The sequence below is a fragment of the Rhipicephalus microplus genome, unplaced genomic scaffold (genome assembly GCF_043290135.1).
Source record: "Rhipicephalus microplus isolate Deutch F79 unplaced genomic scaffold, USDA_Rmic scaffold_104, whole genome shotgun sequence".
In the NCBI taxonomy this organism is placed as follows: domain Eukaryota; kingdom Metazoa; phylum Arthropoda; class Arachnida; order Ixodida; family Ixodidae; genus Rhipicephalus; species Rhipicephalus microplus.
This window is the reverse complement of record NW_027464676.1, coordinates 95,148-167,236: the sequence shown is the minus strand read 5'-3', so window position 1 is coordinate 167,236 and position 72,089 is coordinate 95,148. Positions and strand designations below refer to the sequence as shown.

Below are 72,089 nucleotides of genomic sequence, written 5' to 3'. Positions count from 1 at the left end.
AAAGAGGAAAATTCGCTCATATAGAAAGAAAAAGACAGAGAAATTTGTGCCGAGGAGAGACTCATACCCATGTACCCACAATTTGAATGTGAACCTCGTCACCACTCGGTTAACCAGGTTCGCTAGCAGTGGTTAGCGTGGCCTAGTACAATGAATTATATACAGCAAGATGCAAGATGGCGCAGAGAGGGATGTTAAGGTGAGGAGGAGAAAATGAAGGAGGGCTGACTTAGTAGAGAGAAAGTAAAAAAAATCAATAGACATGAATGAAGACAAGGAATGAAGTGATCAGAGAGAAAGGAAAGAAAGAGAAAAGGGCAGAAGGTGAAAGAGCTACTACTCCGAGGGAAAAAAAGAAAGCGCCAGAATAAAATTGAAGAAAAGAAAGGAAAAAAAGATAGAGAAGACAGAAAGACTAAGAAATAGGTTCAGAAAGATGCATTGAAAGAAGCATTCACAATAAAGACAAGATGAAGACAAAAAGCCAAGCTTCCTCCCTTATAGTATAATATACCAGGGGGTAGAAATAGTGAGTGAGATAGTAAAAGACTAGCCTAACCTGAACCTGCTGTAGCTTTCCATCAAGTTTGCAGCGAAGCAGCCTTGCACACAGATTTAATTTTTTTTGTCCGCGAACGCGTCATTGAAGAAATTAGTTCGTTTCACTGAAAAAGAGTTTGACCGAAGAAGCTATTTCGAATGTATGGAACGTTAGGTAAGTATACCAACAATTACAATAGCCTGTTTCCATTTTAAATAGCCTGTTTTGCAGTCGACATCAGTTTGTTTTATTTTTAACGCACGCCTGTACAATGTATGAGGTTAAGTCACTTACACTCATTGTGAGCACTAACGTAATCGTCAGACAAAAATCAGAACGTAAACACACAAAAAACACTGCAGATGCAAAAAAAAATCTGACGTCCATGACATCAGCAGCAGCATTGTATACATAGATTGAACCAGCAAATTAACATAGGATATGCTGTTAAAAAATTGTTTCGGCCATCTCAAGGGCGTCTGTGCGAACTCTACCGTATGCCCCCGGTGCGCGGAGGCGCACACGGTACACACCTGTTGTGCAACAACTTATAGGTGCGGCAATTGTCGAGGTACGCATGAAGCCACGTCTAAGAAATGCCCAAGACTCAAGAAAGAAATGGGTATCCTGAAAGAAATGGTCAGGGATAACTCCACCAATAGAGAAGCTTCACACAAAATCCGACGTCGACGTCGCCACCGACGGAAGCGCTCCAGTCATGGTGATATTCATGCACCACTTCGGTCTACACCACCATCAAGATCCAGTAGAAAGCCAGAGAATACAAGAATACCTCCACCGGCGAAGCCTCTCTCCCCTGAAGACTGGCCGGTCCTTGCGAACGCACGGCCTTCCGAGCAGCCTTCCCGCTCTCTGCTCCCAGTGAAAGCCAATGCTGCTGATGACGAGGCTCCAACAGCAGATCGTCAAATTATTCCTATGCTGCGATCCATTCTGAGTGTCATCAGAAGTTTTCTGACAAGCATCGATACGCCAACTGCTAGGAGGGGCCTACAGGTGCTGGACGCATTGAGTCCGGTCCTTTCAAGCCTCCAGGAAAGCCATGGCCGACAATCACAAGTCGTTTCGTCCGGAGGTCAGAGAAGCGTCGATTTTTCAGTGGAACGCAAGAGGTCTGAGATCTCGCATATCTGATTTTCGCCAGTTTGTTCTTCTGTACCGATTTCCTATCATGATTATATGTGAACCGAAATTATCGCACCCAATCAGATTATCCGGCTACGAGTCATTTTTGTCTTCAAGTGACATCGAAAGTAGCAAGGTGTTGTATTTATTCGCCGGGAGCTTACTTACGTCGTCCAGCTAGTGCAACATCACGACGGCGATAAGTATGTGTGCTTGTCTGTTAAAAAAGGAAAGGTAACATTCGCACTTCTAGGCGTGTATATATCCCCATCAAGTCATTTCGACGCCAACAAACTAGACGGCATATTAGGGCACATTCGGGTCCGTGGGTTATCAGCGGGGACTTCAATGCGCATCTTCCCATCTGGGGAAGCTCAAGGCTTAATTCAACGGGACGACGTCTAGCATCATTGGTTTCCAGCCATGGTCTCGTCCTTCTGAATGACGCCAGTCCTACATTTTTACGAGGCACTACGTAGAGCAGCTGCCTTGATTTGTCTTTTGTTTCACGCCGATTTGCTTCATGGGTAAAGTGGTTTTTGGACATTGAAACACACGGAAGCGACCACATTCTGGCTTACCTGAAGATCAAAGGTATTTCGAACACGTACTCCTCTACCACAACACAAAGAATAGATTGGGGTGTGTTCAAAACTCAACTTAAGGATGCTTGTGAAGAAGGCCTGTCCAATGGTCTTCAGCAAGCTATTAAGGAAACTGCCCATGCGGCTATGCGCACAATAATATGCTCTTCGAAGTACTCTGAATGTGACCTCGAGCTAGAGCGACTTCGTGCGATCCACCGTCGTGCCGAAAGACGATACCGACGCACCAATTCTACAGGCAATCTACGGACAGCCCGGCGCATCCAAAAGAAGATACAACGGCGCCTTGACAAATTAGATACCCAACAATGGAAGAATATTTGTGCGTCGCTAGATCCTCATAAACCACTGTCTCAGATATGGAGAATTGTGCGAAGCCTACGTTCTGTTCCAGAGCAGCGTTTTCCCTTCAAAGGCATTGCACTTTTTCATCGCCGGCATGAAATTGAGGCAGCAGAAGATTTCTGCGCTATGACCGTGGGCCAGACAGCGTACACAAGCCTACATACAGTGAATCATATCCCTCACTCACGGAATCCACGCACGGATCTACCGTTTACATCACAGGAGCTTGATGCGGCGCCCGTCTTATGTAATAAGTCGTCGTCAACTGGCCCGGATGACATCTCATACAGGATGCGGTGCAACCTTGGTAAACGGGCACGAGAAGCACTCCTTACATCTTCAACGATTCCTGGCAAGCTGGCGTCATTCCGCAAGATTGGAAGATTAGCCGCTTGGTACCAATTCTTAAGCATGGCAAATCTCCCTTGGACATTCCCTCTCACCGACCGATCGCACTCTCAAGTTGCGTAGGAAAAGTAATGGAGAAAATGATCTTGGCCAGGTTTGAATGGTACCTGGAATACTACGAGATATATCCGAACTCCATGGCTGGTTTTCACCATCACCGATGTTCGATCGACAATGTTATAGATCTCGTCACATATGTCCAGCAACAAAAAGCAGGTAAACGACTATCTGCAGCCATGTTCCTTGACGTAAAAGGAGCATACGACAACGTTCTACATGACGCCATCCTCAAAGCCGTTGAGTCAGTGGGCCTAGGCGGGCAACTGTATTGTTGGACACGCAGTTATTTACAAGGGCGGACCTTATTTGTGAACACTGCAGATGGTCCAACCTCCCAACACCCAACGCATCGTGGAGTCCCGCAAGGTGGCATCTTGAGTCTAACCCTCTTCAACCTCGTTCTCATTGGTATTGTAGAACGACTACCAAGTGTGGTCAAGTTATCCATGTACCATGACGACATCTGCATCTGGACATCTGGCGTGACAAGACCTCAGGTACGCGAAAGACTTCAGAAAGCTGTGACGTTGGTATCAGTGTACCTCGAGGATCAGGGTCTGAAAATCTCGCCAGCGAAATGCGCATTGATTGCTTTTAGTCGAAAGCCAATGAGACCATACGCTATATCAATCGATGGCCAAGTCATACCGTATGTCAGGACGCACAAATTTCTAGGCGTATTCATTCATAGAGATCTCTGCTGGGGCCCACATGTGGCCCACTTGAAGAAGAGGCTGACAGAAATTGCTAACTTATTCAAGTATGTCAAAGAAAAAACCTGGGGGACTTCAGTACATGCAATGATGCAATTGTACAAGACGCTTTTTCTTGGCGATTTGCGCTACAGTTTTCCTGTGTTAACCAATACCTGGAGAACCAACATTCGGACTCTCGAAAGCATCCAGGCTATGGCTCTACGAGTTTGTCTGGGGCTACCACGATGTTCATCAACAGCTGAGACAATCGAGATCGCTAATGACTACCTGCTAAAGACGCATATCATGATGGAAGTGCTCAGAGCACACGTGAGGCATCTTACTCGTGCCCCTGCCCATCATCTAGCTTCACTACCAGAAGCCCGACCTCGTGCCTCATTTTGCCAGACAGTCTTGTCATATCGCACACGCGTTCCTACGGGATATAGAACTCCATCGAGGATTTAATCTCTCCCATGGAGTATGACCTATGCACATGTTGAACTCAAGGTTCCAGGCATAAGGTCAAAAGCCCGGCTCTCGTCTCCAGCGCTAAAGCAGCTTTCTCTTCTCTTGTTATATGAGAAACACAGTGAGCATACTCATATATATACAGACGCTTCAACTAAAGTGGATGGGTCTGCAGGGTCGGTGATCTTTCCTGCAACAGCGACAATGGTGAAGTTTCGTTTATCCCACCAGACATCATCGACAGCTGCAGAACTTGCTGCTCTACGTAGCGCAATTCAAGTCATTAAACACCAAGAAGCCAAGAAATGGAGCGTGTTCACAGACTCTACGGCAGCACTACAGTGTTTGATATTCGCCTTACGCCGGACACCTCATGAACAACTAGTGCTGGAAATTAGAGAGCTGCTTCACCACCTCTTCGACGAAGGACACAGAATCACGTTTCAGTGGCTTCCAAGCCACTGCGGCATATTGGGCAACGAATATGTCGATGCAGCTGCCCGATCAGCACACGAAGATGGTGAAGAAAAATCTATACCATTTTCAAGGACTGATGCTGCAATGACCATCCGAAAAATCGCTAATGCAGAATTAAAATCACTGTGGAACTCCGAGTGCTTACGGCACACGCGACTGCGCAGACTGGACACGTCTCGTCGACTCCGGCCTCCGTCTGGACTCTCTCGACTCGAGACAATGGTGCTTTGCCGACTATGGCTTGGTGTCGCCTTCACCAAAGCTTTCGCCTTCCGAATCAGCATAGAAGACAGTGCTGCTTGCGGTCATTGCGGCAGCGATGAAACTATACAGCACGTTCTCTGTCACTGCCCTCGTTACAGCGTGCAAAGACGGCAACTAGCTGCTGCGTTAGCTCGCCTTGACGACAGACCTTTGTCTGAACAATCAGTGCTGGAAAGACGACATGATTTGTGTGCTCACAGAAAATCAGTGAAGGCCTTACTGAACTTTTTGCGTGGCAGCGGCTCATTGTATAAACTGTAGCACCCCACCTCCCCCCCCCTTTTTTTTCGCGCGCGTCTATTTCCCTCTTCGCTTGCTTTCCAATCTTTCTTCCCCTTTCCCCCTTCCCCTAGTGCAGGGTAGCAAACCGGATGCTCCATTTTCTGGTTAACCTCCCTGCCTTTCTCTTATTTTATTTTCTCTTTCTCTGTTTGATTGTCCTTGAAAGAAGTGGTCTCATGGATGGTGTTTTGTCACGGACATTCTTAAAAAGACTGATGCTCATTTCCTTTACTTTGAGAGAATTGTTGACTCCTTGAACAAAGGAGGTCACTGAAGCCAAGGTTTCAAGCGGTCTTGTTCACTTCAAGGTAATAGCTTTGAACATGGCAAAAGTACTTGCCGAAGGTCTGTCTCCGCAAGTTTAGTGTTGTCAGTTTCCCGAACATCTTAGGTAATCACGAGCGAGAGAGCACATGCATTCACGTTGCCGGGGTGAGAGAGCAGGATAAGCAGAATTTTTAATAAGTCTTTTTAATAAGGAAAAATTGCACTTATGAACCGCTTACCCCGAAAATTCGGCCGCTGTTCAGAGAATAATTCCAATGCACAAGCTCTTGTCGCAGAGTGCCTCGCCGAAGATGCCACTGTGCCGTTCTTTTAGAAACCACGTGAGAACAGAAACTCATATTGCCTAACTCGCGAACAATATTTGCCTGAGAAGCATTAAAAAATTTTATTGTCTTTTTCACGCGAGGTGCACATCGAAAAGCGATTGCGCAGTGGGTTGGGAAGTCTGTTGAATATGAGAAAAATTTGGGACATCGGCTGCCTTCCGTGAGCACAGCTAAAATACCATTGCTGCTCATCGTAAAATTTATCAGTCCATGTGAACGCTCGTGAACAACTCCACAATAAATCTTTGTCCCTTTGATTGTGCACCCTAGTGTGCATGGGAAGTGCTAACTTTCCTCATCTTGTTCATTTTTTCATATCTTGTTTTCTTCATCATAAACTTCAAGTTAATCAGGAGGCTAAGCCTGGTATAACTGTTTCAAATACTAGCGTGATACGTGGACAGGGACAGCTAAGGCATGGACAACAGTTTAGTTGTTCCTGTCTTATATCGCGCTCGTATTTAAACCACCTGAATCACCAACTTGTCCAATCGATAATTTGGACCTGGTATAAGCTTCGTGCTTTTCTTTATAACTCTTTTTTTCCGTCCACCATACCCATGAGGTATATTTCGGAGCACTTATACAACTTGGTGTTTCGTACGCAGCCACAGTGACAAATGCACGAAATGACCGCCGTCTCAGAAGCCATTTGGGAGCCTTGGGTGGAATCAATGGTGACATTTGGGTGGGCTTTGATCGAGCTGGTCCCCGTGGAGGCCCTGGTTACACTGCCAGCATTGGAGCAGGTGTTGGTGCTAGGCTAGGTGGTCAAGGCAGTTTAGGCCTAGGCGGCCAAGGTAAGAATTTTAACTCACGTCATGTCATAATGAAAATCAATAGGCCTCACGACACCTGTGCGATGTTCGTGCAGTACACGTGCATTATGTTCCACTCTTCAATGAAGGAATTTCGCATAATGACGTGTGCCGCCATTCGTGAAATATCTTATTTTATTTTTTATACTATTTAAAATGATCACAACAGCTAAACATTTGTTCTTATTAAAAAATAAAGGTAAAAAAGGAAGACACGCAAACACTCTAAGTCTTAGCTTTCTTGCACTCATATTTTGACCATAAACTAACTAGTTCATGACAGGAGTGCCTTTGATTGCTTCTGAAAATCTGAGAATCTGCAATGTGGTTATTCTATTAGTACTGTTTTGTTTGCGTATTCACACCTCATCTCAAGCTTACTAAAAACAAAAAAATGTTATATTGAGCTGTCCTACAAAGCAAAGACCTCGTCGACAAACTTAATAATGTTTTCTTGTTCTCTTCAAGTAAAATATTTGAGTAATTCGTTCTCCAAGACAAAGTGAATTTTTTTCCTTTACACTTGGCAGCTATTCAGCTTGTATTTACAAAGTGTGCACGTGTAATATTTTACAAGTTTCTTGTATTTCAGGAAGCATTTTATAGTGCCTAGTTATAAGTCAATTTCAAGGTTATCTCAAACTCATGTGGACAAAGCTTATGAAAAACTTTACGAAATAATATTTTGCTCCCTGCCTGCGCATGTTATACCTTGATTGTTAGAAATGTGCTGCAATACAGATGAGAAAATCTAGAAGAAAATTAACGCTAATTGCCCCACACATAATGCGTTGCAACTCGTGCAGGTCTTATGATTTGATTGTAACCTCGTCAATGGCACTGCACATGCTCGAGGGCCAGCGACGAGATTACAACTAGGCATTAGATGTGCACGATATATAACCAATTTTGTGTGGCGCAATTTGTGTTTTTTTCTAGATTCGCACTTTTACATACTTCCGCTCTATTGTGATAAGTTATGAAGAAGCGCAATGGTGGAATAAGAAAAAGAACGCTGAAAACTGGAAAACAACAGTACCTTTACTTCAGCATAACGATGAGAACATATTGTGCTGATGTCACAAGCGCACTGAATGAACTAATTGAAAAGCTTGACTAAGAAATAAAAATAAAGGTTACGATTGGAATGCTCCTGTTAAACGTACACATAGAGCTGGTATGTAGTTTGGTAGGTGTGGCGTGTTTCATAGGTCCTTTATAATAGGGTAACCTGTAATGTATATGCGTGACCCCATTTAGGTGCACTGATCCTGAATTTAGGTGCACAACCTGAATAAAAGGTTTGGACGGGGAACGATAGTTTGTGTTTAGAAATAACTAATGCTTTGATCGGAATTTCTTCATTTGTTTTAAATAACTATAGCCTCTTCACCGGTGTTTCACAAATAAAGGCCACTTTGGGATGGGATCTGCTACGTGTACGTAGACAGAAACTACGGCTTAAACTGTTGCACCAGATATATTACTTTAACACAGGAATCAATCACCATAGCTACCTTGTTCAAACCCCAACACATCTATTTGCTGTTACAACAGGAAAAATATATCTGCCTTCAAATGCAGATCTAATACTTTTTTCTACTCATTCTTTCCAAAACATTAGGAGAGTGGAACAGCTTAAGTGACGAGTAGGTTAGTATAACAAATAATGATTTTTTTCTATGCTTAGAAATTCTCCTTGCTATATGTATGTTCTGTGTTTATGAAATTGTATTTCGGATTTATTATTATGTTCTGATAAATTTGACAGTGTTTTTTATGTGCGTTCATGTATTTCACTGCAAATTGATTTGTACGGACTGTTTTTTTTTTCCCTCCTCCTCTAGGTAATGCCTATATGGCGATGTAGGTACTCTGTAAATAAATTTCTAGGTGTCGTATAAATGCAGCTGCCTCGCAATTAGTTGATTCTTTCTTATTAAAAGAGACCAATTAGATCTAATCCACACCGGGGTTGGCTTCTGCGTTTATAAAACAGGTTATCCTGAATTGTACGGATTGCACTTGGGTGGCACATACGGAGCTTCCCCGTATGGTGGTTATGCCCATTACGGAGCGCCATATGGTGGCGTATACTACGGATCACACCCGTATGGTCTTTACGGTGTGTACAATGCACACGTTGGACACGGCGGACACGGCGGATACGGTGGATATGGTAGATACGGGGCATGCAACCCGTATGGAGGAAGTGGCACCTATGGGTATCACGGAGAAATTGGCGCCTCTCACGGATGGGGTGCCCCTTCGCATGGGTCAAGTTCAGGAGTAGCTGTACCGAGGGCCCTCAGTGGCTCGGCTGCCGAAGCAGCGGGAGCACCTGGCAGCACACCCAGGTGAGAAGTCGTCCAATTGTTTTAGTTCTGCAAGATAGATTTTTCTCCCCAGCTTCGTTGTCGCCTTTTGGTAAATAATGGTTAAAGAACGCAGCAAGTCAAAGGCGAATCATTCATGTTTCCCTTCACGGACTCAGAGAAGCGTACTGAGTAAGGGATTTTCAGTAATGACCATGACGCGTAAAAACCCGAATGGCAAGACAGCCATGAACAGCGCGCATGTGTATTCCTAATAATTTATTTTGGATTAAGAAGCCCTACAGCATATATGAAATGTACACCGAGACACAACAACCGAAGGGTTAGGCAAATGGCATCAGACAACACAGCACTTTCCGACGAAAGATTCAAATAGCACTCAGAGGCACAAGTGGAATAAGTTTCACGGATATTAAGATCACTTGCACGCTTGCCAGTGAAAAATAGATAGCCGAAAGGATTCAGAAAAGTGCTTATATAAAATAAGTTTTATGACCTTTTCTTATTGGAGAAGTATGTTATCGGGAGATAAGCGATTAGTTATTTTGTTTTTCTATCATTTTTGAAAACTTGAGATGGTAAAACTGAATAGTTCGAGGGACTAAACTTGCATGTAATTGCGAGGTTGCCCTTATCTTTATTATTTTTCGTTATTATTTGCAGCGCTTCACCAGCTACCTCAACGTAAAGCCTGACCAGCATGATGACGGAAAGGCGTCGGACTACATGTCGCCAACGGTACCTTGTTTCGTTGGTTTTAACGAAAATTATTAGTTTACGGACACGACATTAAATTTCTGTATTATTGAAGCTGCATTTATTAAAGTGCTTGGAGTTTATTCAAGGTTGAAAGAATTCAGGAAAATCGTACACATGCAGAGTCGGAAATGATTTCCTGCAAAGGAGTGAGCGAGAAGTTGCCTATGTGGTAATTCTTGATATTCAGCAATCTTGCGAGATGATTGACGCGTATTGGAAATACTATCACAGAGTGCTTATCTTGTTCTTAACAGGTAACTCGTGTAGACTGCTGTGTAACTGACAGCTTAAAATTCACCGTGAGGGAAGCACTGCAACGTCGTTTCCTACTTTTATCAAATGCTAATGTTAGTTAGCTAATGTTAGTTTCCTTTTTTAGATATGTGGAGAAAGAAACGCTGGAATAAATATTCCCGAGTAAAAAGGGTACATATGTAATTCTTATTGTATTGTTATCAAGTAAATAAGCAACACTGCTATCTGAACGGACGTTCGACAAGCACCACAACCAAATTAATGCAGGTAACTGTTGATGTACTTAGGTAGTTTACAATCAGTACCATGCGCTCTCAGTTTGAGGGTCATTGGAATGAATTTTGCAGCTTTTTTTTCGGCGGCTTTGCGTAATAATCGCACGCTGAAAGAACGTGCATATCTACAAAGTTCTCAATGTCTAGTTTCGTTATTTCTGAGCTTATGAAGACTGAAATATTAGTATGCTTCACCTATGATATGCAAAGAGCATGGTTTGCGTGTTTGTTCACCGTGAAACTGGGGCAAATGTATTCGTAACATACAAGGTAGGCGTGTCATGTTACTTACGTCATGACTTCTCAGGCCTTGTTCATTATACACTCATGTTCTTCTATGCCCGTTTGGGTTATAACTGTCAAAGAGATAGCTATGAGTTCACCAAAACGCAGGAAGCTAGCTGGTTATCTAGCTGGCTACCTATTACGTAAATACGCTAGCCTTGCGTCCATAGCGAAAGCAATCAAATATCAATTACGCTCTCCAGAACTGACGCTGTATGGAAACTCCGCATTATTGCTCGCAAGCGCACCACGTCGCAATAGAACGAACCACGTTTCACCCGCGCATGATTATGTACCTTAGAGCCAACCCTCAGTCTTCGACTTCCTTCAGAACATCGCTGACGAGACGATCTAATGCTGTGCAGGTTATGATTGGGTGTCAAATTCACCAATGCACATGAATTCTGCATAGGAATGGCCAAAACTGCTACATGTGACCATTGTGTCAGTGACGAAAACACTTGGCATATTCTGAGCGAATGTCCAAAATTGCCCGCAGAGACAGTCACTATGCAAAGCGGCAGACCAACTGGACAACCAGACTCTTTCGAAAGAAAGAATCCTGCGCTGCCGACAGGACTTAACGTCCCAGAACAAGGCTGTGAAGGCACTCATGCGCTTCCTGCGTTCAACTGGTCTCTCCAAACTACGGTGATCGGAACGCCCTGCTTGTGTGGGCATGTGTTTTTTCCTAATTTATTTTATACCTCTCTATATCTCTGTCCCCCTTACGATCCTCATTTCGTAAAAATTGCACAGAGTTGGAAACCAGTTCTTCTAGGTTAGCCTCCCTGTCTCTTCCTTTTATTTATTTCTCTCTACATATAATGCTAGCATTTCTATGCCGACTTTACTAGATGATAAGGGAATAGTAAAAAAAAACCCAAGTAGTCTGTTCATAACAGAGTATCCGAAAAAATTGGCAGATCCCACGTACAGTGAGAATCGATGATATGCGAAGCGCGAATGAGAAAGATTGATATATCCTTTGAAATTAGCACAACGTTACGAGGTGCATGTAAATGATACCGTACATGACTTCCGTGTCACGTATTATCATGTTTTGGTGTGTCGTTCACCTTCGTAATCTATTCACGCCACGTGATACCAAATTTAGTATATGTGGAGCAAGCGAGACGGTCACGAGCAAGCTATGAGCGTGGTATGTTGTCATGTTCTTATATGGCACGCGAGTCAGAATTATCATGTTTGCACCAGTCATAAATTTTCTCATTCATTGCCATCACGTAACACCAAATTCAGTATATGTGGAGCTAGCAAAACGGCCGTGAGCACATCATGAAGGGCCCAACATAGTCTAATGTAGCGTTGACGAGCGGGCACGCTGGGTATACAGTGACGCTACGTTAGCGAAACACGTGCACTCTATAGTCTGACGCCAGGAGCGACCGGCGCGACCAGCGTCCATTGGCGCGGCCCGACGGTAACCAGCGCGAAGTGCGACATGCTGCATTTCGCGCCTATGCGTTACCCAGGCAATACTGCGTCTCCCTCTTCTCGTGACGGAGGGACACCTAACATGTTGAAACACGCCTGCGTCAAAGCAACACAGCGCGGTGCGCACCTGCAAGTATATGGCAAGACCGGTGCCTGTTGTGGCAACGCCAGCGTGACGCAACGAAATAAACGCCGGCGAGCACGCACACCGCGTCACGTCGAAATGTATTGGCGCCTTGACTCTGGCATGTAGTCATGCTCTCACATGACACGCTTCTCATTATTATTGTGTTTGCACCAGTTACATACATTCGTAATCCATTGACGTATCATATTACCAAATTTGGCATATGTAAAGCTAGCGAAACGGCCATGAGCACATCATGAGCTTAGCATGTAGTCATGTTGTTACATGACACGTATCTCATGTTTGCCATGTTTGCACCGGTATCATGCCTTCGTCTTCTATTCACGTCCCGTAAACCAAACTTGGTAAAAATGAATCTAGCGAAATGGCCACCAGCACGTGATGAGCGTGACATGTGTACATGTTGTTACATGACAGTATCTAATGATTATCAGGTTGGCACCAGTCACATACCTTTGTCATTCATTCACGTACCGTAATAGCAAGTTTTGTATATCTGATGCAGGCGAAACGGCCAGGAGCGCATCATGAGAGTGACATGTAACCATGTTGTTACTTGACACGCATGTCATGATTTTTGTGTTAGGGTTTGTCGCTTGTGTTCGCCATGCCATCTTATCATACCATTCCAGTTTTGCAACATGTCGTGTGAACAGACCACCGCAAGAGCTGCAGGACCGTGAAATATGAATTATGACATTATTGACAAACATAGTATGATTTTTATGTTATGACCAGTCATATATGTTCTTCATACAGTCATGGTATACATACCAAGTTTGGTATCGATACCATTATCGAAACAGCCAGGAGAGCTAAAAGTAGTAGGCGGCTAGATAGATAGATAGATAGATAGATAGATAGATAGATAGATAGATAGATAGATAGATAGATAGATAGATAGATAGATAGATAGATAGATAGATAGATAGATAGATAGATAGATAGATAGATACGCTCAAAGGCACTAAAGTTCGCCAAGAAATGCTCCGCATTTAAAAATCCGGAAGGCTATAATGGGACGCGTCGCTGACACCACTGAATGCTCTGAACCAATTCTGGCTGGTGGAGAGAGCTCAGGAGTGCGCCTAAGCCACGTCTATCTGAAATAAGATAGTCGCCCACCTCGGTGTGCAAATAATGTGTGCCTAATCGTGAAATAAAGCTTAAATCTTTCTCTATGCCGACTTCTCGAGAAAACTGTCCACCTGTTGGTACATCAGCCGATCGTATATCACAATCACCGTAACAAAATAAAAGAACATCAATTTTCTCTCCTAGGTCGACTTTCAAACCGGCTCCTCATGGTCACGATGCGAGTGTATCAAGCCCTATTCTGCACGTATACACTTCGAAATATGTACAGATGAGAACTACATGAATGCGTTTTACCCGCGGTAGAGAACAACAGTACCAAGATGACGCCTCATGTTGGTTTCGGTGAACATGTTGGTAGTAGAACGTAAGACCTCGGTGAAATCAATAGGCAGAAATGAGGAGCTGAACTCGCCATTGAATAGACATGTCCCTTTTGGTGCAGCGCATTCAAATACCCGAGAAATGGGTGAGCCATGAAATCGTGGAGCTCTTCTCCACGTCGATGCAGCCCACACCTACAGAAAACTTGTTGGAAGAAACGTTTGCATCATTGCTTGATGAAGAACACATCGGCATTTCGCCTACGTAAGGCGAAATAGCCTTGTTAGTAATTACCAGAAGAATGAACTATTATAGAGAACAAAGTTTTTAGTCAAAGAACACTTTACGAACTTGTGAAGTATGTGCTTGCATGAGAGCATGTCGCAGGTGCCTTAAACGATTCACCAAATGCGTACCGACCTTGAGAGATAGGCACGCGTTCAGGGGGCAGGTCTAAACTGCGATTCATGCTTGAGGTCATTACGTTAGACGAATGGCTTTATTAAACAAAAACCAACTTGGCCGAAAGGGGATATCAGGGTACTGCTATCGTTGCATTGAAGTGCATTGCCTTCAAGTCGTTTATTTCGAGGTTTGTGAAAACTCCTTGATTTCATGATGATGTTGCAGAAGAACCACAAACAGGTTGTGCTCTGCGCACAAAGCTCTTGCCATTCAGTGGAGGTGAAATGACAATTTTATTACAAATTGAGCCGCTTGCGCTTGTTTGTCTCATCTTGCCCCTCGTGTCCCGTACTACAATGAGGTTTATCCAAAAAGAGGCGTTACAAACCTCTTAACTTTCAACAATGGTTACGCGTAGTCCAATACGTGAAAATATAGAAAATGACGACCCTGTACACTTCGGAAAAATTAAACATTTCTGAACTTGAGATAACAAACACGCGTTTAAATGGTCACAGGTTGAGGGTGCCAGGGGGCTAGCTTCCTATGGTACGTACACGAGGGATGAGGAGACGATGAAATACCGAAGAGTTGTAGGAAGAAGATAAAAGACACCAAGCCGGGGCCCCACGGCCGAGAAAGATTACGAGCTGCTGGTACCCACAAGAAAGCGCAACGTGTATGCATCGCTCAAGCAATTTTCAGTTTTCATCTCTCCTTTGTTATGTGCTTTTAAAATGAGTGAACTTCTGTCGTGTATTGCGCTGACTGCAATATTGACAAGCTAGAACCTAAGCAAATGTAACGCTTTCAGTGAAGCGTTGACTGAACAAAGTCAGCTATTACGAAATTTTCTTCCACTTTGGCAAAGAAAATATATAAGGTTACCCCTCATCAAATGCTAGAAGCGGCAGTCTGATCGCAAAGTCTTGCCTGACGGAAGCATGTTAAGTGGAGTTCAAGGGCATATGTTGAAATAAGAAATTATGCATATAACACGTAATTACTCGGCCGAATTTATGAAACGTTGTAAGCTAAAAGAAAATCGCGTTCTTTTTATGCTTTAGTACAATACATGTCACCTGAGCGTGTTGCGGTTCCTCATTTAGGCGAAAGCTCCCGTGTGCCTCAATTATTGTATTGTCAGACAATCTTGATTAAAAATAAGTCTCACTGTTCTCTATACAATCAAGGAAATGGCGTTTTTTTTTACAACAAAACCCATCTCGCGGTGTTTCATGCTTTTTGCGTTGCATAGTAATTCCTCACATGGTGACATGAACGCAGAAAGCATGATTGATATGTAGGGTTTTACGTCCCATTACCCCAAATGAATATAAAAAAATGGCAGATCCCACGTACAGTGGCAATCGATAATAAAGAAGCACGGGTGAGTGAAGGTGATAGGTCACTTTAAAATCAGCACAACGTTAAGAGGTGTAGGCAAGTTTCGCTATACACTCGGGGAGGTGCACGTACACAGAACACACAAATTTTGTAGTAGAGCTTACACTTTCTTTTTTTGTAGTGGAGGATTTGTCGAACAACGTGAGTTCTAATTATTGAGTGGGACGATTCATAAGGACAATTGGTGTCAAAAAGACATGCTTAAAAAACTGTAAAATGTTCAGGATACGGGGTGAGTTTGAAAATGAACGCAAGTGGAGAAGCGAATGAAGAGGAGGCTGACGCCAAGTGTAGGCAATGTAAGGTTGAGGAAAAATGGACCAAATGATGGTTGCCTAAAGTGAACTGCTCATGAGAATCACCAAGCTAGAGACTGCGTTGGCGGCAGAGCAACAGACAACGAGGGCAATTGGAGAAAGGCTGAAGTCCACCGAGGAAGCGAAATCCAGGGTGAATACAGGAGCGGCCGACGGAGAGAACGGTAGGGCACCGGCAACCAGAACGGAGGATAAGAAAGAGCAAGCATGCGCGGAAAAGCAGGTTCAGCCGGTTCAATGGTAACAAGACCCAGCTTCAGCGAAGTAGTGGTGGGTAGGGAGAAGACAAAGCAGCCGGCGTCACAGTTGCAAGTAACTCCCAGGTGCAGGACGCTCCAGCTGAAACATGACTTCTATGTCACGATTATCATGCTTGGACGTTTCATTTACCTTCGCCATCTATTAGCGTCACCTTATACCGACTTTGGTATATATGAAGCTAGCGAAACGGCCGCGAGTGTCCTATGAGCGTAGCATGTAGTCAAGTTTTTCATGAAATCGATATCATGATTATCAAATTTGGACGTGTCATTTACATTCATCGTCCATTCACGTCCCATAATACCAAATTTGGTGTATGTAGAACTAGTGAAACGGCCGCAAGAACGCTATAGGCATAGCATGTAGTCATGTTTTACATGAAACGCATATTATCTATATGATGTTTGGACGTGTCATTTACCTTCGTCAGCTATTCCCTTCCTGTGATAACAAATTTGGCGCATGTGGAGCTAGCGCAATGGCGGTGAGCGTGTCATGAAGGGCCCATTATACTCCGACGCAACGTTGACGCACGCGTAGGTTGGGCGCAGTGACGCCACGCTATCAAAACTCAAGCACTATATAGTGCGACGCCATGCGCTACCGGCCCGACCAGCGTCCGTCGGAGTGGCCCAGTGGCAACCTGCGAGAAATGCGACATGTTACATTTCGCGCTGACGACGTTACTTAGACAGCACCGCGTCTGCCTGTCTTCATGACGGAAGGACACCGTGTGCGCTCAAACGCGCATGCGTCAAAGCAACGATGCGTGGCGCGCGCCTACGAGTATATGGCATAAAGGTCAGTGGGAAGATCTACGGATCTACTGACAACTGATTTACTAATCCATTAATCTACTGACCACAATGAAGGTCAGTGGGAAGACCCACTGATCTCTGCTAAGGGGATATCGGTGCCTGGCGTGGCAACGCCGGCGTGACGCGATAAAGCGAACGTCGGCGCGCACGCGCGCCGGCTCAAGTTGAAGTTTATTGGCACCTTGAGTGTGGCGTGTAATAATGTTGTTACATGATATGCATCTCATGATTATCATGTTTGCACCAGTCACATATTTTCGACATTCATTCACTTGACCTAATACCAAGAGAGAGCCAGAGAAAAAATGGCAGCATATCCACGGAGTGAATGATGGAGAGTGAGGCGAAGCATTCGTCCGTCCATTCGTCCGTCCATTCGTTTTTGCTTCCGTCCGTCCATGCGTCCATCTGTGTGACCGTCCGCGCGTCCATCCGCCCGTCCGTGCTTGCGTCTGTTCGTGCGTCCGTCGCTGCGTTCGTCTATGCATCCGCCTTTGCGTCCGTTCATGCCATCCGCCATTCATCGGACATTCCAAAGACTAAACGAGAGGTGGCACACCCACACTTTCTTACGGCTTGCGCTTCGGGTCTACTTCCCACCTTTCACCACCTCGAAATCATAGTATATACTGGTTCACTGTATTGATGGCACTGCGGCCCAACGCTCGCTATACCTTTCTAAAACCAAGGAGGTTACTCCCAGCGAGTATAACGTAGCGACCTTTTCCTGTCAGATAGTGCTCAATGTACATGCCAATGGCTGCTAATGGGGAATGAGAGACAGGAGAATTCGGCTTTTAGCTAACGCGCACACCGCGAACTTTTTATTGTTCAACAAAGCACAGGAGAAATCTCCCACCTGCCGGGCACGACCTTGCAGGTCAAAATGTAACACTGGTTACACACTACGACTACGACTGTGAGGGACAAACGGGTGCCGCTTTAAGGAGCTTCGCCCCTAATAAGGATGAAACAAAGGCAGGGAGGTTAACCATGGCTGAGCCTGGTAGGCTACCTTGCACTGGAGAGAGGGTAAGGGGAATAAAAGTTAGAGAGAGAAAGAGAAGAGAAACGTCACTCATGCCATTGAAAACACGGCAGTTATGGGCTTAACATCACAGAGGGTGAGTCAAATATGTTTTTTATTCAATTGAGCACATTCGTTGCAGTAACTTGTATGCGTGGTTCTATGCACCCCAAAATCTGCCGAAGAAGTCGGCCGCTTGTGTTCACAAGCAGCAGACTTCTAAAGACTTGCGAGAACTGGAGTCATGGTGTTAAGCAGTTGCAACACGCTTTGAGCTGTCGGAGTCTGCATCTTGCTCAGCAGCGCGTGCACAGCGCTGACCAGGGTGCTGACTATGCCGATAAGTTGTCCTTCATCCATCAACTTATGAGGTACCAATGAATTGCCCCTCAGTGTTGAAGTCCGATTCCTCTCATCAGGCGCTTGTATCTTTAGAAGCTCTGGCCAATCGCCACCTGCATTGCTGGTAGAGGCATTGTTTCCTTTAAAATGGCTGCGTGCTGACTGTATTATAATGATGAAGCGTCAGCTCCACTGCTAGCAGAAGTGCCTTTGTTCTTGGAACCGACAGCGCTCGGCCAGAGTGGGGGAGGTGGAGGCAGTTTTGGACGTGCTTCGCGAGGCGACGAGATTTTGGTAGCTTTGGTGCAGCGCCGGCGACGGGATTGTCGTCGCATAATAGATGCAGCTGCTTCTCGGTATGAGATGTCATTTCTGGCCCTTTTATTCAGTATTGTTAGCTTCTTCCACATAAAAATTGGCAGATCCCACGTAGAATGGGAATCCATGATATGCGAAGCACGAATGACAAATGTTGATATGTCATTTTAAAATCAGCACAACGTTACAAGATGGAAGTAAACGATGCCGTACATGAATTCTGTGTAATTTTGATCATGTTTCGATGTCTCGTTTACACTCATCATATATTTACGTCACGTGATACCAAATTTAGTATTTGGAGAGCTAGCGAAGCGGCCGCGAGCATGCTACGAGCGTGGTATGTTGCCACGTTCTTAGATGACACACGTGTCAGGATTATCATGTTTGCACCAGTCATATATATATCGTCATTTATTGACGTCAAGTAACACAAAATTTGGTATATGTGGAGCTAGTGAGACAGACGTGAGCACATCATGAAGGGCCCATCATACTAGAATGTAGCGTTTACGCGCATGCACGCTGGGTAAGGCGACGCTACGTTAGCAAAACGCGAGCACTCTAAAGTCTGACGCCAGGCACGACCAGCGTTCATCTGCGTGGCTCAATAGCAACCAGCGCGAAATGCGACATCATGGATTTCACGCCGTTGCGTTACCCAGATCAGTGCATTTGCTTCTTTTCGTGAAGGAGGGATGCCGGACGTGCTGAAACGCGCATGCGTTAAAGCAACGCAGCGCGGCGTGCGCCTGCGAGTATATGGCAGGACAGCGCCTGGCGTGGCCCCGACGGCGTGACGTTACGAAATGAACCACGTCACGTTGAAATGTATTGACACCTTGACTGTGTCTTGTAGTCATGTTCTCACATGACACGCATCTCATGGTTATCTTGTTTGCACCAGCCACATACCTTCGTCAGCCATTGGCGTCACGTAATACCAAATTTGGCATATGTGAAGCTAGCGAAATGGCTGCGAGCGCATCATCAGTGTAGCATGTAGTCATGCTGTTACATGACATGCATGTCATGATTATCATGTTTGGATGAGTCATTTACCTATGACGTCTATTCGCGTCACGTAATACCGAGTTTGGTACGTGTGAAGCTAGCGAAACGGCCGCGAGTGCATCATGAGCGTAGCATGTAGTCATGTTTTTACATGACACGCAGCTCATGTTTATCATGTTTGCACCAGTATCATACCTTCGTCATCCATTCACGTCCCGTAATACCAAATTTGATATATGTGACGCTAGCGAAACGGACACGAGCGTATCATCAGCGTGGAATGTAGTCACATTGTTACATGACACGCATGTCATGATTGTCATGTTAGGCACTGTCGCTTGTGTTCACCATGCAAACTTGTCACACCATACCAGTTGTGCAACATGTCATGTGAACGAAATCACCGTAAGAGCGGCAGGACGATGAAATGTAAATCATGACGTTCATGACATACATGACATGATTTTCATGCTATGACTAGTCAAATATGTTCCTCATACAGTCATTCCATGCCACACCAAGTTTGGTATTGGTTTCATTACCGAAACGGCCAGGAGAGCTAAAAGTCGTAGGCGGCTAGATAGACACGCTCGAAGTCGCCGAAGTTCACTAAGAAATGCTTCGGATTAAAGGACAGTCCTTCGAAGAGGCATCATGTGGCCCATTGCAGTTTGAGCACTTCAAATTCGTGGCCTTGCACGTGTCCTTGTTGTATTGCCCAGTGCATCGGGAACAGATACTAGAGTTCGTGCACACAGCATTTACGTGACCTAACTTTATGCACTTCCAGCACAAAAGTGGTTTCGGTATAAAGGGGTGAACTGCGTGTCGGAAGCGGCCCACTTTCACGTGTGATGAAAGTGATTCGCCCATGTAATTCTTATGCATAGTGATGTCCCGATATGACATATACTTGTAATAATGGCATGTTCTAAAACCAGCCTAATCAAGACTGTTAAGTCCGAGTTGGTAATGACTTCGGCAACATCATATATCCCCCCAGTGCTCACTTTTTTGCCCAGTGGTATATGAGAGCGGCCTTTCATCCCATTAAGGTGCCTTACTTCACGCAATCTATCAAGTGCAGTCACAAGATTGACGTCAATCGCTAGAATTTTCTTGTGGCTGTTCATTTTTACTTCCTTTACTTCATTTTCGGCACCAGTGCCTGTAGCTGTACTGACACGGCTTGCCGGTTAAGGCATCTCAAGTTGTCACTAGGGATAACTGGCATGAAAAGAATGGTTAATACCTCGGTATTCCGCGAAGATCGCTTGTCGGCTCACTCAAACTGGGTGACGGGCTAAGAAATAGTCTCTTTCCCTTGTGGTTTCTGACGAACTCGAAGTGTCCATCCCCTGATTCATCACTGCTGACGTTGTAGGGTTCGGTGTCATCAAAATCAGTCTCACTCTCGGAGCTGTAGAATTTCCTGGAAGCAACACTCGTGGTCATTTCGGTGTCCGGTAGTCTTCCGTGGAGCTCTACCTCCATCGCACACCTGCAAAAGACCGCGCTTGAAAGGCGAACTGAAAATTATTTACAAAAAATCATAGAACTCAAACACTCGGCGCTCTGCCACACCGGCACTTCCTCGTATGTGAAGGTAGCGAAACGGCCACCAGCACATTATGAGTGTGGGAAGTAGTCATGTTGTCACATGACAGGCATCTCATGATCATCATGTTTTGACGTGTCATTTACCTGTGTCGTCCGTTCGCGTCATGTATACTGAATTCGGTACATGTTAAGCTAGCGAAACGGCCGCGAGTGCATCATGAGCGTAGCATGCAGTCAAGTTTTTATATGATCGAATTTCATAATTATGATGTTTGCACCAGCTGCATACCTTCGTCATCCATTCACGTCCCGTAATACCAAATTTGATTCCTGAGAAGCTACCGAAACAGCCACGAGCGCATCTTGAGCATGTCATGTAGTCATGTTGTTACATGACTCGCATCTCTTAATTATTATATTTGCACCAGTCACATACCTTCGTCATTCATTAACGTCCCGAAATACCAAATATGTGACACGCATCTCATAATTGTGATGTTTGCGCCAGTCACATATCTTCGTCATCCATTCACGTCCCGTAATACAAAATTTGGCATATGCAAAGCTAGCGAAACGGCCGCGAGCACATCATAAGTGGGGCATGTAGTCACGTCGTTACATGACACGCATGCCATGATATTGATGTCAGGGTCTGTCGCTTGGGTTCGCCGTGAAGTCATGTCATGCTATACCAGTTTTGCATCATATCATGTGTATGAAACCACCGCAAGAGCAGCAAGAGACATGTCGTCTTGACATTTATGACATACATCATATCTTGATTTTCATGTTATGACAAGTCAGCTCTGTGTATCATACAGTAATGTTATATCATGCCAAGTTTGGTATCGATACCATTATTAAAATGACCCGGAGAGTTAAAAGTCGCAGGTGAATAGATAGATAGATAGATAGATAGATAAACAAATCGATAGATAGATAGATAGATAGATAGATAGATAGATACGCTCTAATTCGCCGAAGTTCGCCAAGAAATGCTTCGCATTTATAACGCCGTAGTGGAGGACTCCATAAGTTTTGACTACCCGGGTTTTTTTTAACGTGCACCTAAATCTGAGCATACAGACCTACAGTATTTTCGCCTCCATCGAAAATACAGTCGCCACAGCCGGGATTCGATTCTGTGACCTGCGGGTCAGCAGCTGAGTACCTTGCCCAATAGACCACTACAGCGGGGTGCTGAAAGCAGCAGAGCGATAAATTTGGGTTCATACATTGCTAATTGAATCCCTTGTTCATCATGAAGTGTTAGTGGAATGACAGTGTTTTTAGCCAAATCACTGCGTATTGTGGAGACATCAGGACGAATTTCGCCCCACATACGCAAGGCACTAGAGCAGAGCTACCGACGTGATATTACATTTTTATTCGTAACAATATGCTTTGTTGTGAAGTCCAGCACACAATTGTGTCAGTATCGCCTATCAGAACTCACAGGTGCAAGCTCTCGCTAAACGTCAGCGACCAGTAAACAATAAAATCCCTGCTGCGCGTACACGTGCGCGACAGTCACTTCAGCATTGTTATTCTCGTTTGTAGACCCACAAGGCATTGGACGCACTGTTCGGCTTTTTGAAGGTGACTGGCCAGCGCAAACACCTTTGACTGTGTGACGCTGTTCGCAACCGCTCGTCTATTTCCTGGGTCTGTTTGGTCGACACTCTCTACAGCTCATCTTTCTGTTTAACTTGTGTGTTTACCCTTCTAGTGACATGTCACCATTTTTCTCATCCCTCCATTCTCTTTCATTTTTGCAGTTGTGGGTTGTCTAGGCTATCATGCATCTAAGCCAGACCCATTTTTCTCCCGCAAACCAATGACATGTCATGTATTTTTCGTGAAGAATCCAGTAGCACAACCGGTGCTAAATCAATATCTACGCTTTACAAGTAGCATTGGATGTTCCTTTAAGGCGTCCAGCACTAGCACCTTTGTGCCATGTATTTCGTTTCTAGAATACTACCTTGGTTCTAACTTTTACTACATTTACGCGTTAAATCCCTCCATTGCTTTGTAATCCATCGCTTCGTTCGCAAAGTAGTATATGCACATGCGCAGTGTGTTCAAAAAGTAAGCAGAGATAATCACTAATTATTACCTAGCAGTAGGCAGCAGTTAATGAACAAAGTAGTAAAAAACCGTCAATATCCGTTAAACTGGTAATATCAATCACGCACCCTCTTCTTCCAGTTCTTTGACGATTTTTTGAAATACTTAGGCTGCACCACATTTTAATAATATTCATAAGTTAAGTTGTCGAACCATGCATAACGTCTGTCATCTCAAATATCTTACATAGAGCAGCATTTTCAGCTTGGGAGACCACCAACTGAAAGAAAATAAATTCAAGAAGCAGGGAACCTGGCGAATTATGGGAAAAGTTTCCAGAGGAAGTTTCTTTAAACTATTCTTAGCTGTTTTTTCGCGTACGTTCCCGTGATCCCTCTAATTCGTGATCAATGTTGAATATACATAAAACTTGTCGGTATCTTGTCGATAATTTCTCCGACTGTGAAGTGGAAATCTCACGTGCCCAAAATTCGCGCTTGCTCAATCACTTGCTCGTTTTGTGCTGTTCGGAGGCTGTCTAAGCATAATTTTTACGTGGACAGGTTCGTAGACACAGTGAATGCAACAACACGGAAAACAACGGGGACGAAGAAAACCACAAGTTATCCAAGCGCGTATGTCTAACATATGCCTATTTTTGTCTTCATTCTCATCAACGTGTTTCCCCGCAAAATACGTCCACCTGAACGTGGTTGCGTGTCAACTGACATGCATCAGTCTTCTCAATTTTTTGACCACTACTATGACCCTGGGATTTACATTCAATGATTTATAGACGGCTTTTTGAGACTTTCGATAGAGTTCTGCTTCGGTATAGCCAAACATTCGCAAAAAAAAAAATCTTGATGCAGTATCACAGCTAACGTGCCGTCACATTAAGACTATCTGGAATACGACAAGCAATCACCGCACGTAATCATTCAGGATCCGCTGCCACAAACTGACACTTTGCGATAGCATACAGACACACAGACAATGAACTTCAATATGGTCCTGAGGTTTGACAAGAAACGTCCTTCATAGGTGAGGAGCCACCCACGTCGGGACAAGCAGGCCGTGCCTGACCGCTGTGTCAAGCACCTTCTGGACGACAGCAGAAAAAACATTAACGCCAGCACACTAATGCTACCGTGACAGCTCCACCGAAAAAATATTGCCGAGCCTCAATGGAGAAAGTGTGAAAAATTCAGTCGCTGCCCTATACCGGGAAGATGGGGGCCAGCGAAGTTTAAATTATGACTGCCTGACTTACTGCCTGACTTACTGCCTTTCTTTCTTTTTAAAGACAATAAGCTTTCCTGGGGACCTCCGATGCAAAAATTTTGGTTTATTTGTAGCTTTGTCTGTTTGTTCAATTTTAACGGCACCGGGTACTTCAAACGGCTGACCGCATCCGCAGCGCTCAGCAATGTTGCTCAAGGTTTAGCGTTCTTTCTTGTGCAATTGTCAATTAAAAAGCAATTATTGCGCATGTCTGGGACACCATAACAACAAGTATATATTCTGCATGTGCGTCTTTTACTAGAAAAGGCATAAATAAGTATTTTAAGTACCGTAGCACTTATCACGCTGCGCTCACCATGCAACACTTGCACGAAACGATAAGTGTTTATAAGTGTTTGCAACGCTTTGCTAACACTAGACGGTGGTGGCACCTACCCGTAGCCTTGCGTTCTATAACTTATCACCTCTGAGACGGGCGGGCACACCCGTCTCAGAGCCGCGCACTTCGTTTTTCAAGAAAGCTGCCAGATGGCGCTCATGCCTCACGTTTGACGTGATTTGATGCGTTCGTTCGTCTCCGCTGCGCGCTCAAAGCACTAACGCACCGCCTCCAAAATACCAGTCATCGATTTTCTTGCGCTGAACATCGATTAAATGTTTTGTTCACTCTCTCCGCACGGAAGACTATCGTCTTTCGACGACATTTGCAAATTAGCATGCAAATACGGGGCCAATTTTTTTCTTGCCTCAATCTTTCTTTCTTCTTTCTTTTTTTTCCTATTATCTTCCCTTCTGCTTTCTTTTTTTTTCTAAATTTTCAATTGTACAATGTTGCTTCCATTTTTTTTTCCTTTCTCCATGCCGCAAAGTGTGCCACAGGCGTGTGGAAGGCATTCGAACCACTCATCAATTCTGCCAACTGGCAAGCATGTGCAGCCACGTGGGTGGTTTTAGAGACCATTCAGTAAATAGTCTGTCAAGTTAATGGAGCTCTCTACAACTCCAGTAAAACTTTTGTGCGGAAGCAAAAATGGCGCAAAGTGGTGCTCTCACTCACAGTTTTCTTGGTGTACTTGTATACACGTTCAGAAACATGATTAGAAAAAAAATACACAGCATATCCCCGTAGTGCATGATGATGAGTGAGGCGAAGCATCCATCAGTCCGTTAGCGCTTCCGTCCATCCGTTCATTCTAGCTTCCGTCCGTCCGTGCGACCGTCTGTGCAACCATCCGTGTTGCCACCTGTCTGTCCGTGCGTCCGTATGTTCATGCGTCCGTCCGTGCGTTCCTTCGTCTCTCCAGGCATCCTTCCATGCATCCGTCCGTGATTCTGTCTCTCCCTCCGTCCACGACCACCGGTCGGCCCATCTAGTGCACCCTCCAAGTACCACCATCTCGCATCTTTCCATCATATATTCATGATATAGAAGTGCCGCCACCTAGTGGACACTTCAAGGACTAAACGAGAGGTGGCACGGCCGGACTAGGGGAGCGGCACGCGCGCGCTCTCTTACGGCCTGCGCTTCGTGTCTAGTTCCCTTTTCTCAAGGCCACCAGTTCAAGGCACTGGGGCACAAACCTCGCTAAATCTCAGGGATTTTAGCGTGGGACCTTCGGAGTTTTAACAGAACATGCTAACCTCGCTAAAACTTGCTAAAATCAAGGAGCTTACGCCCAGCGAAGTTAACGTGGCAACCCCTTCTGGTCAGATAGTGCTCAAGTGCGTTCCGCTTCGATAGTCCGGCCGTGGAGGTGGCTACCTACTACTACGACGCACTACTACTATTACAACAACAACAACAACAACAACAACTACTACTACTACTACTACTACTACTACTACTGCTACTTCTACTACTACTACTACTACTACTACTACTACTACTACTACTACTACTACTACATACATCGCGGACGCAATATCCACGGCCTCATGAGATTCGCCCCTAAAAGCAATCTATGCTGTATGCTTCAAAGCAGCCCATATGAGCGTTGCAAAATATTAGGGGCAAATATCCTTAAGCCGTGTGTCTTGCGTCCACGATGTATGAAGTAGTAGTAGTAGCAGTAGTAGTAGTAGTAGTAGTAGTAGTAGTAGTAGTAGTAGTAGTAGTAGTTGCTGTTGTATTCATCGTCGTCGTCGTAGTAGGTAGCCACCTCCTCAGCCGGACTATAGAAGCGGCACGCACGCACTCTTTTGAATTCAGGAGGAAACCCGCGCATCTTATTCATAAATAAAGAGATAGTTGTTTCTGATAAAATATGATAAAATAACCTACAGAGACGAGTATCGCTGATTTAATCTCCGATAAAAATTGCCTTGAATTTGATGCTTAATAAATATCACAACATATCCACGACTTGCATAATTATCAGTGGGGCGAAGAGTATGTCCATTCGTTCCTTCTTGCTTCCGTCCATCCGTACATCTGTCTGTGTGACCATTCGCCCATCCATTCGTCTGTCCGTGTGTTCGCTTGTGTGTCCATCCGTCTGTCCATATGTGCACCCATCCATGCGTTCGTCCGTGCATCGGTCTGTCTTTCCGTCCGTTCATCCAGCTAACACTCCAAGTACCGCCATCTTGCATCTTTTCATCATAAATTCAGCATAGAGGTGGCACTCGCGCACTTTCTTATGGCCTGTGCTTCGTGTCTACTTCACCCTTTTCACTGCATTTATTTCATGGCTATAGACCCTTTTACTGTTCACAAACACAGCCCCCTAATGACACCTGGCTTAGTCTACTGATGTGCCAAAATAGCATCGGTTGGTAAGAAGAGCTTTAAAAAATAGTGCACTGATTTTCTACACTTTCTTTCTCTTATTTAGCTAAATTAATTTAAAGAATTTTTCTTCAGAGCTATATAAAAATTGTAAGATATTTCTTGAACTATATGCACGTTCCGGGTATCTGAAAAACTAAAGAGAGACAGTGCTTGCAGTTTCGACGTCAGGAACTGGTAAATGAGGTTATCGGAGGTTTTCTCGGGTACAACGCCTGTGACCTTAAAACCGTTTATATACTAGTTCGCTATATTGATGGCGCTGCGGCCAAACTATATATTCTAGTTCACTATTGGCCTCAAGGACATACCATGCCGCCTAATACGTGTTGACGTCACTCATTGAATGTCAGGTTGTGTTCTACCAGAACACCGCATTTTGAGTGCTTTTGCAGTGGGCATCGTTCGTGCTTTCCCCCTTTTTTTTTTTTGAAGCTCTGTGCTTAAAGAAGTGGTAAGACCGGATAACACAGGCAAGCAAACTACAAATAGGTGCCCACGGTGGCACTCTACTGTCCAATTCGCATTATAAAATGGCGACTAAAACCAGTGCAGCCATGGGGGACGATCCAAGCGGTGTCACGAAAACAAAGGTGCCGCATTCCATAACTACCCTATCTGTGACGGCTCTCTGCTCTACTGGCTGTCACGGCACGTGAACAACCGACTGCTATTCAGTGAGATATGTGAATTATACGAGCCCATACAGAAACATACTTACATAAAGAGCGGACACTCCCGTGGAGCCCTGCGCCCCAGCTAGTGCGCTGCTTTCAGCGCCACGAGTGGTTGGTCAGACCCGATAACGTCTTCAGCATAAAAAAAACTTTTTTCTTTCTAACACTAAAATTTGAACCCGTGCCCTCATGCTCCGAAGTCGAGTATCTTTACCACTACGCTATAGATAGATAGATAGATAGATAGATAGATGGATAGATAGATAGATAGATAGATAGATAGATAGATAGATAGATAGATAGATAGATAGATAGATAGATAGATAGATAGATAGATAGATAGATAGATAGATAGATAGATAGATACGCTTAAAGTTGCCAAAGCCCGCTAAGAAATGGTTCGCATTTAAAATATTCATGTGACCTGAGTAAGTTCTTCTAAAGTCGCTTTTTTAAATACCAAGCATTTCTTAGCGAACTTCGGTGACTTTGAGCGTATCTATCTATCTATCTATCTATCTATCTATCTATCTATCTATCTATCTATCTATCTATCTATCTATCTATCTATCTATCTATCTATCTATTTAACTATGTATCTTGGCGCCTACGACTTTTAGCTCTACGGGCCGTTTGGATAATGGTTTCGAGCCCCGCCGCGGTGATCTAGTGGCTAAGGTACTCGGCTGCTGACCCGGAGGTCGCGGGTTCGAATCCCGGCTGCGGCGGCTGCATTTTCGATGGAGGCGGAAATGTTGTAGGACCATGTGCTCAGATTTGGATGCACGTTAAAGAACCCCAGATGGTCGAAATTTCCGGAGCCCTCCACTAAGGCGTCTCTCATAATCAAATGGTGGTTTTGGAACGTTAAACTCCACATATCAATCGATAATGGTTTTGATTCCAAACTTACAGAACTTACTGTGCTACCCAATGGCGATTGCATGAATTTTTTGCATCTCTATGTTGTAGCCCTCGTGTTGATATGTCTTGACTATGCAAACTTTAGCTTATCTTGTCATACCGCATTTCTCTATCTCAACATTTCTGTGTTTAATCATTCCGCAAAATTGTTATTCCGTAAAATTTCCGCATTTCCTGTACCTTTTGCAATACAAAGTTATCTATGCTGTACTAAACAATTAGATGCAAAATCTCACTGTGACTCTCTGTATGCTACTCCTATTGCTTGATGTAGTCCAAACAGCAATTTGTTAAATATTGTTCATGTATTTAAGAAAGTATGAACTTACAAGCCCTTTTAGGGGCGAAGCTCCTTAGGGTGTGGGCTGTGCGTCCCCTGTAGCCTGTATGTAGCCACCTCTAGTTTAGTTCTTGCAGTGTTCACTAGATGGCGGTACTGTCCCCTGTATGTAGCCACCTCTAGTTTAGTTCTTGCAGTGTTCACTAGATGGCGGTACCGTCTCCTGTATGTAGCCACCTCTCGTTTAGTTCTTGTAGTGTTTACTAGATGGTGGTACTTGTAGCTGATGATGAAAAGATGCAAGATGTTATAAACTAGAAAGCGGTACTTGTAGTTGATGAAAGACGCGAGATCTTATAAAATAGGAATGATGTCACATATGGCGCGTGTCATTGGTTGAAGGCAATCGTTCGATTTAGTGCGGCGACGTACGCTAGGGGGAGCGATGTAATAAAATCGAGTGGGCAAAATGTACAGAGGATTCATGGTTTACCAGGTTTACCTCCGGAGCTTCACCCACTCATCATCATTCACTTCGTGGATATGGCGGAATTTTTTGTACTTTCAACGTCGTATGCTGCCAACTATCAAGCTGCCTCGAGCAGCTTTTAGCCCTGAAGACTAACCAGAATTTCTTTGATGACGTAAACTTTGACTTTACCTTTGAGTTAGCTTCCTGCTGACACACTTATCCACTCATAGCTGAGATTTTGTACCTGTCATATTTGTTGAGGACACCAAATGATGACAGGTACGAAGCAGCTGACAGAACCTTTAAGCTTGGTAATTGCCATTTTCAAAGTGAAAATGCCTCTGCATATTTTTGCACTGAATCAAATTGCTTCTTCAGCATGTAGGGTCATCGACAAGTTCCTACTGAGACGGTGTGGGCCATGAAAAATCTTTAATCTGAACTACAACAAACGTATCCAAAAATGTCTTCTATAAAGCCGTCATTTTAGTTATGTGCACACTCTCCACGTGCTCAAAAAATATGCAATGAGCGGTGGTTCACAATAGGAACCCTTCAATTTTCATTCTCAATTGATGTGTTGTCATTGATTGTACGTGCTGTTAAATGCACGGAGCGTTATCTTAATAGGTGTTCGCACTTATGCTTATGCTTCAATTTTTGAAGTAATTTAACAATTTGTTTAAATTTCTTTCATGTGTTCTTCTTCTACTTGTTCGTTTTTTTTATTTTAAGAACCCACTTTTACTTTAAGTTTTTTTTTGCTGCAGAACTTTTTAAAGTGGAATAACTGAGGTCAATATAAACTTCAACCTCTTCATAACAATGCACATGGAACGGAAAATAGTAGCACAGGATTCAAAACTGTTGCCATTACAGAAAAGCTGGAATATACAGCTGTACCTCACACTCTGCTTGCGGAAGCAGTAATGATTGGAGCATAAGATCTTAGTACCAGCCCACCAGGTAAGTCCCACTCTATCGTGCATTTTTAAGTTTTCCTGATTGCTAACCTCAGTTTGTCTGTGTGAAATTTGGAACTTGGCTATATTCTTCTTTGTGACCTACTGACAATAGATCTGTTTTACGCACGGATCTCTTTATTTAATAGTCTTTTTTGTGCTGACCTACAATATATAGAGAGTGGCACTATCTCGTCTATAAACAATGCCATGTGACAGACCAAACACAAAGAAAACCAACAGAAGGAATTTGAATGCAACCAATTGGAGCTCATGTAAAGGGCAACATACCATAACAGGCTCGCAAATTTTAGAACGCACGAGAAGCTTCAAAGTTAGACGACTTGATGTTCTCCTGGAACATGGTTTTACAATGAGAGAGATAGGGAACATAAGTCAAGTGCACAACGTGTACTGAAAGAAAATCTCTCATATTGTTTTCATAACAAACTATTTCCTCAATAACGTGCTTTCGTTGATTTCTCTCTAAGCCTGCTAGGTCTAAGCATGTCTTAGTGTGGAAAGGCAGAGCAAAGCAATCGTGATGAAAAAGAAAAAAAAACTTACAAACAATAAATCAGAAAAGCTATTTGATTCCAGAACTCGAAAAAAAAAAGACCGTGCCTCAGCAACCGATTTGCTAGACGCATGACCGCTACTATTGTTTCAACGACAAAGTTCTTTTGCTCTGATCTTGGACTACATACCACAAAGGAGAGGTAAACAAGGGGACGCTTACAGCTAGTGTGGTTTTGCGCATTGTTCCATATAAGGGTCATCTTTCCAGTACAAAATGAAATTGACAGTTGGTGGAAAAGAACGGTAAATATCAGACATAATGGGCAAAGTTGTCGCTTATACTGTGAACGACAAAAACAACTGTCAGATCTGTTTTCCTATTCAGCGACATCATCGCAAATAAACAATGGGTGAGATTCCTTTTGTTTGCGCACGTGCACATCATTGAAGGAGAAGCGCGTCTTGTCAAAAACAACTTCAAAAACTCTCCATGCAAGCCACGCACACAACCATACACCTTGCATAGAAAAAATAGCTTTTGTTTTGCACAAGTTGCGCAACATAGACTTGACAAATAATAAATAAAGTTTGTAATGAAACGCTTGGTTATTACAGGCCTTCGGCAATAAAAAGCTGAAGTGGATTTTGATAGCGCAGTATTCCTAAACAGAGGAGCGGCTCGTTCTTGCGTAACACAGCGCAGCCAGATCACCCCAAAACATGAAAACCTTCATAGTTGCATGCCTCTTGGCAACTGGTAAGCAAGTCCACGTAATCTTCTTTTGTTTTAGGCTCCTGTTAATGCACACATTGAAGTATTGCTACAAGTAGAGCTGCCTTAGTGATTCCTTATATGCGAATTTATACTGTTCAAGAATGTTTGCAGGTTTGAAACAGTATGGCTTGTAGAATAAGTTGCATGGTTGCGTGCTAAATAGTTAGAGCTAATGGCACTGTGCAAAGAATTCCAAGGTTTGAGGTAGAAAACTTAGCTGGGCGCAAAACAGCAAGCTGCTTCTGTTATGTAAAGTCGCTTCATAAACATACATTCTTAACATGAAGACATGACCTCTGACAGTGCAGCCATCAATTTCGTAGCTTTGAGACAATTGATCCACAAATGCATACAAGTGAATGCTAACTCAGCTACACAAAACATTGCAGCTGTTGTTTACAAGCATTTTCTCTCAGAAAACCATGGTATGACATTCTGTGAAATGTGCACAATATAAAACAATGAACGTCTCAACGAGTCGATATAACGTCCAGCATACTACCAAGCATATTACGAAGTGTGAAGATCGTAATTTTTTTTGCAACTAGAAAAAAAACAATACCCCACTTAATTTGAAGGGTCATACTTCTACGTAGTTCATAGTTTTTCCTGTAAATGAATGCGTATGCAACAAATATAGTATGCCACAACATCACCCTTAGGAAAAGAATCAAGAATGCTAGCCACCAGAAACATTTTATTTAAGTGACATGTTTGCTAAAAATAAAGTGCCTATTGCAAAAGGAACCGAGCAAAAAGTTCATATTGCCTAACTCTGTACAAATTCAGATTTTGTTCGCCACGCTTGCGCAATATAGGACTTCATCCACTATCACTAGGGTCTATAAAATGATTACCGTCAAAAATGGTGATTGGCGAAGTTTCACGTTAAAATTAAAAAAAAAAAGAAAGCACGAATTCTGACCGAAATGTCACGCACACACGATAGCAGCGCATGCTTCATACAGACATAGTAAGGCTAATTTTGTCAATGCGATGGCATGGCAAATATGTTGAACAGTATTAAAATAATCTGACGCCCATTTCGTTTCCAACAGTACTTCATAACACTGCAACCAGCAAAAAGCACACAAGCAAAACGTGTTCAATGGTTTAATGTTTTCTGGTCCTAATTAATAGGTGCCGTTCACGATGTATCAAAATCAATTGGCCTAATTTGTATTGCCAAAATTTCAACAAATCTCAGATACCATGGGAGTCTATTTTATGCGAAGCATGCGAAGGGCAGTTGACTATGGTGTAATTTTCTTTAATTTAATGTAATGCTGCAAAATGACATTAAAATAAATACAAATATATGAACCAACGCTATTTGAATAGCCGTATGTGTTTTATGTTACCATTATTGTTGCATAAAGATGCCGATAGCAACAATAAGAACACGAACATTGCAAGCGGGAAAATGATACGGCACGCTCGCTCTTGCTAGGATGGTAGCCCTGTCGGAAGCTGCGTAGAGTCACCTCTCTCAATGGCTCTTTTGTATATGATTGACGTTAATCTAACTAAAAGCCCGTATTGCAGAACTACTCATATAGTGTCAATAAAGTTACATAGTGAACTTCAAAACCATAGATGATGTCTCACCAGCCCTACCCCTGAATTGAGTCTTTTTTCAAAGCAGTTTTGAAACCTAGCGCGGCTCTGTGGTAGAGTACTTGACTGCCACGCTTAATGCTCGGCTTGTATTTTTGCTGAGACAGTGATACTTACTCTTTGCATTCCTCGGGCAAGCGCTGCCGATGTCAGGTTTCTTTATGCTATCACAGATAAATTGCCAATGTCTGTTCTCACTGCTGCTTGGTAGATATAAACTGTCAACCACTACGTTAACAAACTCACTACATTAATACGATTGCATGTGCCACATATGTGTGGGTGAAAGGGCTTTATGATACGGGCGATAGAATTTTAGCGTTAATTATTTGGTATCAGTGGTTTTCCTTCCCAAAACCAACATATGACTATATGAGACGCCTTAGTGGAGGGCTCCAGAAATTTCGACCAACTGCGGTTCTATAACGTGCACCCAAATCTGAGCACACAGGGCTACAGCATTTTTGCCTCCATCAAAAATGCAGTCGCCGCAGCCGGGATTCGATCAAACTTTAGCGTTAGTCATGTCACGAATAGCGAGACATATTAGTCAAACCTTCTTATCAACTTGAACTAATTCAGCTTTTCTACAAGTTACGAAGGCGATAACGAGGGCACCCAAAACAGATAGATAGATAGATAGATAGATAGATAGATAGATAGATAGATAGAAAGATAGATAGATAGATAGATAGATAGATAGATAGATAGATAGATAGATAGATAGATAGATAGATAGATAGATAGATAGATAGATAGATAGCCGAGTACCTTAGCCACTAGACCACAACGGCGGGGCCACGAAATCAAAGGCATACGTTAGGAAAGGTGGGACGCCAATGATCAACAGCTCTTACGAAAGACAACCACTGTGTTTTGGCGTGCATTTTTATGAAATCATTCAACAGTGCAACCTGCAGCTATAAAATTAAATATTATATGTCATTTATCGTTGTTCATCACATAAATGCAAAACTCGCAAAAACTAATATGTGTGCATCACTTTTCGAACAGTACTTCAGCACTTTTTTCCCAAAAGACTTCATTTTTAGAGATGAAAGGTATTGAACAAGAAATTCACTGGAGACAACGTTTCGACCAGCAGACTAGTCTTGGCTAAGTCTGTTTTTGTCAAAACCCCTGTTCATGGACCCTGTTCCAAAATTTTTCATGTTATCTAGCACCCATCTTCATTTCAATTTCCTTTATATTTATGGTCACTCAGAACTCATTAGGCTATTTTTGTGATAGTACATTAGAGAACAGATGATTTTCGGCCATGTTATCACCCGTTGGCGATGACTAATTGTACAACATTGTGACCTTCTTAAAGGCACCGGCCTGATGAGTGCATTGCACTTGAGCAATACCACCAAAGATGGGATTAAGAAAATAGAAGACATACAACATCGTGCGTGACTTTTGCTTACTTATTCCTGTTTGTTGCCCTGTTGTTAAAGTACAGTGAAATTCAACCTACTGGCCCTGCCTGTCATCCTAGTTCTGTGTAAGTGTTTTGAATGTACTAGTCGTTGATCACTCAAGTCGTTTTAGCAGCGTGTCACTGCAAAGAGCGCAACTTTTTTGCCGTTTTTTTTTCTGTGCTTAATCACCTTAGGATGCCCCGCCGCGGTGGCCTAGTAGCTAAGGTACTCGGCTGCTGACCCGCACGTCGCGGGTTCGATTCCCGGCTGCGGCGGCTGCATTTCCGATGGAGGCGGAAATGTTGTAGGCCCGTCTACTCAGATTTGGGTGCACGTTAAAGAACCACAGGTGGTCAAAATTTCCGAAGCCCTCCACTACGGCATCTCTCATAATCAAATGCTGGTTTTGGGACGTTAAACCCCACAAATCAATCAATCACCTCAGGATTGCCAGCAGAACCTTCTATACTTTTATGCTTTTTTCTCATGAGTGTTGGATTCCTTCCTGCCACGCCCGTGATGGAAATATTGTAACACTAATACCACATGGTGTCTTGCACACAGTGGTTCTTGCAAGTGGACGAGGGCAACGTGGCGCTAGAAGCGATGTTGGAGCCGTTGGTGGAATCGGCACTAGGCTGCACGCCGGAGTGGAACGAGTCGGTCCTAGTGGCGCGCCCGGATTTACCGCAAGCATTGGAGGAAATGCTGGTGCGAGACTCGGTGGTCAGGCTGGTATTGGCGCAGGCCAATATGGCTACGGTAAGACACCTTTTTAAGGTTACGTCATGAAATGAAGCATTTTCCTTTAGAACACAATTTTTATTGATGTGATCTAAGTTTTGGCGCACCGATAGGGCACCAGCTATTCCTTATCCCTAAAAGCGTTATAAGAAAGTTGACGTAATGTAAAACTCTCCAAGTGTATAGTATATTTTATTTTCTTTCGAACGCATGCAGTACTCCTAATAAAAATGATTAGTCACTCTAGTTATAAGTTTGAACGCACAGCCATGTGCACAAATTTGCCCCACATGCACGGCGTCTCCGGGAAACACTAAATTGTATTTCGAATTGCTGCCAACTGGACCAATGTTTACTTCAACTGCTTTTCGTATGATGGCGCTGCTTCGCCTAGTCTGATGGTCAAGTATGATGGCGCTGCTTCGCCTAGATAGAAATAACTGGGCGTATGGATAAGCAATGGGACCGAGTATCTGAGGAAACACGAAATATACGTGACGACTAAAGGTAACAGGAATGCAGCAGTCATAAAAAATGGGGCACTGTGGAATTACAATAGGTATGATGTTGTGAGAGGAATATGGAAAGGGGTGATGGTTCCTGGGCTGACGTTCGGCAATGCGGTCTTGTGCATGAGATCAGAAGTTCAAGCAAGATTAGAAATTAAGCAACGTGGAATAGGCAGGCTTGCTTTAGGAGCTCACGGGAATACACCAAATCAGCGAGTACAAGGTGATATGAGATGGACATCATTTGAGGGCAGGGAAGCTAGCAGCAAGATAAAATTTGAGAAGCGATTGAGAGAAATGGGGGAAGAGCGTTGGGTTAGGAAGGTTTTCAGCTACTTGTACATGAATGTCGATACAAAATGGAGGAAGCGAACCAGGAAGCTGACTGGTAAATACTTGGAAAACAGCAGGTGGCCAAACCAAAAAGGACTATTGGTTAAGAAGAAAGTGAAGGAAACGGAGACTGACATGTGGAGAATGGGCATGATTAAGAAGTCCGCAATAGAGATCTATCAAACTTTTAAGCAGGAATTTGCCAAGGAAAGGATCTATGATAATACTCGGGGTAGTTCTCTACTGTTTGAGGCAAGGACGGGAGTACTGCGAACCAAGACATATCGGGCCAAATACGAAGGGGAAGACACAGTATGCAGTGCGTGTGGAGAGGAACAAGAACCTGCCGAACACTTGATAATGTTCTGTAAAGGGCTTCACCCTATAGTTCAGGATGATGGCGCAGAGTTTTTCAAAGCACTGGGGTTTAGGGACCGGGAGGGCAAAATAAACTTTAAGCGGGTAGACTTAACTAGAAGGAAGTTATCTGATTGGTAGCTAAAGTCAAGGCACGAGCGAAAATTAAACTCTTCACTGCAAAGTACGAATCCTCAAACTCACTTTTTAAGGGAAAAAATAAATTTAGTTTTTGGTTCATTAGGTACTACGGCTTTGTGGCGCTAGCCACCGCCTGATCTAAAGGGTACAGCCATATCCATCCATCCATCCATCCATCCATCCATCCATCCATCCATCCATCCATCCATCCATCCATCCATCCATCCATCCATCCATCCATCCATCCATCCCTACTTCAACAATGTCTACAACGTTAAAACCTATTTTTAAAGCTACTGCACAATACTTTGTCCGCGGTGCTTTGTGGGTACCAGGGTCGCACTTTTCTCCCTGTGATGTTTACCTTATCTTATAATATAGGTCTTGACAACACATGAGGCGGGCAGATTGAGAGAGCTAGCATTTGACAGAGCATAATTAGCACAGCACATCAGTCCGGTTACGATATATATACATTTGGACGGGAAATGGGAAAGCCCATTCGGTGATCTGTTACCCAGTGATCTGACCAGAATATCTATAAATATAAGTAAATTATTTTTCACTGGTGTTCATTTGCATGCAATACTGCATTTATCAGTGTTACTTGAATACAGTGAATAAATACTACCCGTTCATAATCGAAATTTTGACATAAAATTCATAAAAATTTCGCATACCCCAGTTATTCTGAAAACCGATGCGATGCAAAGCAGTAGACGAGTAGTGGCCTCCACAACAAAATTTGCATAGCTTTGAGTTAAACATTGCGAGTTTGACTGACTTCTTTGTCTATTTTGACATATTATGGGAAAATATTGTTCACGCCCGCAGCAAGCAATGTTTTTTTTTCTAAGGAGTGCTGAGACACTTGTCGAAGGTCTTGACTATTTGACAAAAGCACCTAATTTCAGGAAAGTATTTATTTGAAGAAGCAACAGCAATGATGGGGAACGATTTTTTAGAACCCCTCTATCCTGTCTACCCCAGATACAGGATTGCTTGAGGGTTTGTAAGGCACGTCGGTTACAGTTGTGGTATCTGGTCAGACCATCCTATGCTCCGATGTAACGACGGTACTCATATTAAAGCGCAGTTGATATAAGTGCACGCTATAATGTGGTTATGTGCATACAATGAGTGATTTTCAACGAAGTTTCAGTGTTATGCAACGATTGACCACAGCTTGGTGGGACACAAGAAGTATGTGCAGTGTTTGTTACATGGTTACAAAAACCGATAGAGAACACAGCATTCATAGTGGACGTTGGCGTGGTACAGAATGATTTGATATCATTTTACGGTTCTCGTCGTTAGTTCCTACAAGCAGAGGCGTATACCTATGTGGTAGAATATTTGACTGCCTCACAGAATATCTGTGTTCAATTTCGGCTCTAAACATTTTCCACCTTATCGTTCCTGCTATTTTTTCATCGCCGACAACACTGCTGACACCTACACCCCATTTTCTAGCACACGAACTTCATAAGGCGATGGCGCAAACATTTTTCCTGACCCGTAAAGATTGCCTTCTCATTTTCTGGCACACAGTCTTCATAATGCGTTCGCGTATTTTTCCTGGTTAGATAGAACTGTTAGTCACCAATTTCTTGTATCCGCATTCCAGGGGCTGTTTTACCCGAGTACGAGTCACACGTGACTGAAGGAAAAAGTTTCAGATGGTGTACGCGCCAAGCCTCTCACACAATTGATGTAATGACCTGTTCATTGTGTCAGCTATACACCACTGCTTTTCAATGACAACTTTGGTTTTGGTTAAATTTAGTAGACAAACAGAAGAGAGCCCGCACGTTGGTGGCAGAATATACGGATAAGCAGACAGACATGCTCAAGGTGCTTTAAGTTCACGAAAAAAACTTCGCATTTGATCCATACATTGAAACGAGTGAGAGAGGAGCCATTGCTAAAAATAATGTGCAAGATTATTTATCTGCACGTACTGGTGACTTAACACTATCGTTTCAGTCCTGGTGTCTGTAAAAAAAGACGTGTAATAACAACTTTACAGAGGACAAAAAAAAAACTCATTGACCCTTTCGCAAATGTATTGCTAATTTTGTGTTAAACTAACGTGCGAAAATGTTTTTGCCCTAGATGACAAAGATGTAGCTGGTCTTTTTTATGCTGAGTAGCTACTTGGTTATTTTGAATCATCATATTTCTCAAAACCCTGTATAGCATAATATGTCAAGTTTCTTGTCTGGTGTTTGAAGCTCTCTTGAACATCATTTACAAACATGCATTGTGGCGTGTACGCTTTCTTTTTGTTGACACTCATTAATTGAAAAAATGAAGTCAGAAGGCGCGTAAATGCAGTAAAAATTGGTTCTGGAAACATACATGTGTTGGAAGTTCACAAAATCCATCAAACATGTCCTTTTTTCTGTTCAATCAACTGAGAATGATGTTGCTTATTTATATATCAATGCAATAACAAACGCCGCTAGACCAATAATTAAAAGAAATTGAAGAATCAGCTATAAAAAGCAAAATTAGCTTTAGTAATAATTTGTTTGGAAGACTTCACAAGTTGATATTACATGTACAGTGTAGTGAAGGAGTAGTAAATAATACGAAACACTGTCGAGGAAGCCTCGATTTGTGATATTCATGTACGTTGTCTAACAAGAGGCGTACAGATATGGGTAGTGTTGAAAGACAGCCCACATTATACCGTGCACGCATGCGTCCCTCTGATATGATCATTTTGGGAAAGTTACGTTACTGAGCTTTTATGATAATGACTGCTAAACAATGTCCCACGAGCTCTCACCCGATGCAAAAGTGCAATGAACGGCCGGGCTACAGAGGCGCGTTCCGTTTTTTAACGCTCGCGCGCCTTTCCGGTCCAGCCGTGTGGAAGTCGACAGCAATAACGTGACTGCATACTCTTTAAAAGAAAAGAGGGCAAATTTACCATGACTAATTTTACGGCAATCAACTTGCCATTTGCAGGGGGACCGGCATTCTACCCTGGCGGTTTCGGGTCTCCCTGGGGTGGTGCCTACGGTGGTTATGGCCCCTTCGGAATGTCATATGGCAATGGATACTATGGCTTCAACCCGTATGGTAACTACGGTTCGTATGGTGCGTTCAACCCGTATGGCGGCTATGGAGTACATGGCGGATACGGCGGATACGGTGGATATGGCGGATATGGCGGCTATGGTGGATATGGTGGCTATGGTGGCTATAACGGATACAATCAGTACGGAAGCCACGGCCCCTATGGTTCATCCGTATCAAGTGCCGCCACTGGAAGCCAGGGTGCTGGCTCATTTGGTGCAGCACCAGCAGCCATTGCTCCACGGGCCAGTGTTGCCTCTGCGAACCCATCAGCTGGTGCATCTGGGTAAGTTCTTTCTTACCGCCTTCATTCAACATGCTAGCCCTTCTTCCCAGCTTGTAGTGGCCCTTCGAAAACATGAACCAAAGTACAAGAGTAATCTGGGTGTTAAATCTTGGCAAAAAACTCCAGCTCAAAATTTTTTTTTCACAAAAAATGTTAGTTGTCTATTCGAACAGGTCAAACATGATGAACGCGAGTCAAACCTGATGAACATGATGAACGCTCCCTTTATAATTTTTCTCTCAAACAAACACGAGTCAATGCTAGAAAAATTGCTGCTTAATAACATTTTTTTTCAATCATTGTTTTCAAAATACCATTGTTTTCAAAAACAATAACATTGTTTTCAAAAATATTAAGCAGACTTGTCAATATGCGTGGTGGACAATTGTGTTGTTAAATTCTAGTCCACTTATTGGCGGTAAATGTGTCCCTGCTATTCCACCCACAACACGCGCTTCTCGGCCTGCTTACCGCATCATGCAAACTGATAAAAAGTCATGGCAGTTGGTGTTGTCAACTACACTCTGAACAACTTCTTTATTGCACTTGAAGTATTCTTCAATAATTCTACTACAATGATAGAATAGCCACCACTGATGACAGCCTAAACACACCATATGATGTGTTTGATGAATAGGTAGAATTGTAAAAAACTAGCTGTGATTCTGTCAATATACAGTAACATTCTCTTCGTGGCCTTGGCAAAATCAGCGTATCTTTCTTTCCGTCGTTATTTTATTCTTTTTTTATTTTTTCCTATTTACAACCATAAAATGAGAATGATCAATGTAGCAGAGCAAGTGAGACAGCTTGAAGAGCACGTTTATTTCGCCGTGCATGGTGGCACTGTGTCGTGGTGTCAACGTGCTATTACAACGCACGCTCACGCTTTTTTTCTTTGTATTGTCGTACTGTGTGCGTTTCTTTTAATGGTCGCACTGCGTGCATGCGTGTCTCATTCTAGCTTTCCTCTGTGAAGTGAATTGTTGTTGCCTTTCTCCTTCCGAATCTGCAGTGCTGCACCCGCTTCTTCAACGTAAGGCATGATCATCACACTGCAAAACAGAATTTTAAAAGTAAGTCACAAGACTTCTTTATGTAGCTAGGTCTTAGGTAAATATTACAAGTAACAAAGCAAGAACAGACATTTTTTATGAAGCTTCAAACGTAAAACTTTTCAAGATATTTAGTATTATTACTGCATGTGATTCGCACCGTACTCGAGGTAACTGCAGCTAATGTACTGATTAGTCTTTTTTCCCTTTATATATATATATATATATATATATATATATATATATATATATATATATGAAGACATGGTGGTTGAGTGGCCGTAGCGTTACGAGTAGTCAAATAGAAGATCCTCCGTGAGCAGTCACAACATGGTTTATTTCGACGTTTCAGCCAGAGTATGGCCTTCATCAGGATTGATGAAGGCCAGAATGCTGATGAAGGCTAGACTTTGGCTGAAACGTCGAAATAGACCACGTTGTGACTGCTCACAAAGCATCTACTTGACTATATATATATATAAAGAGAGAGAGAGAGAGAGAGAGAGAGATAAAGGAAGAAGTGTCTATTAAGGGATCGTTTTTCCGTGTTTCGCACAAAATGATAAGATCTAACAGGCAATAATGCCAAGGAAAGTATAGGGGATGTTATTAGGCCAAATTGTATTGTAAATGTGAAGAAAGAAAACAGGGCGGAATGATGACTTGCTGTGAATAGGAACCCATTCTACCACCTTCGATAGATAGATAGATATGTGGGGTTTAACGTCCCAAAACCACTATATGATTATGAGAGATGCCGTAGTGGAGGGCTCCGGAAATTTAGACCACCTGGGGTTCTTTAACGTGCACCCAAATCTGAGCACACGGGCCTACAACATTTCCGCCTCCATCGGAAATGCAGCCGCCGCAGCCTACCACCTTCGAATAACGCGTTCGATGCTTTATCACTGAGCTATGATGGCGGCTATCCCCCCCAGCCACTTGATTGGATATATATGTAAATTTTAAACGTGGGAGTGTCAGTCAGCGCCACAAGTTAGCATGGCGGTGAGTGTGGGACATTCTTTATGAGCCTGTTTGGCGTCACGTAGCACGTGAAATTATTAAGAGCTGGCAGCTGACCAATAGTCCCTCGTATACAACCTAAATGCACCAAGTCTGCCAGTACAAGACCATCGTTAATGAATAATGGAAAGAAATGCATACTTAAGGACAAATTTTTTTTTTGTTTGACACAATATGAGATCTACCAGACAATATTGTCAAAAAAAGTTTAAGAGAAATTATTAGACCGGATTGTAATGTAATGTGATCCTATATATATATATATATATATATATATATATATATATATATATATATATATATATATATATATATATATATATATATATATATATATATATATATATATATATATATATATATATATATATATATGAACAGAGAGAGAGAGACACATTGGCGATTAGTCTCAAGTACACTACAGAGATGACTTATTATGAACAACAGTTTATTGTTTATTTTTTCTTTGTTATTTTTTCCCAGGTCATCCGAATCCCTGACGGAGTGTTTACGCAAGAACACAGACAGAAAAAGTGGAAGAGTTGCTGGTATCTATCACTAGAATTATAAAACCATTTTATTTCCTTCCAAGAAAGTAATAAATTGTCTACTGCGCTTACCATAAGTCCTGTTTTGTCTCCGCTGTTCGATCGCCTGAGACACCTGACATCAGCATCGCACTGGCTTCGTTGCAAATCAACAACAGTTGCCAAAAACTTAAACTTTGAGAGGTCTCTCAACTTAGCCAAATAGATCTAGTTAACATTAAAAGCAGAGTGCATAATTCTGCTTAGATGAGAAGTTTACTGGAATGCCAGTGTATTTTTCTCACAAATTTATGAAACGCATAACACGAGAGTTATAGCGTGCATAGTTAGCAAAGAGGTACATTTCAATAGCATTCCGCATCATGAAATTTCGCTATATGCAATTATTCAGCAAGCATTTATTGTTTGAGAAGTTCTTGAGCGAGCATATTTATTATTCAAACATTCATTGCAATTCTTTCAGTTGTAATGTATGCTCATTCTAGCAATGTAACTTAACCATGTGAATTCTGCTACCTGCATTAAAGAATTTGTAAAATCTCTGAACTTGAAAAAGAAAAGGATATATATAGTGGTGGTCATTGTGTACCAAATACTTCGGCAGACGGATGAAGTAATCATCAAGCAGCTTTCTTGTAGACGCACACGTCAGACAGAGTTACAGGCTGGCGAAATAAACTACTTAGTTCTTTACCAACTACCAATAAATGATTGTGATTGTGCAATTTTTACAGGACCGATGGATCTGTTTAATGGCAGGTCACTATCCGTCTTTTTGGTTTGATGGCCGACGTGCCAGTCACATTTTACTAGAGGTGACGTGCTGGAGGTCCGTGTTCTGTGCAATATCTCTGCATGCTAAAGAACACCTGATTTACGAAGCCCTTGGTCTCAGCGTGCTCATTATAGTCATATCATGGTTTGGCATGTAAAATCTCAGATATTATTAGATAAAATATAGTGAGTGACAGCTCTTTAATGCTCGGCAGTAAGTATGTAGTGCATTGGTGGGAATGTTTTGTGACGCAGTCATCAGCCATGAAACAGCAGACAAAGAAAAAAGAGTCACTGCAACAATGCGTGTTCGTATACAGGAACACAAAAAGGCAGGCAAGGTTAAGATACTCAGCTTTGGTTGAGAAGAGATGGCATGCAAACATTTGTTATTTATTTCGATATCATAATAAATCACTCTTTTAAGTGTGAATACACTTTATAAGCGACCCCAAACCATTCACCGCCGTCGGCGGCGTCCGCAGTCTTCTCTCTATCTTTAAAAGAGAGAGGACTTGGCGGGCCGCAGCACGACGCTCTACCGAATAAGCCACGGACGCGACGCTGATATCGGTGTCAGTAACGCGCCTTATACCCCCTCCCCCTTCGCTCGCTCCTCCGCTCTCCTCGCTCGCTGCAGCTGCGCGCGCACCCCTCTCTCTCGCGCACCCGCCTTCTCTCTCAGTCTCCCGTCGAGAGCGGGTCGTGCGATGGATGTCCCGGAGGCTACGCTACCATCAACAACGAATGCAGTACAACCGAATGCCAGCACTGCACCCGTCGTGGGAGGTGACGGTACCGCGGTGGTTTCGCCGACGTTGGAAGACAAGGCGGCGCTGCGAAGGGCTCGTGAGACCGAACGTAAGCGGGCGAAGCGTGCAGCGGATGCCAAACTGCGTGCTCGCGAGACCGAGTGCAAGCGGGGAAGCGTGCAGCGGATGCCTAACTGCACGATCGCGAGGCCGAGGACAAGCGGGCGAAGCGTGCAGAGAATGCCGAACTTCGCGCTCGCGAGGCCGAGGACAAGCGGGCGAAGCGTGCAGAGAATGCCGAACTTCGTGCTCGCGAGGCCGAGGACAAGCGGGCGAAGCGTGCAGCGCATGGTGAACTGCGCGCTCGCGAGGCCGAGATGAGGCGTCAGCATCGAGCCGCGAACGCGGCCCAAGAAGCGGAACGACAACGCAAGCGTCAGGCGGAGAAGGGTGATGAAGGCCGGCGTCAATACGCCGCTCGCAATTGTCAACGGCGAGTGGACGTTCCCGAAGCCGTTCCAGCCAGTGAACGTGCCGCACGGGAGAGGGTGCGAGCCCTGGACTTTGCTCGTCCGGACGCGTCGTGAAGTGTAAATAAATACTACTTCGTATATAATGTATCTGTGTACAAATGCTTCATGACAAACAACACCTAAATTCATTAATTACACTTTAATCATCATCATCAGTAATAAAACTCCCAAGCATTTCCCCGAGAGTGAACATGGTTCAGTGCGAATGCACGGGGTGATGCTATGAGGGGGAGTAAAGTTAAAATCCATTGGCATTCGCCAGTGAGTTAACGTAAACTCCCCCGTGTGATCAAATTGCGATTCCCAGGAACCATCACACCATAAAGGCACCATAGTGTGATTAATAAATTTAATAGTGCGAATTAATAAATACCCCTCATAGCATCACCCCGTGCATTCGCACTTAACCATGTTCACCCTCGGGGAAATGCTTGGGAATTTTTTAACACTTCTTATGGATTTTGGACGAAGGTCTTATTGAAAGCCATTAAAGGCCTTAGTCACCAAGATAAAGAAACACAGTAAAATTGGCAAAATTATGCTTGGTGCCGAAGAATTCTATTGCCTGATTTGGGGGTGGCTGTTGCTAGACATACGTCAGTTTGGGCAGATAAATTTGCCTTTGTAGCTATGACTTTTTAGTGAAGAGTGTGTGTCATCTGTTTCGCATTTCGCGAGTGCCTGTACGGCGTCGGCCGTTTTCATAAATTAGATGAACGTAAACAGCGCCTTCCAGAAGTGTGGCAGTTCGGCTAGTTGGTATGACATGACGATAGCTATAGCGCGAGAACAGAACGACGACGTGTCCATCTTGTCACTTTGTCGTGAATCCGTTCTCGCGCTATAACTATCGGCGTTCCAGAAGTCGGCGCCCGCTCTCTTGCTGTGTGAGCATCCCTGCAATCAGGAGAATGGGCTCCATCGTGTCTCCAAATTTGGGAATCAACGCGCTCCGGCGCGTTTGAGAACATCCCAAAAACTGAACTTGTGCTCGGCTCGTGACCGCGAAGCACGGAATATCTTATATCTCAAGTAAAAACATGTTTAGTTTTACGTTAGCGCACTTCAAATCACCCACCAAGAAGTGGTCTTTCTGACGCCACTGTTGCCGTATTCAATGTGACCCGCCTTTACTGCGCCACCACCGACCCTACTAGCAGCAGAGTGAAAGCAGCGGGAGCCACAGCAGCAGACGCTGCCATTGAACAATATTGTTCTTACTTGGTTCAGCTGTGCCCTACTAGGAGGAAAAGTAACTTTTGAAACGCCCATACTATTCCCAAAATTAACACTTGGTGGTTCTTTTCTCCATAAATCAAACACAAAAGGCAAACCAGCATTCTATTGCGTGTCTTGATGCACGGAAGAATCTTTTGTATTGCAGCTAGATTTATTAGAGTAAGTCTTCATAGTCGGATGTCCTTACATCATCGGAATCATTTCGAAAATGCTCCACTTGTGGCGCAAGTAGGGTGATATATTTAGCCGAATTCCTTGGTAAGTAGGGCACTGCTGTTGATAATTTTGCCACTTTAGAAGTTACCTTGCATTGAGCTTTCTCTCTTACATAAATTTTTATTTGCCTTCAGTGCACTTGAATATCCAGCGTGGTTCTGTGGAACATTGCTCGACTGCCACGTTAAGTTTTTCAGTTGAAGCACCGAATAAAGCCTGTACTTTTCGCTTGTTGTGTCCGAAAGCTGTTTGGATAACAAGCAGTGGCAGATAACTACGCCCCCAAAAGCGGTCGTTGTTGTGATGCCATAACTCGTTTTGCTGCAAAAATCAATACCATGTGGAGAGAGGAGGCTGAGCAACACTTGTGCTTTTGTTTCTTTAAGCTCACTGGGTTTGCCATACTATGCATGAACGACCCGTGTCGCCTCACGTTTTTGATTTTGTCACTAAACTTCTTTCTTCTCAGCGAGGTTATTTTTCTCGCCTGATCCTTTTTTTCTTACAGTTTTTACTTTACATCTGATGCACTCCCCTTCTAAGCCATTTATTTGTTTTTATTCAACCTTTAGGACTCCGTAGCCTCTACCCCACCCCCTTGCCGCTTTTCATTTAGGGGCGAAACTCCTTATAGCGACACCTGTTCGTCCCTCGTAGCCGTTGTAGTAGTGTGTACAACAAGTATAACATTCTGACCTCCAAGGTGGTGCCGGTGAGAAATTTCTTCTGTGCGTTGTTGAACAGTAAAACATAGCGCTCGATGTACATGCAAATGGCTGCTAAGGGGGAAGAGACAGGAGAATTCGGCTTTTAGTTAACGCGCACGCTGCGAATTTTTCATTGTTCAACAACGCACAGAAGACAAGAAAAGGTTGCTACGTCATGATCACTGGGCGTAACCTCCTAGGTTTTAGAAAGGTTTAGCGAGCGTTGGGCCACAGTGTCATGAATACAGTGAACTAGTATATGCCATGAACTCGAGGTGGTTAAATGTGGGAAGTAGACACGAAGCGCGAGCCGTAAGAAAGTGTGCGTGTGCCTCCTCTCGTTGAGTCCTTGGAATGTCTGCTGGATGGCGGTGCTGTGTAAGAGGAATATTATGTTACTTAAAAATGACACGTGGCGTGTCTTTTTAAAATCTTTATTCAAACTGATGCGTATGGCGTCGACTAAGATGGAAGACAGCACGCAAAACCGACAGACCACTTCCTCGTTGTCGTCTTCTGACCGCTGATACGTCAGCTACGTAGCATTACTCCCCGGCGGTAAAAGCACCGTCTCGGTGCACATTAACAACGGTTTTTAGTAGGCAGGTGGTAAGGTTTTAGCCTGCTGACGTGCACAACATCACTGGGTGTGGTTGCAGGCAGGCTTGTGGTCTCAGATGCAAGAATGATCTCATAGGTGACGTCGGTTACCTGGCGGATGATACGGTAAGGACCCATGTAGCGAGACAACAACTTCACTGATAAGCCAACTCGACGAACTGGGCACCACAAGATAACAAGAGAACCAGGTGAGAAATGAACGTCAGCATGCCGGCGGTCGTATATGACTTTCTGGGTGGCTTGCGAAGCTGAAAATCAAGAGCGGGCAATCTGACGTGCGTGGTCAGCGCGAGCAATAGCGTCGCGTGCATATTCAGTTGACGGCGTTGTAGTGGTTAGAAGTAGGGTGTCAAGTGGTAACTTCGGATCATGGCCATAAAGCAAATAAAAGGGTGAATAACCAGTAGTGTCGTGGCGCGAAGAATTGTACGCGAAGGTCACGGGAGGTAGCGCCAAGTCCCAGTCATGGTGGTCGGAGGACACGTACATCACGAGCATGTCCGTTAGGGTCCAATTTAGCCGTTCGGTAAGGCCATTTGTTTGGGGATGGTAGGAAGTGGTCAGCTTGTGGTGCATCGAAGAAGAGCGCAAAAGATCGTCGATCACACGGGACAAAAATGCGTGGCCACGATCCGTGAGTAATTGGCGAGGAGCGCCATAATGTAGGATGACGTCGTGGAGCAAAAAGTCTGCAACGTCAGTAGCGGTGCTGGTGGGGAGCGCTCGAGTGATGGCATACCTAGTCGCGTAGTCTATAGCAACGGCGACCCACTTGTTGCCCGATTTCGACTCGGGAAAAGGACCGAGAAGATCTATACCAACACGGAAGAAAGGTTCGGTTGGGATGGAGATCGGTTGAAGGAGTCCAGCCGGGGGCGCAGTAGGTCGTTTCCTACGTTGGCATTTATCGCAGGAGGACACGTAACGGCGAACGGACCGGGCGAGACCGCGCCAAAAGAAGCGGCGACGCACGCGTTCGTACGTCCGAGATACACCCAGATGACCAGCAGTTGGTTCATTGTGAAGCTCGTGCAGCACGGTTGAACGCAAATTTTTCGGCACGACAAGAAGGAGCTCAGGGCCATCTGGCTGGAGGCTACGACGGTACAGCGTGTCATTCAGGAGGACGTACATGAGAAGTGACGTGTCGTTCGGAGCAGATTCTAGACGGTCAATAAGTTGTCGCAGAGAAGCATCACGACGTTGTTCATCACCAATCTGAAGAAACTGGGACATTGACTTGATGCTGAGGCTAGGCTCGATGTCTGGTTCGTCGGCCTGATCAACAGGGTAGCGGGATAAACAATCGGCGTCCAGATGGAGACGTCCAGACTTATAAGCAACCGAGTAGGAATACTCTTGTAGGCGTAATGCCCAACGACCAAGTCGTCCAATGGGGTCCTTCAGAGAAGAAAGCCAACACAGCGCGTGATGATCTGTGATGACACGAAAAGGGCGGCCATACAAGTAAGAACGGAATTTCGAAACCGCCCAAACAAGAGCGAGACATTCCCGTTCTGTTATAGAATAATTGCGTTCAGACTTAGAAAGCAGACGGCTTGCGTACGCGATTACACGGTCGTTGCCCCGCTGAATTTGCGCCAAAACTGCACCAATTCCGTGACCACTCGCGTCTGTTCGAACTTCTGTAGGAACATCGGGGTCGAAATGTGCAACAATAGGAGGTGTCGTTAGAGCGGTGATTAGTTGAGAGAAGGCGTCAGCTTGAGGAGGACCCCAAGAAAATGAGACGTCTTTTTTGAGAAGGTCGGTGAGTGGCCGTGCGAGTGCCGCAAAGTTTTTCACGAACCGGCGAAAGTAGGAGCAGAGGCCCACAAAACTGCGAACATCATGGACAGAGCGTGGGACTGGGAAGTTTGTTACAGCGTGTACTTTCGCCGGGACTGGCCGTACGCCAGCAGCGTCAACAAGGTGACCCAATACGGTAATCTGACGAAGCCGAAGTGGCACTTGGAGGAATTGAGCTGCAGCCTGGCCCATCGAAATATGGATAGAATGGTTGAAAGGCATTCAAGGTGGGTTGCAAAGGTAGGTGAGAAAATGATCACGTCGTCCAGGTAACACAAACATGTCGATTATTTAAATCCTTGTAGAAGCGTGTCCGTCATTAGAGAGTTTTAGCAGAGCGGGCCAGCGGCCAGCGGAACGGAGCGGACCAGCGGAAACGCCACTGCGCATGCGCCAGTACGCTGAGGCGGCGAGTGGCTTTACGGCGCTGCGCGCTCGCCCGCTCGTTTCGTCATCTCAGCGCAGCGCGCAGCGGCGGCCGGGCGAGCGAGCGTAGTTATTCAAAATGGCTGCCTCCAACGGTCGCGGTGTCGCGTCGCCGGCCGTGGTCGCGTCGAACGCTACTGAAACAGGAATGCAACCAGCTAAAAAGCGCCGGAGGTGCTTCAGTGCTCACGAGGACCTCTGTCTTCTTCGGGAGGTGGCCGCGGCGAAGCCGTTTGGCGATGACATCAAGTGGGTGCATGTTCTCACTGCGGTAAATCGGGCGGTGGGCCGGGAGCTCACCCTAAGAGGAATAAAAGATTGTGTAGACATTTTGCTGGGATACTGGAAGCTGCAGGACTCCAAGAACCTTAAAAAGTGAGTATATTTGTTCATTCTGCACGTAATGATTTCAGGCCAACCCCAGCGACAGTCTTGTGTTCCGCTTTCTCGTCTCCTTTTTCATGGCGCTGTTTTATCGCTGTTAGCTGGTGCGCATGTTTATCTGACGATCGTCCCTTTGCCTATTCAGGTCGGGTACAGAGGAGCAGTACTCTGAAAAGGAGGAGATCCTGCAGGACTTGTGGGATTTTTGCGAAAGTGTGAAGTACGAGTCCAAGATTGCTCCCAGAGGTGCCACCTGCGCGGCGCGAAGGCGGAGGTTGGGAGCGGAGCCCCCGGTAAACACGGACGAGCTGCCGGGGGTGACGCTTTCAGACGACGGCACAGGCGACGGCGTGCTCGGTTAGTTGATGACGCCTACTGTTGTGCTGTCTTCTTTTTTCTCTTATTAATTGAAAGCAGGTTCTGCTGCCGAGCTGTTGCAGAGCGTATACCTGCCATCTGCCACCAGCCCTGGTGCTGAACCGGGGCAAGAGAACAAGCAGCAGGAACAGCGCGCCTCACCAGAACCAACACAGCAGCAGCGGCCTCCCTCAACTGCGCTACAGCGGCGCCAACCTGCAAGTGTGCAGCACGCCCTCCCAGGCACGAGTAAAGGTAAGTGTGGAGAAAGGTTTATACACCACTTCTACACAGCAGAACGATATGCAGGAGAGCATCATAAGGAGACGCCAGTGAATGCATCTTAAAAGGGTTAACAGTGCATGTAGACGAGGACACTCAAGCAAGAAAAGGCAACAGAAAGCGGTGAACTGCAACTGATATTTTATTCAGACTCTAAAACATCCACTGTGAAGGCCAAGAGAACCTTCTCGTGTATGCTTATCGTTTGCACTGGAAACCACTGCGCACTCTGCATAGCGGAGCAAAAGCACACTTTTTACTGTACGAAGCTAAGTAGTCGCAAACAACAGTCTTATGTTCTCGAAGAAAAGAAGTAGACTATCTGGAGCAACGAGGGTGGAAAGCATCTTTCAAGATGCTACACTAACTAGCCCACCAAGCCACCCCTGAGAAAGTAAATGCAGTAATCAGTCACAGTTTATGTATTTCTGTCCTTTAGTGTAGACAAGTCGGCCTTCAGTGTGATCACAGTTATACAAACTGTGGTGCTGTTTTGTGACTGTTTCTAATTTTTTCTGAATCACATCCATTCAGTTCCCTAACATGTGCACTGAAAAAATCTCCACAGCAAGAAGGGCAATGAACAGGCAAATGTTAAGTAGGCACACATTTCGCCAAAACCACCAGCTCCCTGTAGAAGTGCAGTTTGCTGAGCCAGTTGGTACTTGTACAGGGAACGGAAACCAGCGAAAATGACGCAAAACACGAGGAGAGACGAGAACCAGCGTTGTGTTGTCTCGTCTTTCCTCGTGTTTTGCATCCTTCTCGCTGGCTTCCGTTCCGTCACTACCTCCCTAATGCATCTTTCAGACATAAAACTTCAACAGATTTCACAGCAGGCTTTGACAGAATTCACAGCAAGCATCTAAAACTTAGGCAATTAAACACTCAACCGCAGCACAGTTACGGGTTTTAAAATGGCTATGTGTTACTGCTGATTATGGAGATCGTGTTCTTTGCGTGTTGTTACACAATTACGCACCAACGTCCGCTACAGTGCATAAACTCGCATTAACTGAATGCCGAAATTTTTTTGCCTTCCCAGGAATAAGAGGCTTGCAATGTCTCGGGCTGCAGCTGCTAGCCTAAAGAGAAAAAAACGAACTAGATTTGTGCTCTAGGGAGCTAGAAATCGAAAAAATGAAAGTTCGCCACGAGGAGCGTCGTCTGGCACTGGACGAGCGGAGATTGGCCCTGGACGAAGAGAAGCACCGCTTTGAAGTTGAACGCTGGAGAGGCGAACGGGAGAGCCTACTCGACGAGATAAAAAAAAATGCTTGATGAACAAACCACCAAATTGGCGCAGCACCACAACACATAAGACAACACCACCACAACACGTAAGTAGAGAAACATCTCCAGTGGGATCACATTTCCTACACGTAAACGCAAATACAACTTTATTTAAAGTACAATGGTTCAGACTCAAGGACGCCTAAGGTTGTCGATTATTTATTTATTAGAAGGTAACGGCAAGACATCACTGTGCACCAGCATTTTTCTTGCGCCGAGGGGTCTAAAACGGGTAGTTCCAGAAAAAACACGTTCGGCTGGTTAACAATTTTGAAAACTGCTTTTAAAATGTATGGAAGTGTATGGCTTGCCGGAACAATACGGGTAATTTCATTGAAAATGAGGTACTGTCGTGTTGTACCTAGAAGTCCTCAGGTAATAGAATCTTAATTCTTTGATAAATTGTCGGCTTTATTGCATCTGTCATACTTTTTTTAAGTGTGAAAGGATCCAGCGTCAAGTGTAAACCTGACAACACCATACGGTATGCAATTCTTCAATAAAGTCTTTGTTTTCGAAGCTGCTTGTCATGGAACATTACCGTGGGGCAAAGCGAACCTCGAGAACTGGTGGTTCAAGGCCCAAGTGTAGGGATACGTCGACACTGTACACACATTTCGCACTGTACAGAGGGGACTTACATGCATGGGAAACTAGATAACACTGCCAGTAATGTTGTGGCATTTAACACAGTATAGCGGAAACGCTTGTAACAATACGAAATCAATTTCTCCACACGAAAAAACACAGGAATTTCAGTTTTTTGCACTTTTCGCTCGGCAGATTTCATTCACTAGAGTGTCATAACAAGTAGCGTACGTTTAGTACAGCAAATGACAGCCACATGATCATTCTAAAGCATGGCTCGCCAACGAACTTTGTTTCGATAACTGTGGTTGGTTGTACAACACTATTTGTGGGCAAGGTAAACTTCAAGCTGTGGTGGTTCAAGGCCGAAGTACTGCGATACCTGGGCACCATACAAGCAAGTGTGACAGTTTGCGAGGAGTGCGCTCGCTTTGTATATGCGTGGAAGGTTCTGAAGGTAGAGTTTCTGGTTTTTTTTAAGTCCACGAAGGCAAACAGTCCGACAATTTTTCCAAAACCCCCCTCCACAGCCTGCCTCACACTACTCATGGCTTTGTTGAAAGCTAATTGTTCAGGAGTCAGGAGAGCTCCGCCATAGGGCTTGAGCAGAAGGGGCCGCAACGGGTAGGCAGGGTCCCCGTAGATGCTGTAGTCGTGACCTTGAACGAGGTTTTGTAGCTTCGTATACGCGGCGCTGTTTCCAAAGTTACCTGAAAGAATAAATTACGATTAGCTGGAGCTGCGCCCGTTCCTAGCAGGGAAGGAGGAGGCGAGTGAGGTTCAGCAGCAGTTTGATCCACCAGCTGTGCTTGTCATTTACTCGCCTGAATCGTGTTTGCTGCCGGGGTATGATCCGTCCAACTGGCAGATTATGCCATTTGGGCACATTATAGCTTGGTACTTCAGGGCGTGGACTCTCTTGTGGCCGCTGAAGTACACTTTCTGGTTCCTTGTTGGTCGGCATGTTGGCCGCGCCGTGCCATCGATGAAGGCCCAGCAATTTGTCAGCGGGGCACCTTTCGCGTGAACGGCCTGAAAAAATAACAAACGAATATGTCAGAAAGTTGTAATTGCAAATGTACAACTCTAATTATTCTCGCTTGCCTGTGAGAACTCTTCCAGGGTGTCCAGGTTCAGCCACGTGCGGTTATTAACGTCGTCCAGAAGGTGGAAGAAGTTGTCCTCGATGTGCCTGAGCACTTCGTTCGTCAATGACGATATGGTCGAGCTGTGTCGAGCGAAAAGGTGTTCCAGATCGCGCAGCCGGTTTGGGTAGGCTAGTCTTCTTAGCGTGATGCAAAGGGCCTCGTCGCCGGGAACTGACACCCTCTGCGGAGTTGTTACCTTGTCAGGTATGCACAAGGCTCTCTGTAGACTGGGTACATCGTCCTTTTCAAACCGAAAGTACTTTCTGAACACGCCACTGTCGATCGCATCAATGTCCAAAAGACCTCGCATGGAGAGTAGGTCACGCCGTGTCTCGCCCAGAACTTCTAAGCACAAGACATCGACTATTTCGGACCATTTCAACCGAGTCAGCAGCAGGGGGTCCTGCAGTATGCTCTGGGGCATTGTTCAAATCAGTTATCAGCGGCAATTTGCAGCGGCAAGCCACACAATGTCTGTTAAAAAGCGCGGCAACAAACAGCTGGCTTGGAGCTTCGACTTCAATTGGCGTTGGTGACGTACTTTCCTCAGTTTAACAACTTCGCTAAAAGATACAAATTACCGTTAAAGTAAAATAATATGTACTGAAACATAAAATTCGTGTTTGTATTGTGGTTTTAGCATCTAAAAATAAACCTTTACTTTTTTTCCTATCAGGGTAGTTCAAATTTGAATGGACAGATGGCGCAGTACAACGTTTCGCTGGGGGCAGCAGCTGATCGCTCAGCTAAAACTCTTTTTTCCGCGCGTCGTTCCGCTGGCGCTGCGCTCGTCCGCTCCGGTTCACTGGCCACTAGCTCGCTCTGCTAAAACTCTTTAAAATTCTCTCGAAGGTCGCTGGAGCGTTGCAGAGCCCGAATGGCATGGCCTTGAATTGGTAAAGACTGTCAGGGGTAACGAAGGCGGTCTTTTCTCGGTCCATGTCATGTACAGCAATTTGCCAGTAGCCAGATCGGAGGTCGAGAGATGAAAAGAAGGTGGCGCCATGGAGGATATCAAGGGCATCGTAAATGCGTGGTAGAGGGTACACGTCTTTTTTGGTTATTTTGTTGAGGTGGCGATAATCAACGCAGAAACGCCATGAGCCGTCTTTCTTTTTTACTAATACCACGGGAGATGCCCAAGGGCTCGTCGATGGTTCGATTACCTTTTTTTGTAGGCATTTTGGCCACTTCTTTCTGAATCACTTCTGGCTCGGACGCTGACACGCGGTACGGCCGACGGTGAATGGGAGCAGAGTTACCAGTGTTGATTCGGTGAGTGACGATTTTAGTCTGGCCCAAGGGACGATCGTCGGTGTCAAAAATGTCACTGTATGAGGCCAAAACATGGCAGAGAGCGTCGGCCTGGTGAGGCGACAGCTCCGATCCAATCATGTTTCAAAAAATACCATCGTCTGAGCTGGGTGACCGTGAGACTGCGCTTCGATCAAGAGCAGATACAGTGAAAACACTGGCATCGTCCTCTGTTATGGCAGTTAGCTGGGCTAGAGACATCTGGCAGGGCAACACTTGAGGGGTGAAACCAAAGTTAAGGAGCGGAAGTAACACACAGTTATCCGCTATGGTCGTGATGGTATAGGGCACAGTAACACTGCGCGTCAGCCGAACGTCAGTAATTGGCGTAACGATATAATCACCGTCAGGAACGGGAGGAGTCCATGACAAAGACACGTACGTGACGGCTCGAGGTGGCAGGCGAACGAAAGTGGTTGGGCTCAAGCGGCTGGTGGGCTTTGCAGAGTAGTCGGCAAATATTGGTAGATCAAGGCTGAGGGTACCAGACGAACAATCAATTAAGGCCGAGTGTGCCGAAAGGAAATCAAGGCCAAGTATGAGGTCATGAGGGCAGCAGGCTAGCACGGCAAAAAGGACCACGGCGTGACGACCGGCAATGCTGACACGAGCAGTGCACATTCCGATTACTGGTACAGTACCGCCATCGGCAACACGTATTGCCTGCGTCGTAGATGCCGTCACAATCTTTTGTAAGCGGCAGCGTAGAGAAGCGCTCATAATAGACAGGTGCGCACCTGTGTCAGTGAGGACGGTCACAGGAACATGGTCGACTTGTACTACAAGCAGGCTATGGTGCGTGGGAAGCGTCAGTAGAGGATTTTCGGCCGTCATTGGTATTCCAGCTTCACCTCTATAACCTGCAATATCTAGTTTTCCTGCTGCGGTCGTCCAGAGAAGCTCGGCGAGGAAAAGCGCCGAGGTGGCGGAGAGTGGGATTGGTGACGTAGTGGCGACGGGGAGCGAGATTGGCGACGTAGAGGCGACGGGGAGCGAGAACTGTGGCGACCGGACGAAGGGGCGTCAGGGTAGCGGCGACCGGGCAAAGGGGCGTCAGTGGAAGGCTCGTAAGATGACGACGAATAGAAATTGAAGGGTGCGGCGACTGAACGTCGAGGGGTCGTCGGATGCATGAGCGCCGAGGTAGAGAAAGTCTGACGTGGTTGGTTTGACCAACGGCGGCGGCAATAGCGAGAAACGTGCCCAGGCTGGTGGCAGGAAAAACAAATAGGCCGGTCGTCGGGTGTTCGCCATTCCGAATGGTTACGGAAGGGCATTGTTGGAGGATAACGGCGGGCGTGTCCTCGGGAGTAAGACGGGACTTCAGGGCGAGTCAAGGGGCATGCTGATGGAAGGCCGAGGTTCGCAAACTCCTGCCTCACCACAGCTTGTATTAACGCCACTGGCGGCTGTTGTTGGTCAGAGGCGAGCGTTGCGAAAACGGTTGGCTGAAGAGGAGCCGGACAGGCGGCTTCGATTTCCCGACGAACAATGCGTGTGACGTTGTCACACTTTGGGGACTGCGGGAGGTTTCACACGATGAGGTTGTGGCCGTGTTGGGCAGCCGGGTGAATCGCTGAGTAATACGGCGGCTCTTGGCTTCTTCGAACAGCCGGCACTCTTTAATGATGGCGTCGACAGTGGCAACGTTGTTGTAAATTAGAAGATTAAATGCGTCGTCTGCTATGCCTTTCAGCACAAGGGCCACTTTCTCAGATTCACTCATGTGCTCGTCAATCTGGCGGCATAGGGCGATGATGTTGTGAATGTACGCGACGTACGACTCCGTCGACGTCTGTGCACGAGCCGCCAGTTGATTCCGCGCTGCAATCAGCCCCCCAACGGTGTCGCAAAAAGGTCGCGGATGTTCTCTTTAAAGGAGTTCCAGTTCGTAATCTCCGCTTCGTGCGTCTCGAACCATACTTGCGGTGGGCCATCGAGGTAAAAAAGCACATTGGCAAGCATAAGAGTTGGGTCCCACCTATAGCTTGCGCTGACCCGTTCGTACCGGTTGATCCGTTTGTCGACGTCAATGCCATCCTGACCGGAAAATACACCAGGATCACGAGCAGGAGGTAGAACGACGTATGTAGGAGTCACGGTAGGGGCAGGTGGCGAAGACGATGGTTGTTCAACCTGTGACAAGGTTGGACCTATGATGATGCGGCCGTTGCGGAGCTTTGTGATGAAGACGGGGAAGTACCCAGCACCTTCACCACAAAGATGTTACGTAAAAATGACACGAGGCGTGTCTATTTAAAAACTATATTCAAACTGATGCGTATGGCGCCGACTAAGATGAAAGACAGCACGCACAACCGACAGACCACTTCCTCGTTGTCGTCTTCTGACCGCTGATACGTCAGCTACGTAGCATTATGATGAAAAGATGCGAGATGGTGGTACTTGGATTGTTGAATAGGTGGACGAACGGACACACAGACAGATGCATGGACGGATGCATGGATGGCTGCACGGACGGATGGACGCATGGACGGACGCAGGAGCGGATGCATGGACGAAAGCAGGGACGGACGCACAGATGAACGTGCGGACGCACGAACAGACGCAAGCACGGACGGGTGGATAGACACACGGGCGGCCACACAGACGCACGCATGGATGAACGGAAGCAAGAACGAATGGATGGACGGATGCTTCGCCCCACTATCCATCAGTCCTTCTGTCAATATGCCGCCATTTTTTTCTTTTTCCCATTCCTTTCGTATACCTAGTTTGGCTGTGCCTGCCTCTCTACTCCTCAACGATGTAGTTAGATCAGTGTTAGGCTTTAAAACGGATCATACGAGCACTAGCTATTACGTTTTGCCACAAAATCAATCCCCTTTCCGATTCCGGGAGCTCAATTTCAACTTTCAAGGAAACTTTTTCTTGCTCCTTCTCTCGTTTTACGAAACTTCTTGGGTTACTGTAAATAAACTTGTGCTAATACTATACGACCTCGTGTGGCCATCAAAACATGATTGCGTGTGCAGAACGTTGCGCTGCAAGTCCTGGAGATATCCATGTGAAATCCCGAAAAATTTTTTTCATCAAAGGTGAGAAACAACCTTGTTTTCATGTAAATTGAGGGGCGACACAGACTTCGCGCTATACCAACAGAAAATCGCAGTCCTAGGTTATTATCTTGCTGTGTTTACTCTTAATTCAAAAGGTCGACCTGTGGTAAGAAACATGGCAATATATATATATATATATATATATATATATATATATATGCCACGCTTGCTCCTGTCGATGATGCACCGTAACAATATATATATATATACATATATATATATATATATATATATATATATATAATTATTTATTTATTTATAATACCCTCAGGGCCAAATGGCAATACAGAGGGGAGTGGATTACATTGAATAACACATGGTACATGGTGAGGAGGGAAAAATACAGCGTTAGTACGAATATAAGCGAAAGTCAGCGTACAAACAAAAATACATTAAATAGGTCCTGCGTATACAATGTTAGCTACGGTATCACGAAAAAGATGGTTGTCATTAATAGCAAGATTTCAGGGGGAAGGTGGTTCCACTCGCGAGAAGAACGAGGCAGGAACGACTGCGCAGCTGTGTTAGTACGATAAGTGATAATTCCAACCTTGTGACGGTGATCGACACGGTTGGAAAAATACTGGGGTTGCAAAATAAGTTCGTCGCGCAAGATGGGGTGGTGATACAATTTATGAAAAGTTGATAGGCGGGAACTTCTCTTCGAAGTGACAGGGTAGGCAGGGACAGATTATTTTTCATGCAGATATACTGGCAGTGCGATTGTAGTTCGATAATATGAAGCGTGTGGAATCATTCTGAACTAGCTCAAGCGATGTAATTAAATTATTGTGGCTGGGATCCCAAATCGAAGAAGCATATTCTAATTTAGGTCGTATTAATGTTTTGTACAGGGCTAATTTCAATGAAGATGGAGCTTTGGAAAAGTTACGGCGTAGGTACCCAAGCGTACGGTTAGCTTTGTTGATTATTTGTTCGACGTGCATTGCTCAAGAGAGATTGGATGTTATGTGGACGCCTAAGTACTTGTACGAGTTAGTATATTCAAGAGGTATGTCGTTTAAGTAGTAAGTAAATTGACTGCAAACACTGCGGGACACGCGCATGACTTTACATTTGTTTATGTTCAATTCCATTAACCATGTACGGCACCAGTTATCAACAGTGTTAAGGTATGATTGAAGTGTACACGAATCAATTATGTTATTTACCTCACGAAAAATAACGCAATCATCAGCAAATAAATAAATTCCAGATTTAATGTGGCAGGGGAGGTCATTAATATAAATTAGAAATAAGAGAGGCCCAATTACCGATCCCTGAGGAACGCCGGAGTGTACTTCAGTAAAACAAGAATTATACCCGTTAGCGTAAACAAATTGTGAGCGATTTGTGAGAAAACATTCCATCCATTCAAACACGTTATGATCAAGTTTAAGTTGGCTTAGTTTGTGAAGTAAAAGTTTATGACATACCTTATCAAATGCTTTGGAAAAATCCAAAAAGATGCAATCAGCTTGTGATGAGTTGCCCAAAATGCGGTGTAATTTGTTAGTAAATGATACCAGTTGTGTATCACAGGAGTATGATTTACGAAAGCCGTGCTGAGATGACGTGAAGAAGGAATCACTTTCAAGAAAATTTACAAGGTTTGTGATTATGATGTGCTCTAATAGCTTACAGCACGTACTGGTAAGGGAAATGGGACGATAATTAGCAGGGGAACATTTACTACCAGATTTATGAATAGGAACTACTTTCCCGATTTTCCATTCAGATGGGAGAGTAGAAGTGTCGAGTGATTGTTGGAATATCTTGGCTAATATGATGGAACTAATTTCTACAGTATTTCTTAAAATTTACTAATAATCGAATCATAACCAGGGGAAGAATGGTTGCTTAATTTGTTGATAAGGGAAGCGATACCAGAAATGTCTACTAAAATTGGTGGCATGGGGAGGTGATTGTAGCAGAAGGTGGAAGGAAGTGGAACATCAGATGTATTTGTAAACTGGGCAGCAAATGTGTTGTTGAGGGCTGTTGCACACTGATTGATGGGAACTGTGTCCCCAGATGAGTCTTGCAATAAGATGTAATTATCTTTTGGGGGATTGATAACGCGCCAAAACTTTTTTACATTTGTTTTTAACATTGACGGCAATACATTAGATACGAAGTTATCTTTAGCTTGTTTGAGTGCCCTGACGTAAATACTAGATGCGGTATTATAAGCGGCCCATCGTTTGTTAGTTGGCGAGCGCTTAGCTGAACGATAAAGGCGTTTTTTCTTGTTAGACAGGCGTGTGATAGTGGTATTATACCATGGCAATTGTGAGTGACTAGCAATAGTGTAGGTTGGTATGTGCTTTACGGTGAGGCGATGAACTTCGGCAGCAAACATATCCCAGTTAGACTGAACGGAACGGTTGTTAAAATCGGTCAGAAAGACGTCGGTAAATTCAGATAATTCACGATTGATAGCACCGAAGTTAGCTTTTTTGTAATCGCAAATAGTTTTTTTCATTCTGGTGCTTTTAGAAGGGGTAGCGTGTAAGTCAAAGGTGAGCAATGAGTGGTCACTAATACCTGGTAAACAGGTAATAGTTGAAACATAGTCTGGATGGGTGGTTAAAATCAAATCAAGAGTGTTTGTCGTAGTAAATGAGACTCGGGTGGGTTCGGTAACTAACTGTGACAAAGAGAAGACAGAACAAAAATCTAGGAAATCTTTAGAAAGCGCTGAAGAGGGTGATAAAACCGGAGGGGAGGTATGCCATTTGATATTTGGGTAGTTAAAATCACCAAGAAGGAACAATGGATACGATAGAAATCGACTGATAATAATATTGACAGAATCATGCAATTCGTTAACGAACGTAGAGGACGAAGATGGTGAACGGTAGCACACACCTATGATTACTTTGAGATGACCGAGCGTTAATAACAAGAAAAATATTTCTAGGTTACTGTTCACATGAATGGGAGATGAAGGAATGTCTCGCGAAACAGCTAGCAACACTCCGCCACCTCGGCGCTCCATTCTGTCACATCGATAGACTGTGAAATGTGACGCATTTACGAAAATTTCCGAATCACGCACGTGTTCAGGAAGCCAAGTTTCAGTTAATGCGATTATGTGGGCAGAACATGAGTCTATTGCGCTTGATAACGAGTTGTGTTTGTTTAGAATGCTTCTTATGTTAATAAAAAGTACAGAAACACGAGGCGTAGTCTGTCGGCCACTGCCCCTTGCGTTTACCTACGGTGACGTTCGTAGCAAAGTGTCGTTAGTAGGACCAGAGCTTCGGCTACTTGATGGAAGTTGTTCGATGCTATCGCTAGCTGCATCATAAATGTATATTTTGCGGTTGAGATGCAGTTTAGTGTAGCGCAGTTGAAAATCGGGGGATCCGGGGTAGTTTTTGCCAAATTCAATTAACTTTTTATGAGCAATTCGAGTGCAGGGTGAATAATCTTCGGATACAGATATGTCACTTTCTTTGAAATGTTTTCGCTTCGAGAGAATAAGCTCTTTTGTTTTGAAACTGGCAAGTTTTGCTATGACAGGGCGACACTTGTTTGGGGAGTACGTACCGAGACGGTGGGCCCGTTCGATGGCGTTACTGGGGAGGGACATATCTGCGTCGGCTAGTAAGGTATTTAACTTCGACTAAGTTTCTTTCCAGGGTTCTTTGGCGTCAGGGATACCGTGAAATATTAAGTTGTTACGGCGAGATCGGTCTTCTAGTTCGTTTAGACGCAACTGCAAAAGGTTATTTTTAGTGGTTAGTTCTTCTATAGATTTCTCGGCGGTAGATAGTCGATCACTAAAGGCATCGAGATCCTTTAACTTGCTTTCAATTTGATCTAATCGGCTTTGTATATTTGTCATTGTTGTTTCGATTCCTTTTTGGCCAGTCCTAATCGTTTTTACTTCTGTTACCAATTCTGCTTGACTCTTCGAACTTTGAGATGAGCGTAAATGAATGTCTTTCAGCAGTTGAAACAAAATTTTCATTTGTTCAGCGGGGTTATCGGGCAATGACTCAACTTCTAACAATGATTCAGAGCGAGTAGTAGGCCCGGGGTTCTCTTCTACGTCACCTGAACACAGCAGTAATGAGGCCATAGAAAAACACTCAGCAACGGCCTCGCACAACACCCGTGGGCACGGGAACAGCAATAGGAATGGATCATCATTTTTTTTAGCATGCAATGAATACTTGTTACACACCTGCATGGTGAAAACAACACGGGTGAATGCGACGCTGTTGGCGCTGCTCCCGTGCCCACTGAAGCCTGCCGGGGGAGGCAGCTCGTATATGTGTGCCGGGGAAGATGATGTCGCTGAAGATTGGGCTGAGAACCGAAGGTCGAGTTCCACCCACGTGTCGGGGTCGTTGAAAGTTGCGTTGTCAGGTCTTCCTAGGAGCTGCACGCAGGCGTAGTGGCTGTTTCCAACCACGTTTTGCGGGAGTGCGTACGAGCAATCGGAGCACCACGATACCACGGGCAGCCATGACACGAGCAATGCAAGCAATATATACATATATATATATACACACATATATATATATATATAAGGCAATATTTATGTACATGTGTATTATATACAGGCACATGTGTGTCAATAGAAATTATTTAATAAAATCAATACTACGTGTACATCTAAATATTACCTCTATATTTCTATATTGACTTGTATATTTGTATATGTGATATTGATATACACAGGATAACCACTGGTCATTAAGGGTAACAAACTGGATTCCCAGAGAAGGGAAGCGGGTCAGGGGGAGATAGAAGGTTAGGTAGGCAGATGGATTAAGAAGTTTGCGGGTATAAATTGGCAGCAGCAAACTTAGGACCGGGTTAACTGACGGAACATGGGAGAGGCCTCTGTCCTCCAGTGGACGTAGTCAGGCTGATGATGATTAGGAAGATATTTATATGCAGATTTTTATTCACAGTTATTTTGAGAACGTACAATCTTATATTGCATACATTTTTTATCGTGCCAGTGGATTCTAGTTGCTTTTTTTTTTCTTTTTTGTGTACCTGCATGATCAACTTGTATGTCAACTTGCTATATCTCGATAAGAAACCAGCAGTACTCAAATAAATAAATAAATATCGGAGCACATTGTTTTCTTAACTGAAGCATGTCAAGGATATACTAATTGAACAGTAAAGTCAAGGATGGTAGTCAAGTGGGTGTTTTCTATCTCCCATATATCCTCCTAATGCTTAATAAAGTCTGAACCTGAGCTAGGACTACCTGGAGAAAGTATTTTCGCAACTTCTGTACTATAGTGCAAGTATTATCCCAGAACATTGCACAAGATGTGGTTGCACTCTTGAGCTATAAGACGTGCGAGTTCTCCGCCGATAAAGCAATCTATCAACAAAACTTTTTGGAGCATACGCTTCTTTAATGCGAAGCATTTCTTAGCGAACTTCAGCGACATTGAGCATATCTATCTATCTATCTATCTATCTATCTATCTATCTATCTATCTATCTATCTATCTATCTATCTATCTATCTATCTATCTATCTATCTATCCGCTTGCGACTTTCAGCTCTCCTGGCCGTTTCGATAATAGTATCAATACCAAACTTGGTATGGCATAATATGACTGCATGAAGAACATAATTGACTAGTCATTACATGAAAATCATGATATTGTGAGCGCAGTCAACGACTCTTCTTTATCAATTGGACGTGTCATCATCATCTGCATAATTTCCTCATCTGTAGATATCATCATCAGTGTGTGCCAGCTCGAGCCCGTCTCGAATAAAGCTCTTCCTCATATGTTTGTATGTCATGACTGTCATGTTTTACATTTTATGGTCTTGCTGTTCTTGCGGTGGTTTTGTTCACATGGCATGTTGTAAAACTGGTATGGTATGACATGATTGCATGGCGAAGACATGTGACAGACCCTAACACCAAAATCATGATATGCGTGCCATGTAACATGACTACATGCCAAGCTCACGATGCACTCGCGACCATTTCGTTAACTTCACTTATACCAAATTTGATATTACAGTACGTGAATGGATGACAAAGGCATGTGACTGTTTCAAACATAATCACGTGACGCTTGTCATGTAACAGCATGACTCTATGCCACGCTCATGATGCGCAGGTGGCCGTTTCACTATCTTCACATCTACCTAACTCGGTATTGCGCAATGCGAATGGACGACATAGGCAAATGACACTTACAAACATGATAATCACGAAATGCGTGTCATGCAACAACATGACTACACGCCACACTCATGGTTTGCTCGCGGCTGTTTCGCTAGCTTCACACAAGCCAAATTCGGTATTACGTGAGCTCAATGAAGGGCGAAGGTATATGTGACCGGTGCAAACATGATAATCATTAGATGTGTGTCATTTGAGAACATGGCTACATGCCGCAGTCAAGGCGCCAATACATTTCGACGTGACGCGGTGCACGTGCTCACCGGCGTTCATTTCGCCGCGTCACGCTGGCGTTGCCGCGCGAGGTACCGGTCCTGCCATATAGTGGCAGGCGTGCGCTGCGCTGGGTTGCTTTTACGCATGCGCGTTTCAACGCGTCCGGTGTCCCTCCGTCCCAAAAAGAGGGAGACGCAGTGTTGTCTGGGTAACGCATCACCATGAATTGCAGCATGTTGCATTTCGCGCCGCTTGCCATCGGGCAGCGCTGAAAGACGCTGATCGTGCCGGTCGCGCCTGGCATCAAACTATAGAGTACTCCCGTTTTGCTAACGTACCGTCGCTGTGCCCACTGTGTTCGCACGTCAACGCAACATTGGAATATATTGGGCCCTTCATGATGCGCTCGCGGCCATTTTGCTAGCTCCACAAATACCCACTTTGGTGTTAAGTGACATCTTTGGATGACGAAAGTATGTGACTGGTGCAAACCATGGCAGTCCTCTGGCAAAAACTCGCGGCACGTCTTCACGTCGTCCTTCTAAGAAGTCAACAGGCGGAAGTAGGTCAGGGTCACTGCACTGCTCTTGTGAAATAGTGGCCGCGTTGATGACTCCCAAGAATGCGGCGTCCATAGACTCGTCATTAATAGCGGCAGGCTCGACGGGTGACCGCGAGAGACAGTCTGCGTCGGTGTGCTTTTTCCCTGATTTATAATTTATGGTCATATCAAACTCTTGATGCCGAACGCTCCAGCGGGCTGAGCGGCCGGTTGGGTCTTTCAAGTTAGTGAGCCTGCAAAGCGAGTGGTGATCGTTGATTACCTTGAATGAGCAGCCGCACAAATATGGTCGAAATTTGAGAACCGCCCAGATCACGACAAGGCACCCTTTCTCGGAAGTCGAGTAGTTAGTTCTCTTCCATGTGAGGGAGAGCTCTGCTGGCATAGGCTATCACTTTCTCGCATTTATCTTGTCATTGTATCACTACGGCGCCCAGGCCTACATTGCTTGCTTTGTTGTGAATTGCTGTTCGCGCTTCCTGGTCAAAGTGCGCAAGAACCGGAATAACGCGTTCGATGCTCTACCACTGCCCCGATGCCCACCGATGCCCACGGCAAGTTATCTTTTCACCCACTTTTCTTTCTTCCCGTTGACTATGAATTAAATCCAATACCTTCCCCTATACAGCCCTTGGTATTATTGTCTGTTAGATCTCTTTATAAAAAACCAGAACCAGCCCTTAAGTATACACTTCATTCCACTATATATATATATATATATATATATATATATATATATATATATATATATATATATATATATATATATATATATATATATATATATATATACTGACTGCCGCTCCAACGTTTGAATTCACTAATAAATCTAATGAGGCTCAGTGGTTAGAGTGGTTAGAGCATGGACCACGTTATTCGAAGGTCGTAGGCTTGATTCCTGCCGACGGCAAGTTACTTTTTCCCCTACATTTATTTCTTCTCATTTACACAACAAAGGTTCTAATAACTTCTCCTATGCATTCCTTCAAACTATTGTCTGTTACATCTCATTATTATTGTGTCAAAAAACATGGAAAAACGAGCCCTTAAGTATACACTTCATTCCACTATATATATATATATATATATATATATATATATATATATATATATATATATATATATATATATATATATATATATATATATATATATATATATATATATACTGACTGCCGCTCCAACGTTTGAATTCACTAATAAATCTAATGAGGCTCAGTGGTTAGAGTGGTTAGAGCATGGACCACGTTATTCGAAGGTCGTAGGCTTGATTCCTGCCGACGGCAAGTTACTTTTTCCCCTACATTTATTTCTTCTCATTTACACAACAAAGGTTCTAATAACTTCTCCTATGCATTCCTTCAAACTATTGTCTGTTACATCTCATTATTATTGTGTCAAAAAACATGGAAAAACGAGCCCTTAAGTATACACTTCTTTCTTATATATATATATATATATATATATATATATATATATATATATATATATATATATATATATATATTTATTTATATATATATATATATATATATATATATTTATATAACGAGCCCTTAAGTATACACTTCTTTCTTTTATATATATATAAAACTCTCCTCAGACCTCCTCAGACCTAAGAGTAATGGCACGGAGAAATAACTTTCACCAAGTTCTTATACTTACTTTTGTGTTACATAGAACCCCAAAAAAATTATTTTGAATGTGCGCAGAGCCTAACAAAAAGTAATTGTTTGTCCCCCTGCAGGGACACTGGGTCTATCCTTAGGCAATGCTAGGAATACGTATGCATTATTGTGTATTTGGAAAGGGCCGCGAATAACTGCCTCAAGGATGAACTTTAGAGAAAAAAGATTAAATTGATTTTTATTAGTTCTGGTGACACATTTAGAGCACAAAAAGTGCCCTGAAGTGCCCCGAGATTTCTTCAGCAAATCCTTGTCATTTGTGAAATGGGCCTCTTTTGGCATTCTGGTCTTCATCAGAGTGCCGGTGCCAAAAATGCCCTTCTTCATGAGCTCATCCATCAAACCACCCAAAGAAAACCAACGGTCACAGTAAAGCGTGGAGCATGCAGGCGCTGTCTCAACCAGCTTCAAGACGGAGTTGCCCGATATGCCAAGGCCAAAGTCTGGAAACGTCTCTTTGCCTTTGTAAATTTCAAAATCATAAATCAACCCGTCCTTTCCTGCGAGAACAAAGTTTTTCAGGCCCACAGTATTTGGTTTGTTAGGGATATACTGCTTCATAGGACAGCGACCGAAAAATGAGATGACTTGTTCATCCACACAGAAGCAGTTGGGTCTTTCCAAGCCCAAGCAGCCCTTTCGCACCATCTCAACGAAAGGCGTAACCTTCCTAAGTCTCTCGCTCTTCTTGTCATCCCTGATGTCGTCGTCAAGTTGGCAGCACAGGTTAGATCGCAGTAAGAAGAAACGATCTCGTGGCATGGTGTCGGCTACTGAGCTAACAGCCAGGCCCTTCTTCCTAAAAAATCGTATTCTTGGATAGCCAATCACTCCCATCAGCATGGAACAGCCCAGAAACTGTTTAACTTCCTGACCTGCAATTTTAAATATGATTCCACGCTTTCTCAGAATTTTCTAGTTTATTTTCTCGGCCATTTTTTCGAGCATACTGTCATATACGTACTGCTTGTAGTAGCCGGCAGGTGAGAACTCCAATCTAGCTTCCGAAAAAACACACCCCGTCTCGAGAACAGGCACACTGTTTGCTGGAGAAGAATTGGCTGCCTTCCACAGAGGACGCCTTTGCGAAATTCCTACGCCGCTGGAGCCGTCGTCGTCACTATCAGAAGATGAACCAGCATACACCTCAGTGTCGGAATCATACGCGGCATTCACGTCGTCAACGTCGTCTTCATTCTCGGAGTCCGAAATATCGGAAGTTTCCCGGTCGCAAATTGATTGCAATACTTCGTCTGCCTTCTTGGTGGATAAGCCTGAAATTACAAAGCGATGGGAAGCTAGACTTGAATTCCCACTGGTAAACTTTCATAAATAAGAATGTGTTAGTCGGCCATCTCACTTCAATATAAACACGCACATGAACCCAATGTCCCTTTGCGAGGACACTAACTTTAGTAAGGTGCGAAGGTCCCAATAAGGTCAATGGGACCTTCGTCAGTGAAGAAACGCTGATAAAGAGGTAGTATTCCAAATATTTGTGTTATTTTCACAGAGCGTCTTTATTCTGTCATTCTCACAAATCTACCTCAATGGTGGATAACCCAACTGTCAGACTCCACAAACCGGCAGGGCTATGGGCCGCATAGCATTTCTGTCGTAGTTCTTCCGCGTTAAAAAGCACCTTCCGATCTATTCCGTAAAGCTATTCGGAAAAAAAGGAGGAACTTTTAAACTTAGCCTTTAGAAGCGATTTAGAAACACACACAGACTCTCGCTGCCTTTTCACGACCCATTATGGTCGTCTAGTAGCTGAGGCACTCGGCTGCTGACCCGCAGGTCACAGGATCAAATCGCGGCCGTGGCAGCCGCATTTTCGGATGAGGCGAAATTACTTGAGGCCCGTGTGTTTAAATTTATTTGCATTTGAAAGAACCCTAGGTGATCGAGTTTACACAGCCTTCCAGTGAGGCGTCTTTCAAATTCATACCATGGTTTTGGGACGTTAAACCCCAACAGTCATCCTCTTTTTCTTTGTCACTTTCCCAATTGGTAACTCACCCTCACTTCTCGGTGAAAGGTTTTCAAGGTTTCCGAAGACCTCTACGCACCCCGATTCCGGAGATATTTAAGGTGTTAACAAGGGTAATTTTATGGTGCTCGCTTTTCTAACGCAAGAGTTGTGAAGTGTCAAAATTCTCACTTGAATGGGTGAGGAAATGCACCCTATTTTATTTCAAGCTTTCTAAATATTATAACTCCCAGTGCAGCATGTACACCCTACTTTAAAGGCTCGCTCACACCGAAGGTGAAGGCGCAAAGCGAGCTTTTTTCAAAGAATTGAGGTGGCAAGTGACGCCCTGCTCAGACCACACACTGTTCACATGCAAGTAAAGCTAAAGTTCAAATGCTATCAGACTCCATATGTACCTCGAATAATTGCTCATGGGCCATGCACAACGCTGCTTTTTTGTTAGTAAGCATGAATGATGCCACCGACACCAACATCGTAATTTCTGCGATACGAGCTTTGACACTCTCGTGTTCAAATGCTCTCTCGTTACCGTGTCTCATGACTTAAAAACACGCTTGAGCTTTAGTCAGTAGGCTTGAAAGAAACAGCCCGACATGGCTTTATCGTTCAGCTGTCATAGTTTTGTCGAGGAACCAACTAATACACATGAAAATAGATTTTAAGTAAACAGGATTTTGTTGCTAGTCATGCTTCCAGCCTTTAGTATTGTAATTTTACAACACAGTCACTTTACCGTTATGTGCACCACACAAATATACAAAATACGGGCCCTATCGGCCATTACTGGTCATAGGAGCATTGTTCGAAACAACTTTTCATTTCTGAAATACGAAATAAAACGACGCACATAAAATCTCGATATTACGGCATATATTTACTGTGCAGAAATGAAACACTCTTCTGAATGCACGAGCACCACACAGCCAGGTGTGCTTTTCCGAAACTGAAATTTGCGGAAAAAAACACGGCAATCAAAGTTCAAAGCAATGTCTTTCCATTTATGTTACAAAATGATACCGAAAGAGGCACTTCCGGCTGTCACAAAACCAAATTTTAGGTCAATCTAAGTGTCAAGTGTCAACTGTTCCGTATCGGTCGATGTCATATTTTCTGACTCGCCAAGTTTCTTTGTTTATTTGCCGTTCAATTCCCAGACCAACTTGCTTGTCTTGCGGTTCATTCTCAAGCACAAAGAAAAATATAAATGCCTATAACTACATAACGGGGCGGGGGGGGGGGGCGAATAGGTCTACTGACCTATAAACGTATATCGTTATTTGAGTTGAGTTCTTGCCACGACAAATTACACCAATAAACTTGACCTTTTAGCTGGTTATAAATGCGGTCGAAAGAGAATCCGCAGCAGCGGAGCTTAGGCCTCATCTGTAACCAGCACGAGAAGATGAAGAGAACGATGTTAGATAAAGAACAATATGAGCCATGGATTAGAGGCTACAAACAAACAAACAAACAGCCGGGCAAGCAAATGGGTGCTGTGTCCGAGTATCGTTCTTTCAAGAAGCTGTATTCTATACACTGAAGAATGTGTTTTTTATCCTAACCTTATTGAAAATTTTGAGTTTTCCACCGGCTAATGGCACAGTCTCTCTCCATCAGGTCGAAATTGATTGATATGTGGGGTTTAACGTCACAAAACCACCATATAAAATGAGAGATGCTGTAGTTGAGGGCTCGAGAAATTTTGACCACCTGGGGTTCTTTAACCTGGAGCAAAATCAGAGCACACGGGCCAACAGCATTTTCGCATCTGGTCGAAGTTATAAGTGCTTCAAAGTTGAAGAGGGCACTTAAATTCAACATACGCGATTTATAAACCATCAATACTTCTGAATAACACGGATGCACTTGAGTTAAAGCATGCATCGCAATTCACGTGCAGAGGCGCACTGCGTGTCAGCCTATAGCATTAGTGTGAAAATGTGCTCGGTGCGATTGTGAGTATGCATGCTTGTGTAGGTGCGCAGGTGAATGCACCTGTGTAAATGCCTAGTTCAACCACAAACAATTACCACACCAGGCAATCCCCATTCTACGGTTGCACCAGGATGACTACGTAAAAGTGACACTCGCATTAACGGAAGGCAAGCGCCATCGTTCCTAATGTGCAGCCTGCTGAAATACATTATGGGAAAGGAAGCCATCAATAGGGTGCAGTGGCGCCCTCTGCTCTCTTTCTTCCCTGCTCTTCACCCTCACATCACTTGGCCTCATCCTCGCAAGCCTTTCCCACTCCATAGCTAAAGATGGTTCGGCTGTAGATGGCTATGTATACATGTTTTTGCCTGAATGACACCATACACCACTATATAATTTGTCCTCTCCCCTTCTTTTTTTTCTCTTCACACTCTCTTTACCCCGCACCTTTATTTTACCATGTCATGCCTGGCTATGTCTTACATGCTTTGGCTGCGTAATTTCATTTATGGCTATCGTAATGGTCTATCCATTATATTTCTGATTTCTTCCTCCTCACCATCACACCTCTTTCTCACTAGTTTGCTATATGCTTTATAAGAACTCGCCTGCGTAACGCCAAGCGACGTGAGGCGCCAGCATACGAAGACATCATACTCTCTTCCATCTTTCCGACCAACCTACTCTCAGTTCTTTTTCCAAAACTATAATTATATATTTTACATAGCTTTGCTATGCTTCACTCTCGACGCTCCCCATTTCTCTATTTCACGCTATCGCTTCACGTTGCCGCAGTACTATACATTGCTATGCTATACGAGGTATTTTTCCTGCGTGACATCATATATGATTGCGCTGTGCTTTTTCCTCTGCCTTATTTCTTTTCATAGTCCTCACCTTGCCATCACTCCCAACCATTACATCTATTATCACCACTTGCATTACAAAGCGATACTATATTCGGCGATGCTAGACATCCCTGCAGATTGCTTAGAGACGACATATAAAAACAGCATACG

The 72,089-nt window shown here is 44.2% G+C and overlaps 2 protein-coding genes across 2 annotated transcripts; one reads left to right on the top strand and one right to left on the bottom strand.

Annotated features, from left to right (window-relative positions):
* Positions 1-30,419: 30,419 nt before the first annotated feature.
* LOC142790434 (uncharacterized) lies at positions 30,420-43,046 on the top strand. Its single transcript, XM_075885252.1, has 6 exons — positions 30,420-30,552; positions 31,683-31,824; positions 35,448-35,645; positions 39,944-40,340; positions 41,356-41,416; positions 42,905-43,046. The coding sequence occupies exons 2-5, from the start codon at positions 31,788-31,790 to the stop codon at positions 41,378-41,380; spliced, it is 657 nt and encodes a 218-aa protein (XP_075741367.1). The 5' UTR covers positions 30,420-30,552; positions 31,683-31,787; the 3' UTR covers positions 41,381-41,416; positions 42,905-43,046.
* A 10,699-nt stretch (positions 43,047-53,745) lies between these two features.
* LOC142790436 (uncharacterized) lies at positions 53,746-54,522 on the bottom strand. The gene is made up of 2 exons (XM_075885254.1): positions 54,055-54,522; positions 53,746-53,982 (listed from the first exon to the last, which is right to left on the bottom strand). Exons 1-2 carry the CDS (start codon positions 54,520-54,522, stop codon positions 53,767-53,769), a joined length of 684 nt encoding a protein of 227 aa, XP_075741369.1. The 3' UTR covers positions 53,746-53,766.
* Between the last annotated feature and the right edge of the window lie 17,567 nt (positions 54,523-72,089).

Bases quoted from the DNA above. Each gene is read 5' to 3' on its own strand.
- LOC142790434 (XM_075885252.1), top strand. From the start codon at position 31,788: ATGAAAACCTTCATAGTTGCATGCCTCTTGGCAACTG. The intron at 31,825-35,447 runs GTAAGCAAGTCC...TCTTGCACACAG, and splicing joins TGCATGCCTCTTGGCAACTG to TGGTTCTTGCAAGTGGACGA. The intron at 35,646-39,943 runs GTAAGACACCTT...TGCCATTTGCAG, and splicing joins CGCAGGCCAATATGGCTACG to GGGGACCGGCATTCTACCCT.
- LOC142790436 (XM_075885254.1), bottom strand. From the start codon at position 54,522: ATGCCCCAGAGCATACTGCAGGACCCCCTGCTGCTGACTCGGTTGAAA. The intron at 53,983-54,054 runs GCAAGCGAGAAT...TTATTTTTTCAG, and splicing joins CCCTGGAAGAGTTCTCACAG to GCCGTTCACGCGAAAGGTGC.